Source organism: Telmatherina bonti (genome assembly GCF_933228915.1).
Source record: "Telmatherina bonti genome assembly, chromosome: 19".
Taxonomy (NCBI): domain Eukaryota; kingdom Metazoa; phylum Chordata; class Actinopteri; order Atheriniformes; family Telmatherinidae; genus Telmatherina; species Telmatherina bonti.
This window is the reverse complement of record NC_136617.1, coordinates 39,435,228-39,504,545: the sequence shown is the minus strand read 5'-3', so window position 1 is coordinate 39,504,545 and position 69,318 is coordinate 39,435,228. Positions and strand designations below refer to the sequence as shown.

The 69,318-nt window shown below is 47.6% G+C and overlaps 1 protein-coding gene across 1 annotated transcript; it reads right to left on the bottom strand.

Moving 5' to 3' along the window:
• Positions 1-8,573: 8,573 nt before the first annotated feature.
• Positions 8,574-36,836, bottom strand: LOC306769777 (uncharacterized protein). Its single transcript, XM_079258480.1, is given in 14 exon segments — positions 8,574-9,225; positions 9,301-9,377; positions 12,968-13,105; positions 13,185-13,246; positions 14,734-14,789; positions 14,876-14,891; positions 14,893-15,030; positions 15,399-15,643; positions 16,300-16,840; positions 22,761-23,102; positions 28,198-29,847; positions 29,929-30,009; positions 30,100-30,270; positions 36,425-36,836. Coding segments are annotated over 14 exon segments (3,600 nt in total). The 5' UTR covers positions 36,492-36,836; the 3' UTR covers positions 8,574-9,209.
• Between the last annotated feature and the right edge of the window lie 32,482 nt (positions 36,837-69,318).

The window sequence follows — 69,318 nt, the reverse complement described above, 5'->3', positions numbered from 1 at the left end:
CTGAAGCCTGTAATCTCCATTATTGTGGCTGTTTGTTCTGCTGGTGGGTTTGGATGTTGCTTCTTTTACAAGTCTGGCCTGTTTCAGGTGTGTCATTGCAACACTAACTGTAATGAGTTACCCTGAGGATCCGTAATACAGCCACACACAGGGAGTTCTGGACAAATGACCAGTTTATTGGTGGAGGAGTATGAACAGAAGATCAGTCCGGGGGAATGGTCTGCAGAAGAAACCAGGCAACATCTGGGAGGTAAACAGGATGGCAAAATACTCGTCCAGGCAACGACAAGGCTCAGAGATCCAAAGACAGACAGGGTCGGTAACCAGAAGATCCGAAAAGTAGCGGTGTCCGTCGAGGGCAAGGCAAGGAGGGTAATCCAGGGGCATAAAGCAGAAGGTCGGCAACTGAGGATCAATCCGTAGAACGCTGGAACAAAACTAGACATAGATCTGATTTTTATCTGGCAGAAAAGGAGGGATTGGAGGGAGCTTAAGTAGGCAGTGAGAGAAAAGGAAACCAGGTGAACTGAATGAGGTAGCAGAGGCAATTAGGAAGCCAGCAGGTGGATCGAGTTACCAATGATGAGCGCCAGGAGATCAGGGTGGCAAAAACATGTCAACTAACAATGTTTTTGATGGTCAGTGCAACAAGCCGAGCATTAGCAGGAGAGTGGAGTGGAATGTCCTGCTATGCAGACGTATCTACCTGCACCGGCCAGCGACTTAGACAGGACAAACGGTTGTTCCTGTTCGTTCTCTTTGAAAGCTCATTTTTGCTCATTCAGCCAAAAAAATGATGGGAAGACACCATTTTAACTTTGACTATTTGTGGTTAGCACTGTGGCCTCACAGCAAGAAGGTCACTGGTTCAATCCTTGGCTGGTTCGGTCAGTGGCCTTTCTGTGTGGAGTCTGCATGTTCTCCCCGTGTATGTGTGGGTTCTCTCCGGGTACTCCGGCTTCCTCCCACCATCCAAAGACATGATGTTAGGTTAATTGGATTAAGCGGTTTGGAAAATGAATGAATGAATGAATGTTTATGAAACTCCAACCGTTTGGTGGTGTACGTGGGAGGACTCATGTCCTGCTAAATAAATACCACTGAAGACTGGCACCATGGAGAATAAAGCCCCCAACAGGTCCAGTCTGGTCCGGTTCAGTTGGGTACACTTCCAATTGCATTTATTAGCGTTTCCACTGGCAACAACTGGGACGGATGTCAGAATATCCAGTCCTACTTGTTTTAACTTGTTTCTGTTGAGGTCTGCATCTGATCAATCCAACCCTAAAGTTACACAGTGCAGTCTGCTGATTGGTGGAAAGAATCACAGCTCCAGTTTAAAGTCACATGACAAGAAGAAAGACAACAACCTGCTGGATGTCCACCATTACAATCCCAGGAAGGCGTTGCATTGCGATGACATCATACCATGACATTACACTGTTACGAGTTGACATATTCATCACTATCCCACTGACACCCTCCTAACGTGCAAGGTTACGGCTGGCAGTGGAAACACAACAGAGATCAATATAGTTCGGTCCAGAACTGGACCTGCTGGTGGAAACAGGACTTTTTTCAACATCTGAGCCAATGATGACAGAACACACTGGGAGCAAACTGCAACCCCAGAAAGACGCTGGCAAGATTCATAGAGACTACATCTTTTAGCATTTGAAGTTTTATGTTTGAGATTATAGAAAAAATCTGAAACAAAGCCCCACCAGCCAGGTGATTTTAACATTTCAGCTGAAAAACTGCTGCCAGGCAAAGTGACCCGTCCTGCAGCACATCAGGTGACCTTAGACATAAACTGTGAAACTTCTGACCAACAGCAAGAGGTGGCAGAACTCACATAAACTCATTTAGGGACAGTTCCCATCAGAACAGTCTGCTAGACTCGGTCCGATTGGGGACTCAGTCCAACTGGGGACTCGGTCCGGTTGGGGACTCGGTCCGGTTGGGGACTGGGTCTGGTTGGGGACTCGGTCCGGTTGGGGACTCGGTCCGGTTGGGGACTGGGTCCGGTTGGGGACTCGGTCCGGTTGGGGACTCGGTCCAGTTGGGGACTCGGTCCGGTTGGGGACTGGGTCCAGCTGTAGGGGGGTGTATCCATGCGGACCGTGTTCACGCTGCACTTTGGTCAAACCAGCCAAACCATTAGAATAATATCTCCCCATTCCCACCAGAGGTGGCGCTGCACTAGTATTTAGCAGAAGAGAGGACCAGACCGGCGTGAAGAAGAAAACTCTGTTTCCTCCACCTGCCAGTTAAACATGGAGACCAAACTATGGCTGTTTTGGGTTTTTATTGTGTCTTATGCAAGTATCCTGCAGAAATCCACTGCAACAATGGACGCAGTATGAACACCAGACGAGGCAGAGGACCCTTAATGCCATCGCTATGGATTTACCCACAATGCAACGCTACACCACATGCAGGAAGGCACTTGTTATGTAGTCCGCTTCCTGTATTTGGTCCGCTTGAAACGGACCGAGACCTAGTTTGTAGGATTCGTTTGGTGCGTTCACATTTCCCCAAACGAAGCGACTTTCCGAGCAAACTGACTCGGAAACACTGATGTGAACATTCCCTTATTAGATGTTCGTTAGTTTATTAAAACTATGCTAATCCTGAAGTCCACGAAACCCTGCTAAGCATAAAGCTGTTCAACAACTTTTAAGGTGGATCAGTACAGGACCAGTTTTAGACTCATTGACCAGGTCTACACCTGCATGTAGTACTGGTTGACCGACCCTAACCCTAAAAGAAGAAATCTGTTGAGTTGATAAGTGTCTGTGGTTTCCAGAGATGTATGTGACTGACTGGCTGCTCTGCTGATCAGACTTTCCTTCCAGACTACATCTTCACCCTCTTCTGGTCTGTGTCTATCAGACCAACAAGTGTTTCAAGCACATCTTCAAATCTGGCAGAGACCAACCTGAGTCTGTTTCTTGGAAACAAGAAAAATAGGATTCCAGTATCTGACTGGGCTCATAAGAGAAGGAACTTATTTCTGGATGAGAACTGTCATTCATGGCTCTTAGATGAAGGCAGGAAGAGACCCCGAGCTATTCTGAGCCCCAGAGTTATCCAACACCATCCGAAAAATAAACAGCAACCTCTACAATGTCTTAGTCACCATGGAGACCAGCAGCACATCAGCTACCAGTTACCGAAGTGACAGAGCTGAAGAGTCTCCATTTAATTAAGGAGTCTTCTCTCAGTCTGGCACTTATTACTTCCCCTCAGTGCTCCATCTGCAACAAGGAAATTAGGAATCCTGCTGACTAGGTGGGGGGTGGGGGACCTGTAGTCCCACACGTGTGCTTCAACGTGTTCTCATGTACACGTACCGCATGTACCACATCATGTCAACAGATATCAGTCTTTAAGAGCAGAGATAGAAGCTGAAAGCTCTGGAAGTCCAAGCTCCTTCAGACAACACGGCTGAACTCTGTGCGCTTTGGGTGCATTCACATCAGGATAGTCTGCTAGACTCAGTCCGACTGGGGACTCGGCTCAGTTGTAGGGGGGTGTATCCTTATGGTTTTTATTGAATATTATGCAAGTATCCTGCAGAAATCCACTGCAACAATGGACGCAGTATGAACACCAGACAAGGCAGAGGACCCTTAACGCCATCGCTATGGATTTACCCACAATGCAACGCTACGCCACATGCAGGAAGGGACTTGATTTGTAGTCCGCTTGAAACGGGCCGAGTCCTGCGTTTGTAGGTGGACTGAGTCTGGTTCTTTGGTCCGAATCAGAATTCGTTTGGAGCATTCACACCATAAACTGTATATGACAGATAGACGGAGCCTTTAGTGGTTAAAAGGGAAGCCTAGGCAGAAGTGTATAAAACTACAGTTCCCCCTTCATCCACTAGGGGCTGCAAAACAGAGCAAATCCCCATAGACTCCCATGTTAAAAAGACCAACTTTACAGCAGGAATAAACATGTTTACGGCAGAAATAAACATGTTTACAGCAGAAATAAACATGTTTACAACAGGAATAAACATGTTTACGACAGAAATAAACATGTTTACAGCAGAAATAAACATGTTTACAGCAGAAATAAACATGTTTACAGCAGGAATAAACATGTTTACGGCAGGAATAAACATGTTTACGGCAGGAATAAACATGTTTACAGCAGGAATAAACATGTTTACAGCAGGAATAAACATGTTTACAGCAGAAATAAACATGTTTACGGCAGGAATAAACATGTTTACGGCAGAAATAAACATGTTTACAGCAGAAATAAACATGTTTACAGCCTGTTACAAAAATCCATTTTAGGTTTAATAGGTCAGGTTTACCTTCATGACAACTGTGGGGGGAGTGAATTTTTTTCTAACTTGTCCGTTTAAAAGTAATTTAATCTCGAAGTTCGGCATATTTAGGGGCGTGTCCTTTTGATTGACAGGTACCCAATCTCCCGCTTCAAGTCAGAAGAACGTAGAACAACCGCGGTTTTTAGCCGGTTAACAACGTGACTTAGCTTTAGCCCGCTTACCTCCGTTAGCTGGTTCACTCCTGTTAGCTCTGGGTTAGCTCGGTTAGCTCTTAGCTACAGAAAGCTCGGAGTTCACTCGATGTCAATCATCCACCATGACGCTCACAGCCGCCCTCTCAGCTCCACCTCTTTGCCCATATTTGTATTTTCCGGGCAAGACGACGAGCATGACCCTGCCAAGATGGCGATGGTAGGAACCGCCCACCGAGCTTCAATTCAGCTCTTCAGAAACCTACGGGTGACGTCACGGAGGCTCCACACATCTCTATGTACAGTCTATGGTTCACACGAAGCGACTTTCCGAGCAAACGGACTCGGGTTCGGACCAGAAAGGCTGATGGAAGTAGCACCTAGTGTCAGCTGTCCAACAGCACACTTCATCTTAAATAAGCTGAACTTCTGCCACAGCTGAAGATAGCTTCTGTAACATGACAGACATAATGAAGACCAGCAAACGATGGTCTGTAATCACAGAGCTGATAACATAAAAAAGATAAAACTGTAAGCTGTGGATGCTGGATGACCCTGGACTCTGCAGAACTATGAAAATACATTCAACATACTGGAAGCATTAACATGCTAGAGCTTTGATTGAGCTAGAGCTAACTGGAATCACAAATCCTCTGAATTCAGATTGGATGTTCTATTCCTGAAAAGTAGTTTTCTGAGTCAAAAGACAAGACAAAATGCTTCCATTGGTTCACTCTGTGTAAGAGTGTGAATGGAAAAGGGATTAATGGCGGCTCCATAAGTCTGAGACAGGTTCGTTCATACATATGTGATCTTCAGTAAAAACACAGGATCAGGATAAAATTTGATTGATCACATGCTGCATAGGCTGCATTATGCTCTTTTCTCAGAGCAAAGATTAAACGATGAAGAAAGAGTGCAGCATTAGCAGGACATAGTGTAAGAGGATTACAGAGGTTATCTAATACGGAAAGTCATCATATGCTTCAAACATATAAAGCAGCACATGCAGACTTTCCATCTCTCTGCTTCTCTGGAGTGATTCCAGTCAGGTGCCTCACGAATGACCTGCTTTTACTGGAAACAACCGGCGTGAATCTGAAAAGGTCAAGCAGGTGGAGACATCAGTTTTTCTACCAGACTACTGGTTGGAAAGGGTCTCCTTTGGCCCAGTCATGACCATGAACAGTCCCAACATGTTAATAAAGTGACTCATCCACACAATCACACACACTAAGAGCTAGAATACATTTAACTACGTCTGTGTTTACACTCTGAAAACAGTCATGCTGTGGCCAAAGCGTTCATTCCTGGAGGTCACCGCTAGGGGGCAGCACACAGCCATAGGACTCTGAACTGTTGAAAAGGTTGATCAGCTGCTAATGTTCTCTTTCCATAAACAACGGTTTACCAATCTCGTGCTAACGATTAGGCAGGAGTGTTTGTCACTGTGCAGTGGGGAGCCACAATTCTGAAAAATGGTAAATGGAATTGTACTTATACAGTGCTTTTCCAGTCATACCGACCACTCGAAGCGCTTTACACTACATTATCACATCCACCCATACACACTCATATCCCGATAGGCACATCGGGGGGCAACTTGGGGTTAAGTGCCTTGCCTAAGGACACTTTGGCACATATTCAGGGGAAGCCTAGAATCAACCTCCCAACTTTCCAACTGAAAGACGACTATCTTCCTCCTGAGCTAGCCGCCTGCAGTTCCCAGAGTCTCTAAGAGTACGATGTCAGGAAGAGCCTTTAGCTATTACACTCCTCTCCAAAGGAAACCAGATCCCACTGTGGGTTCAGGAGGCAGACTCCCTCTCTACCTTTAAGATCCAGCTGAAAACCTTCATTTTTAACAAATCTTAGGAGACAAGCATCTCCTGAGTTGGCACCCAACTGTCCAGGTTATGCTCTTATACTGTAGTTATGGGTAGTCTAGCCATCCATTAGTTATGCAGCCATGGAGACGTCCACCTGATGCACTGAGTAGTACCTTGCTCCTTTTCCTCTTTGTATAAATATATGAGTATATTTCTCCTTATTCCGCAGGTCTTCCTGAATAAAACCTGCTGTACATGTTGATCTGCCCTCCCTGAGCCCGATTCTGCTGGAGGATTTTCTTCCTGTTAAAAAGGAAGTTTTCCTTCTGTCACCTCATGCAGCTCAAGATGGAGGATTGGATCAAAGTCATGAATAGGTTCAATTAACTAGTCTATTTTTTTTTTAAATCAATTTGCTTCAATTGATCTGTATGTGAAGTGCCCTGAGACAAAATTGTTAAGTGGCGCTATAAAAATAAAGCTGAATTGGTTCTACGGTACGAGGACATCTCCGTCCCACCACTTTACACTGCGGTTCTGTGGTATGAGAATGTGTACGTTACACTGTGGTTTTATAGTACGACAATACGGGTGGCTGTAGCTCAAGAGGAAGAGCAGTTGTCTTTTAATTGGAAAGTTGGGAGACCAAGCTTCCACCGACTATGTGCCGTAGTGTCCTTGGGCACTGAACCCCAAGTTGCCCTCTGATGTGCCTACCGGCGTACAAGTGTGTAAGTCGCTTGGATAAAAGCATCTGCTAAATGACTGTAGAACAGAATATGTCCGTTTCATTACGGTTCAAGAATGTGTCTGTCCCACTGTTGTTCTACAGTATCAAAACGTTCTGGCCAATGTGATTCTATGCTATGAGGAAGTCTGTCATTGTTTCAGGCTGTGGTTCTACAGTGAGAGAACTTGTCTGTCTCACTGTGGTTCTATGGTATGGAAAGATGTCTAATCGTTATTCTACAGTACAAGGATGTCTCCGTGCTACAGTTTCACACTGTGGTATGAGAACATGTCTATTCCACAGCGTTTATATGGTACAAGAATCTGTCCTTGTTACTACAGTACAAAGTACTGTATGTTTATGGTATGAGAACATGACGGTCCCACCATGGTTTTATTGTTGAGGAATGTGTTCTATGGCACAAGGCCGCCCCCATCCCACTACTCATGCTGCGGTACGTGAACGTTTTCACTCCACTCTCGTTCTACGATATGAGGGAATCATTGTTCCACCACCTCACACTGCGGTACGAGAAAGTGTCTGTTCTTCTGTGTTTTTCGGGTATGAGAGCTTGTCCGTCCCACTGTGGTTCTACGGTACGGGAGCTTGTCCGTCCCACTGTGGTTCTACGGTACGGGAACTTGTCCGTCCCACTGTGGTTCTACGGTACGGGAACTTGTCCGTCCCACTGTGGTTCTACGGTACGGGAACTTGTCTGTCCCACTGTGGTTCTACTGTATGGGAATTTGTCCGTCCCACTGTGGTTCTACGGTACGGGAACTTGTCCGTCCCACTGTGGTTCTACGGTACGGGAACTTGTCCGTCCCACTGTGGTTCTACGGTACGGGAACTTGTCCGTCCCACTGTGGTTCTACGGTACGGGAACTTGTCCGTCCCACTGTGGTTCTACGGTACGGGAACTTGTCCGTCCCACTGTGGTTCTACGGTACGGGAACTTGTCCGTCCCACTGTGGTTCTACGGTACGGGAACTTGTCCGTCCCACTGTGGTTCTACGGTACGGGAACTTGTCCGTCCCACTGTGGTTCTACGGTACGGAAACTTGTCCGTCCCACTGTGGTTCTACGGTACGGGAACTTGTCCGTCCCACTGTGGTTCTACAGTACGGGAACTTGTCCATCCCCCTGTGGTTCTACGGTACGGGAACTTGTCCATCCCCCTGTGGTTCTACTGTATGGGAACTTGTCCGTCCCACTGTGGTTCTACGGTACGGGAACTTGTCCGTCCCACTGTGGTTCTACGGTATGGGAACTTGTCCATCCCACTGTGGTTCTACTGTATGGGAATTTGTCCATCCCACTGTGGTTCTAGGGTACGAGAATGAGTCTGTCCCACTGTGGTTCTAGGGTATGAGGACATCTCCATGGTCCGGCTCCATGTCCGGTCTGCAGGTCCAGCAGGTAAACCAGTTGTAAAACCCTTAGGTGTTTTCGTGTTAATGTGAGCTAACACTGACCACATGTCTGAAATAAACAATACTTTATGTGGAAATCGATTTATGTGGAAATCAGTGTTTAATCTCTATCTGGATTGTCAGTGTTCACATAAAAGTGTTTCAATCTCTGTATAAAAACAAATCTGTACCATTAATATGAAGAAATGCTTCACAATTAAAACGTCAGTAGTTTACAAATCCGATCTGGGATCAATACATCTGAGTTACTCAAGTACCATAAAACAGGCAGGAAAATAAAAGTATGTACATTCTCCTGATTTAAATTAAAAACACAGAGGATCAAAAATCTATTTAGTGTCCACCTGATTAGAAGATTCTCTTAACAATATGGGTTTCCATGACAACAATCAGATGATCCATAGAACATTCTTGAACCGGGTCCGGTTAGTGGTACCATCAGGGTGGGTGGGTGAGGGTGTGGGGGTGGGGGGGATACACGAAGGCAGAAGACTTCCACTTAATCTTCCTTGTATTCCATATTAGGTCTCACAGGGAAGGTGTGTTACATTGGCACCTGGAACCTCCATCAAACGACAGCCAACCCCCCATCATGTCCACTCCAATATCTCGGTGGCTGCACCAGTGCTTCGGCAGCTGAGCTTCTCCATGACATCCAAGCTGGACGTTGGGTTTGGTGGGGGCAGGGGGGCCTTCCAGTGTAAGTGCTGTGCTGAGCAGCTAGGGTCGATGAAACCTGCAGGACAGAGTCCGGTTTAAACCAGCTTTCTGTGTTTTGATGGTGGGTTACAGAACTGTGTTAAGGTCTCACCGGGTGTAGATCCTGCTCTCCTCATGAACCGCCATCTCTGAACTCTTGAACTCATTCAGCTCCTTCCGGATGGCAGCCTGTCAGGAACACGATTCATTATGTTAAAATATGTTTATATTCCCAAGACATTAAGAACTGTGGAAGTCTGGGCAAATCGTACACTGTACTGCAGACGTTAGACTGTACCAGACATTAGACTGTACTAGACATTAGACTGTACCAGACAGACTGTACTGCAGACATTAGACTGTACCAGACATTAGATTGTACTGCAGACATTAGACTGTACCAGACTTGACTTGATTCATGGTCATTGATATTCTGATGTCCTTCAGTTTATTTATTGATTATACTGTTATGTGTGTAAGTTTGTGAGCTGCTGGTCAATTCTCCGATGGGAATGAAGACCGGGGAACCTTAATTTAGTTCCTTGAGGAGTGGTGTCCTGCAGGATTTCCAGGATTGAGGATCCCTGGTATAGATGGATAAAATCTCTCTTTGTCCACCTGATGTCGCCGTCCCTCTGGAATGGGGTGGATCTGGACTCGCCAGACCACATGACGAGTCTGGAACGGGGTGGAACTAGACTCGTCAGACAACGTGACGAATCTGGAACGGGGTGGAACTAGACTCGTCAGACAACGTGACGAATCTGGAACGGGGTGGAACTAGACTCGTCAGACAACGTGACGAGTCTGGAACGGGGTGGAACTGGACTCGTCAGACAATGTGACGAGTCTGGAACGGGGTGGAACAGGAACGGTGTGGAACTGGACTCGTCAGACAACGTGATGAGTCTGGAACGGGGTGGAACTGGACTTGTCAGACAACGTGACGAGTCTGGAACTGGGTGGAACTGGACTTGTCAGACAAGATGACGAGTCAGGAACTGGGTGGAACTGGACTCGTCAGTAAACGTGATGAGTCTGGAACGGGGTGGAACAGGAACGGTGTGGAACTGGACTCGTCAGACAACGTGATGAGTCTGGAACGGGGTGGAACTGGACTTGTCAGACAACGTGACGAGTCTGGAACTGGGTGGAACTGGACTTGTCAGACAAGATGACGAGTCAGGAACTGGGTGGAACTGGACTCGTCAGTAAACGTGATGAGTCTGGAACGGGGTGGAACAGGAACGGTGTGGAACTGGACTCGTCAGACAACGTGATGAGTCTGGAACTGGGTGGAACTGGACTCGTCAGACAACGTGCTGAGTCTGGAACTGAGTGGAACTGGACTTGCCAGACAACGTGATGAGTCTGGAACGGGGTGGAACAGGAACGGTGTGGAACTGGACTCGTCAGACAACGTGATGATGAGTCTGGAACGGGGTGGAACTGGACTTGTCAGACAACGTGACGAGTCTGGAACTGGGTGGAACTGGACTTGTCAGACAACGTGACGAGTCTGGAACTGGGTGGAACTGGACTTGTCAGACAACGTGACGAGTCTGGAACTGGGTGGAACTGGACTTGTCAGACAACGTGACGAGTCTGGAACTGGGTGGAACTGGACTTGTCAGACAACGTGACGAGTCTGGAACGGGGTGGAACTGGACTTGTCAGACAACGTGACGAGTCTGGAACTACGTGGAACTGGACTTGTCAAACAACGTGACGAGTCTGGAACTGGGTGGAACTGGACTTGTCAGACAACGTGACGAGTCTGGAACTGGGTGGAACTGGACTTGTCAGACAACGTGATGAGTCTGGAACGGGGTGGAACTGGAACGGTGTGGAACTGGACTTGTCAGACAACGTGACGAGTCTGGAACTGGGTGGAACTGGACTCGTCAGACAATGTGACGAGTCTGGGACAGGGTGGAACTGGACTCGTCAGACAACGTGACGAGTCTGGAACGGGGTGGAATTGGAATGGGGTGGAACTGGACTCGTCAGACAACGTGATGAGTCTGGAACGGGGTGGAACTGGACTTGTCAGACAACGTGACGAGTCTGGAACTGGGTGGAACTGGACTTGTCAGACAACGTGACGAGTCTGGAACGGGGTGGAACTGGACTTGTCAGACAACGTGACGAGTCTGGAACGGGGTGGAACTGGACTTGTCAAACAACGTGACGAGTCTGGAACTGGGTGGAACTGGACTTGTCAGACAACGTGACGAGTCTGGAACTGGGTGGAACTGGACTTGTCAGACAACGTGATGAGTCTGGAACGGGGTGGAACTGGAACGGTGTGGAACTGGACTTGTCAGACAACGTGACGAGTCTGGAGCTGGGTGGAACTGGACTCGTCAGACAATGTGACGAGTCTGGGACAGGGTGGAACTGGACTCGTCAGACAACGTGACGAGTCTGGAACGGGGTGGAATTGGAATGGGGTGGAACTGGACTCGTCAGACAACGTGATGAGTCTGGAACGGGGTGGAACTGGACTTGTCAGACAACATGACGAGTCTGGAATGGGGTGGAACTGGAACAGGGTGGAACTGGACTCGTCAGACAACGTGATGAGTCTGGAACGGGGTGAAACAGGACTCGTCAGACAACGTGATGAGTCTGCAACGGGGTGGAACTGGACTCGTCAGACAACGTGATGAGTCTGGAACGGGGTGGAACTGGACTCGTCAGACAACGTGATGAGTCTGGAACGGGGTGGAACTGGACTTGTCAAACAGCGTGACAAGTCTGGAACGGGGTGGAACTGGACTTGTCAGACAACGTGACGAGTCTGGAACGGGGTGGTACTGGACTCGTCAGACAGCGTGACGAGTCTGGAACAGGGTGGAACTGGATCGGTGTGAAACTGGACTGGTCAGACAACGTGACGAGTGTGGACCGGGGTGGAACTGGACTTGTCAGACAACGTGACGAGTCTGGAACGGGGTGGAACTGGACTCGTCAGACAGCGTGACGAGTCTGGAACGGGTGGAACTGGAACGGGGTGGAACTTGACTTGTCAGACAACGTGACGAGTCTGGAACGGGGTGGAACTGGAACGGGGTGGAACTTGACTTGTCAGACAACGTGACGAGTCTGGAACGGGGTGGAACTGGACTCGTCAGACAACGTGACGAGTCTGGAACGGGGTGGAACTGGACTTGTCAGACAGCGTGACGAGTCTGGAACGGGGTGGAACTGGACTCGTCAGACAGCGTGACGAGTCTGGAACGGGGTGGAACTGGACTCGTCAGACAGCGTGACGAGTCTGGAACGGGGTGGAACTGGACTCGTCAGACAACGTGACGAGTCTGGAACGGGGTGGAACTGGACTCGTCAGACAACGTGACGAGTCTGGAACGGGGTGGAACTGGACTCGTCAGACAGCGTGACGAGTCTGGAACGGGGTGGAACTGGACTCGTCAGACAGCGTGACGAGTCTGGAACGGGGTGGAACTGGACTCGTCAGACAGCGTGACGAGTCTGGAACGGGGTGGAACTGGACTCGTCAGACAACGTGACGAGTCTGGAACGGGGTGGAACTGGACTCGTCAGACAACGTGACGAGTCTGGAACGGGGTGGAACTGGACTCGTCAGACAGCGTGACGAGTCTGGAACGGGGTGGAACTGGACTTGTCAACCAGCTGGAGGGTCACATGTCCATGACTGATGTGGAGGAGGTGGACCTCAGGGTGGGGGGAGGTCAGTAGGAGGGTAAAGGGTTAAACATTTATACCCCACCCCCCAGTAAAACTGATGCGGTCACCTTGTCAGCCGGGGTGAGCTTGGTCCAGGGTTTGTCGGCTCTCCGGTCGTAGTCCTCAGCGTGGGTACTCTCCACATACTCGTGGAAGCGAAGGATCTTCCTGGCCTGCAGCTCAGCCACCGTGGGTCTCTGGGACAGCTGAAGGGGACAGCAGCGGAGACACGGTTACCGTCGCCGTAGCAACCACTAGGGCACAGACCCAGCGCTGCTTCCTGACCTTTCTGGTGAGCCTCCGCTTGATCTCACTTCTCTCCAGCCGCCGGTCCGCTTCGTTCTTCACTGAGGGAGGAAAAAACCACGAGGAAGAAAAGAGCGGGTCAGTCCCATTCTGGATCAGAACCAGGACCTCATCATGGATCAGACCCGGTCCAGTCTCAGAACCAGTCCAACATCATGTGAACAGCAACATGGAGTTTTTGATTATCACCGTTTCATGTGTTTATTATTTATCTATGTTTTTATTTATCTACTCTTGTAAGCTGATCTGGAGTGTCAAAAAGGGGAATGTAAAATGTATTATCAAGATCAAGCTGTACGAAGTATAGACGGAGCCTGATGACTCCTGACCTGTGGAACCCGATCTATTAGATGACACCTGACCTGTGAAACCCGATCTATTAGATGACTCCTGACCTGTGAAACCCGATCTATTAGATGACTCCTGACCTGTGGAACCCGATCTATTAGATGACTCCTGACATGTGGAACCCGATCTAACAGATGAATCCTGACCTGTGGAACCCGATCTAACAGATGACCCCTGACCTGTAGAACCTGATCTAACAGATGACTCCTGACATGTGGAACCCCATCTAACAGATGACTCCTGACATGTGGAACCCGATCTAACAGGTGACTCCTGACCTGTAGAACCTGATCTAACAGATGACTCCTGACCTGTGGAACCCGATCTAACAGATGACTCCTGACCTGTAGAACCTGATCTAACAGATGACTCCTGACCTGTGGAACCCCATCTATTAGATGACTCCTCACCTGTGGAACCTGATCTAACAGATGACTCCTGACCTGTGGAACCCGATCTAACAGATGACTCCTGACCTGTGGAACCCCATCTATTAGATGACTCCTGACCTGTGGAACCCCATCTATTAGATGACTCCTCACCTGTGGAACCTGATCTAACAGATGACTCCTGACCTGTGGAACCCGATCTAACAGATGACTCCTGACCTGTGGAACCCCATCTATTAGATGACTCCTGACCTGTGGAACCCCATCTATTAGATGACTCCTCACCTGTGGAACCTGATCTAACATATGACTCCTGACCTGTGGAACCCCATCTATTAGATGACTCCTCACCTGTGGAACCTGATCTAACAGATGACTCCTGACCTGTGGAACCCCATCTATTAGATGACTCCTCACCTGTGGAACCTGATCTAACAGATGACTCCTGACCTGTGGAACCCCATCTATTAGATGACTCCTCACCTGTGGAACCTGATCTAACAGATGACTCCTGACCTGTGGAACCCCATCTATTAGATGACTCCTCACCTGTGGAACCTGATCTAACAGATGACTCCTGACCTGTGGAACCCCATCTATTAGATGACTCCTCACCTGTGGAACCTGATCTAACAGATGACTCCTGACCTGTGGAACCCGATCTAACAGATGACTCCTGACCTGTGGAACCCGATCTATTAGACAAAGGTGAAAGGAAAGAAGGTGCCGTGCTGGTTTCTAGAGAGAAGCTTCAGAAGGAAGCGAGGAGGGATGCCGGGAGGCAGAATCACCTGGAAGGATGTTCCTCTGTTCCAGCTCCTCTGCTGATGGTCTCTGACTCAGCCGCCTGCAGACACATGTATTTATCACCATACCACTTTTCGGAACGTCTTCATGTTCGCGGTCTGTTCTGGACCGGTTCAGGTTTCTCACCGTGTCAGCGCGGGTACCGATCCTGTCCCTGATGGCTACCCACTGCTCCCTGTTGTTCCAGCTCATCGTGTCCTGGTTCTCCTGCCCATCGCGCTCATGTTTCTCCAGCTTTAGGGCCAACGTGTCCTTTCTCTTCACACGGCTGGCCAGTCCACCTGTCCAACAGGTAAAACCAGGTCAGAGGAACACCTGGACCAGGTCAATACAGCAAACTGAACTTCATAAATAAACTACTTGTCCCGCAGTCTGAGGAGCAGAACCAACTTCTGTCATCGCTCTCAGTATTTATTGACCATCAGAGGTTCAGTATGAAGACGGATGTGCATTTTAATAACATGTCACAGGTAAGACTCACCTGTAAGACATATTATACATAAAGTGTAAACATAAACAACCTCAGGTATAAATAAACACATTTTAGATTTTTTTAGACAGATACTTTATTCATCCCCTCATACTGATTATTGCTTATAACATCCATCATCTACTCAAAATGGTTCTTATTAATAATCATGTCACTTACCTGGAGGCCCTTCCTCATCATCATCATCATCATCCTCCTCCTCCTCCTCATCGTCGTCTCGGTACAGGATGGGTCCGTCGGAGTCCGATTCCTCTTCGGGGCCTCCTCCTTCAGGGATGACGCTCACTCTGGGGTCCCCCACCAGTCCTCTCCTGCTGCGGGGCTCCAGGTCTGTCTGCTGGCCGACCTGCTGAGGCCGCAGCTTCCTCAGCTCCTCCTCCATGTCGAAGTCGTCGTCCTCCGGCCTGTTGGGAGAGAAGAAGGCGTGTCTGTCTGCAGTGGAGACCTGATCCTGGTCTGGATCTGCTGTAAAAGGTGGACAATCCAGGTGCTGCAGAGCTCTAACTGAAGCACATTCACTTCCTCGAGCAGCAGAAGCATAGAGGAAGATGCAACCAGACACCCCAACATCCTCTAGACCAGGTGTCCAGAGTTGGTCCTGGAGGGCCGCTGTCCTACAGGTTTCCACGTGTCCCTGCTCCACAACACCTGACTTGCATGAAAAGAATCCAACAGCCACTGAAGTTCTGCACAATGACTGATTCATTTGAGTAAAGTGTGTTGGAGCAGGGGAACAGAGAAACTCTGCAGGATTGTAGCCTGGCTTTGGACCTTCTGAAGGGCAGTAATACTCTGGATGACCACTAGGTGTCAGGATTCACCTGTAAACCTGCTGCTGATGTTCGAAGCTGCTGTTGTTGGAGCTTTCTGCCTCATTTGCATATTTTCATTTAGTTTTACTGTTGTTAAAAAAAATGGATGATGATGTAATAAATAAGTGATGGAAGCTGTGAAAAAGATCTGCTGGATCAGCTCAACATCTTCGTCTTGTATGAAACTAATATTTCCACTTTGTTCACAACCAAATAAATTCAGCATGACGTCACACACACACACTTACAGCCTGAGAGGCTCAATGGTGACGGGGAGGGAATGCCGTACGTTGGCCCCCGCCTCTTTCAGGAGATCTGGAGGGGGCTCAAACAGCAGTGAGTGGGCCCTCTGAGAGCCGTCTGGTTTGGGCTGAACCGGGCCGGGGCTCGCCAGAGCCCTCTGGATCAGGATGTGTAGCGGGATAGGTGGCGGCTGGCTGGGAGGTTCCGTGGTCGGGCTGGGGGGGTCGGTTTGAAGGGTGGGCACGGGACCAAAGGAGGCATTGCTGGGCAGCTGGAGCAACTGGACCCTGGGGGGTGACGGAGGTATGTGGGAGGGTGGTGAAGGCTGGGACTCTGGAACTGCAGCATTCTCCTTGTTTTCTCCTCTCAGGACCACAGGGGGCGCCTGAACCGGAGCAGAGGACCCGCATGGGGGACACTCAGGGACCTGAGACGGATCCACAGTGTGGCGCTTGGTGACGGGCGTCATCCTCTTGGGTGGGGTCGGGGGGGAGCGCTTGGCAGGTGCTGGGACTGTGATAACACTGCTGGTGGACTGAGGAACATCTGTCGAACCAGAGACATGTCGTTAGCATGGTTAGTAGTTAGTTTCTTTTCAAACAAGCAGAAACACGTCAGCTTCAGGGAGAAGAATGTTCCAGGTGGAGTCACGGCTAGACAACGCCGGCTGCGTGACGTCTACCCGGCCTGAAGGAGGGAGGAGATCCTGGAAAAGCAACATTATGAAAATGTACAAACCTCTTTATTTCAGATTTCCCCCAATGCCTCCAAAGCACAAAAAGCACACGAGGCTTGTTCCCGGGGGGCGGGGACTGACCAGTTAAAACGACTGGATGGTTTATTTCAGTGCTGTCTGTTGAGCAGGGGATCAGATATGTTTATTTTAGTGTAGGAGCATTTATTTACGATCAGGTCGACATTTTTTTAATTTAATACAGTTAATTTAACCAGGATCTGACTTGTGTCTAAATAGTTTCTGTCCTGTCCAACCCTCTGAATTAACTAAAATAATAGCTTCATCTAAACCATCCACCTGTATCTTAGACCCTCTCCCAACGAGCCTCTTTAAGGACATTTTCCCTTTAATTAATACATCACTACTAAATCTTATCAATATGTCTTTAGTGACAGGATATGTACCACAATCATTTAAAACTGCTGTAATCAAGCCTTTACTTAAAAAGCAATCTCTGGATCCAGAGGTGATAGCAAATTATAGACCTATATCTAACCTCCCGTTTATGTCCAAAATTCTGGAGAAAATAGTTTCAGCTCAGCTACATGCCCACCTGAGCAGAAATAATTTATGCGAGGAGTTTCAGTCAGGATTTAGAGCTCATCATAGCACTGAGACGGCATTGGTGAAAGTTACTAATGACCTTCTTATGGCCTCAGACAAAGGACATGTTTCCGTACTTATCTTGCTTGATCTTAGTGCTGCATTTGATACAGTCGATCATAACATTCTGTTACAAAGACTAGAACAGGTGGTTGGAATTACAGGTACAGCGTTAAGCTGGTTTAAATCAGATTTATCTGATAGACTTCAGTTCGTTCATGTAAATGACAAGTCCTCCTCACAAACTACAGTAAGTCATGGAGTTCCTCAAGGTTCTGTACTTGGACCAGTACTCTTCACGCTATATATGCTCCCTGTAGGCAAAATTATTAGACAGCATGGAATAAACTTTCATTGTTATGCAGATGATACTCAACTATACTTATCCTTTAAACCAGATGAAACAAATCAGCCCAATAGGCTACAAAATTGTCTCATAGACATAAAGACTTGGATGTCTAGAAATTTTCTCCTCTTAAACTCAGATAAGACTGAAGTAATTCTCGTTGGATCTGAAAAACTCAGAGCTAAATTTTCCGGTTTTGTAATGAACCTGGATGGCATTACTTTAGCTTCCAGTGCTACAGTGAGAAACCTTGGAGTAATATTTGACCCTGACCTGTCCTTTGGCCCACATATTAAGCAGGTTACTAAAACAGCCTTCTTTCATTTACGTAATATAGCCAAAATTAGGGATATTCTGTCTCAGAGTGATGCAGAAAAACTGGTTCACGCTTTTGTTACTTTGAGACTAGATTACTGTAACTCTCTATTACTGGGCTGTCCTAAATATGCCCTGAAAACCCTTCAGCTGATCCAGAATTCTGCAGCCAGAGTCCTGACCAGAACCAGCAGGAGAGATCGTATTTCTCCAGCTTTAGCCTCTCTTCATTGGCTGCCTGTTGAATCTAGAATAGAATTTAAAATCCTTCTCCTTACATATAAAGCCCTCCACAACCAGGCACCACTATATATCAAAGACCTCATTGTTCCTTATATACCAAGTAGAGTACTTCGTTCGCAGACTGCAGGCTTACTTGTGGTTCCTAGAGTCTCAAAGAGCCGAGCAGGAGGCAGAGCCTTTGGTTATCAGGCCCCTCTCTTATGGAATAAGCTCCCAGTTAGTGTTAGGGAAGCAGACACCCTCCCCACCTTTAAGACTAGGCTGAAGACTTATCTTTTTGATAAGTCCTATAGCTAGGGATGGTTAGCATCCCTTAGTTATGCTGCTATAGGTTTAGACTGCTGAGGGACATTTCCTGATACACTGAACTTCTTTCTCTTTATCTCTCTCTTTTATCCCCCACCCCCCCCAATAACAGTGTTGCATCATTAACATGTATGTTTCCTGTCTCAGCAGGTCTCCCTGGCCGGGAGTAGCAGTTCCTGTTGTCTGTTGTCTTTCTGTCCTCTTCCCCCCACACAGCAGAGGAAGATGGCTGCCTGTCCTGAGCCGGGTTCTGCCGGAGGTTTCCTTCCTGTTAAAAGGGAGTTTTTTCCTTCCCACTGTCGCCAGTGTGCTTGCTCAGGATGGGAGATTGAGTTGGACTCAACTCAATCTGTTGGTTTCCTTATATAGGCTGTTATGAATTGGCTTTCATTATGTTTTCCCCTCTGTCTGTAAAGTGTCTTGAGATGGTATTGCCGTGATTTGACGCTATATAAATAAAGTTGAATTGAATTGAATTGAATTAAAAAAAAACTCCGTATGACACATCAGTTCATCTCAAACATAGATGTCTGCGGGGGTTCAGGTAGACTGATTTCTGACTGGTATCCACCCAGTTCCCTGAGCCGTGTCCAGCTGGTCCAACAGGAACGCTGCTAGACACTGGAGTGGCTGGGAGCGGAGGACGGGAGATGCATCAGAAAGCAGGCTTTCATGTTTGTCTCCAGAAGCAGAGGACATGTCTATCATCCCACTGTGCACACGCTTCAGTAGAAACATCTAGCCATGAAGATGCTGTAACGTTACTCCCTGCTCATATGTCTCTACCTGATAACTGCTACCTGATAACTGCTACCTGGTAATTGCAACCTGATAAGTGCTACCTGATAACTGCAGATAACTGCTACCTGGTAACTGCTACCTGGTAACTGCAGATAACTGCTACCTGGTAACTGCTACCTGATAACTGCAGATAACTGCTACCTGGTAACTGCTACCTGGTAACTGCAACCTGATAACTGCTACCTGATAACTGCAGATAACTGCTACCTGGTAACTGCTACCTGGTAACTGCAACCTGGTAACTGCTACCTGATAACTGCTACCTGATAACTGCTACCTGGTAATTGCAACCTGATAATTGCTACCTCGTAACTGCTACCTGACAACTACTACCTGGTAACTGCAGATAACTGCTACCTGGTAACTGCTACCTGATAACTGCACATAACTGCTACCTGGTAACTGCTACCTGATAACTGCACATAACTGCTACCTGGTAACTGCTACCTGGTAACTGCAACCTGATAACTGCAACCTGATAACTGCTACCTGATAACTGCAGATAACTGCTACCTGGTAACTGCTACCTGGTAACTGCTACCTGATAACTGCTACCTGATAACTGCTACCTGGTAACTGCAACCTGGTAATTGCAACCTGATAACTGCTACCTGACAACTACTACCTGGTAACTGCTACCTGGTAACGGCAACCTGGTAATTGCTACCTGATAACTGCTACCCGGTACCTGATACCTGGTAACTGCAACCTGATAACTGCTACCTGGTAACTGCAACCTGATAACTGCTACCTGGTAACTGCTACCTGATAATTGCAACCTGATAACTGCTACCTGATAACTGCTACCTGATAATTGCAACCTGGTAACTGCTACTTGGTAACTGCAGATAACTGCTACCTGGTAATTGCTACCTGATAACTGCTACCTGACAACTACTACCTGGTAACTGCTACCTGGTAATTGCTACCTGATAACTGCTACCTGGTAATTGCTACCTGACAACTACTACCTGGTAACTGCTACCTGGTAATTGCTACCTGATAACTGCTACCTGGTAATTGCTACCTGATAACTGCTACCTGGTAACTGCTACCTGGTAATTGCTACCTGATAACTGCAGATAACTGCTACCTGGTAACTGCTACCTGATAACTGCACATAACTGCTACCTGGTAACTGCTACCTGATAACTGCACATAACTGCTACCTGGTAACTGCTACCTGGTAACTGCAACCTGATAACTGCTACCTGATAACTGCAGATAACTGCTACCTGGTAACTGCTACCTGGTAACTGCAACCTGATAACTGCTACCTGATAACTGCTACCTGGTAACTGCTACCTGGTAATTGCTACCTGGTAACTGCTACCTGACAACTACTACCTGGTAACTGCTACCTGGTAACGGCAACCTGGTAATTGCTACCTGATAACTGCTACCCGGTACCTGATACCTGGTAACTGCAACCTGATAACTGCTACCTGGTAACTGCAACCTGATAACTGCTACCTGGTAACTGCTACCTGATAATTGCAACCTGATAACTGCTACCTGATAATTGCAACCGGGTAACTGCTACTTGGTAACTGCAGATAACTGCTACCTGGTAATTGCTACCTGATAACTGCTACCTGACAACTACTACCTGGTAACTGCTACCTGGTAATTGCTACCTGATAACTGCTACCTGGTAATTGCTACCTGACAACTACTACCTGGTAACTGCTACCTGGTAATTGCTACCTGATAACTGCTACCTGGTAATTGCTACCTGATAACTGCTACCTGGTAATTGCTACCTGATAACTGCAACCTGATAACTGCTACCTGATAACTGCAACCTGATAACTGCAACCTGATAACTGCTACCTGGTAACTGCAACCTGGTAACTGCAACCTGATAACTGCTACCTGGTAACTGCTACCTGGTAACTGCAACCTGATAACTGCAACCTGATAACTGCTACCCGGTACCTGATACCTGGTAACTGCAACCTGGTAACTGCTACCTGGTAACTGCAACCTGATAACTGCAACCTGATAACTGCTACCCGGTACCTGATACCTGGTAACTGCAACCTGATAACTGCTACCTGATAACTGCTACCTGGTAACTGCAACCTGATAACTGCTACCCGGTACCTGATACCTGGTAACTGCTACCTGGTAACTGCTACCTGATAACTACCACCTGGTAACTGCTACCTGGTAACTACCACCTGGTAACTGCTACCTGGTAACTACCACCTGGTAACTGCTACCTGATAACTGCTACCTGGTAACTGCTACCTGATAACTGATGGTAACTGCTACCTGATAACCGCTACCTGATAACTGCTACCTGATAACTGATGGTAACTGCTACCTGATAACCGCTACCTGATAACTGCTACCTGGTAACTGCTACAATGTGGCCAAGAAGTGGTCTGAGAGGTGCAGGCGGGGGGACTGGCAGATCAGCTGTGGACCAGTTTCTGGTCAGGACCAGATCCATAGTGCTGCCGGCTTTGTGTGTTGGAGGAGTCTGGACCAGTCTGAGACTGAATGAGGTGACAAGGTTCATGAAATCATTGGCCTGAGTTTTGCCAGGGTGAATATTTAAATCTCCCATGACAACCAGCGGTGTCCATCATCAGGTATGTCAGAGAGTAATATGTCCATCTCAGGGATAAAGTCATTCATATTGCCTCCTGGAAGGTGATATATGACCGGAATGTATGTATTGGTAGGTGCAGAAACCTTAATTGCATGATTGTTCATTTGTTTCTAGACAGGATGAACACATTATTACATATGTTGTATAAATATTTACCCAAACTATTCTTATTTTTGAGGGAACTACAATGCTACACTTGTTTTTTTACTCTCTAGGTGTTCAAGTGTTTCTTTAAAATTATTATTAAAAAAAAAGAAGAAGAAGAAATGGGAACAGTCTTTTTTTTCCCCCTTTGTTTCCTCCTTGTTATCCAATGTGATAACAATATGAATGACATTGTACTGTGTCTCTGAAGATGTCCCTGACCCTCAATAAAAACAAAATTATTTTTAAAAAAAATTAAAAAAAAAAATTAAAAAAAAAAAGAAAGGTAGGAAGGAGGAAGGGAAAGAGGGACGGGAGCAAGGAAAGAAGGAAACAGCTGACAGGAACTCACCATTCAGCGCCAGGCTGCTGTTGCGGTTGGAGGGTTTAGGTGGAGGGACAGGAGGCTGTTTGGCGTGAGGAGGGATAGGCGGAGGCGTGTCCGAGTTCGCTGGGGAAGTGATGGCAGCATGACTGGGTCGAGGTAGATCGTCCACGATGAGCGACACAGTTCTTGGTGGTTTGACCACAGCGACGTCGATCACAGATGAGGATGAGGAAGCAGTCGGGCTCCGGCCGGACTCAGAGGTGAGAAATTTAGGGGGCAGCAAAGCCTGCCTTGGTGGGGGAGGTTCCCACTGGGAGTCCTTGGCTGGATAAGGAGGCTCAGGGGAAAAGCAGGCCCCGGCAGACTCTACAAAGAAAGGAGGAAGCACAAGAACACCCGGTTGTATACGGAGAGGCTGCGAATACAAAACTTTACAAAACTCTGTGGACAGAAAATACAAGACGTACACAATATAATGCAACCACATGCAAAAACAGTTAGCCATACAGAAGCAGGAACCATTATAAAAAACATGTAAGCTTCATAGAAGCAGAAACCATTCACAAAGAAAACCAGTTAGCCAAACAGAAACTGGAACTATTTACAAAGAAAACCAGTTAGCCAAAGAGAAACAGGAACTATTTACAAAGAAAACCAGTAAGCCAAAGAAAAACAGGAACATTTACAAAGAAAACCACTTAGCCATGCTGAAAAAGGAACCATTGAAAAAGAGAACCAGTTTGCAATACATAAGCAGGAACCATTAATAAAGAGAACCAGTTTGCAATACATAAGCAGGAACCATTAATAAAGAGAACCAGTTAGCCATGCTGAAAAAGGAACCATTAAAAAGACAACCAGTTAGTTACTACAGAAGCAGGAACTATTAACAAGGACAACCAGTTAGCCATACAGAAACAGGAACCATTTACGAAGACAACCAGTTAGGATTGAGAAAACAGGAGCCATTTACAAAGAGAACCAGTTAACCATCCAGGAACCGGAACAATTATTAAAAAAAACAACCAGTTACCCATACAGAAACATGAACCTATTATAAAAGAGATCCAGTTTGCCAAACAATAACAAAGACAACCAGTTATCCATACCTAAGCAGGAACCATTCACAAAGAGAACCAGTTTGCCATACAGAAACAATCATTGTAGCAGGGGACTTAAATGTTATTCTATACAAATACAGTTCATCAGGGAAGTATCAAGGTTGGAAATCAGCTGAAACAGTTAAACAGTACATGAAGGATTTTGGTCTTTGCGATGCATGGCGTTCTCATCACCCGACACTGAGAGAATACACTTTCTTCTCTTCAGTTCACCATACCTATTCTAGACTAGACTACTTCCTAATCAGCAGGAAAGTGGGAAGCAGGAAAAGCAGTAAAGAGAGGGAAAATAATATCCTTCTCTTCCCATAAGAAAAAGAAGGAAACTGAGAACATCAGAATTAGAACTCAGAATTAAATCACTAGAGGAAGCTTACCATGTCTCCCCAGAAGAACACACACTGAATGGTATTAGAAAAGCCAAATTAGAACTTAATAAAATAATAGATAAAAGAACATAATTCATGGTGCAAAGACATCGATTGGACAATTTTGAACATGGTAACAAATCTGGAAAGTTCCTGGCTAACCAACTAAAGGCAAATAAGGAGAAAACAACAATTTCCTCTATAAAAGACTCAGAAGGAAATATCAGCCATGATCCTGACATGATAAACAATACTTTCAAAGAATTTTACAAAAAAAAATAAATATTCACAAATAAACCCAACAGAGGAGAATATTGATCAGTTCCTTAGCGATATTAATCTCCCAAAATTAAAACATGAAAATAAAATGGCTCTAGATTCACCTATTTCAGTTTATGAGCTCCATGAAGCTCTCCATCATATGCCAAACAATAAAGCACCAGGTCCAGATGGTTATCCTGCTGAATTCTGAACAACACTTGCTTCAACTTTTTACAACATGGTTTCAGAAAGAAAAGAAAAACAAAGTCCTCCAAATATGAATTTAGCTAATATTACAGTATTAAAACACTAGTATATTACACTATTAAAAGCAGGAAAAGACCCTGCACTCCCATCCAGTTATCGTCCAATTTCATTAATAAACGTAGATCTCAAAATAATCAGCAAAGCTCTAGCCAGAAGGATAGAAAAAATTAACCCCTTCTATTATTCACGCTGATCAAACAGGTTTTATAAAAGGTAGACATTCCTACACTAACATGCGCAGATAAATTAACATAATAGATTATTCAACTCTACACAATCTGAAGTCCACAGTTATATCTTTAGATGCAGAAAAAGCATTTGACCGTGTAAACTGGAAATTCTTATTTGCAACTTTCAAAGAATTTGGGTTTGGGTCATCATTGACTGGTTTAAAATTTTATACAGCAACCCAAATGCATGTGTAGAGACTAATGATCACATCTCTCCAAACTTCTGCTTACAGAGAGGCACCAGACAGGGCTGCCCACTTTCTCCATCACTCTTTGCCATTTTTATCGAACCCCTGGCAGCTGCCATAAGACAAAACCCAGAAATCAAAGGAATTCATGCTAAAAATATTGAACATGGGGTTGGTCTCCGCCATGGGAGGCTGGGCTGACCTGGATCTGCCGCTGCGGTGGGGGGCAGGTCCGTGCCCTGGTGCCTGGCTGTGGAACCGGGACCAAGATGGTTGGGGATTGGTGTGTGTGTGTGTATACATGTGTGTATGGGGTATGTATGGAGGAGAGTTGCGGTGTGTGAGAGTAGGGAAGTATGGTGGTAGGGTTATGGTAGTAGGGTAGGGTTAGAGTGCGCGTATGGGGGAGTGTAGTGATACACGGTGATGGGGGTAGGTGTGTGTGTTGGGGGACTGTTGGGGTGCAAGTGTGCGGGGGGATGGTGGTATGTGTGTATGGGTGTGGAGGGGTAGTGGTTATCAAGAGGGTAGGACAGAGGTGAGAAAGGTGTGTGTGTGTGGTAACTTATTGGGGTGTAGGCAAGGAGGGACTCCAGCGTGTCTCTGGGTGGAGAGTGTTCTGGGTGGGTGTTGACGGTGGACCATTGGTCTGGGGTCCCCTTCTGTCGCCCCTCCCCCTCCTTGCCTTCCTGCCGCCCTTTGCATGTGGCTGACTGGTGCCTCCTGGGGCTGGCGGTGGCTCCTTGGTTGGCGGTGGTGATGGCTCTGGCTGTTGGGGCGGCTGCTCCTATGTGTCCTGGCCTTCAGGGGCACACTAGGGTGTGCCTAGTGCCGATGGCAGCTCACCTTCTAGAGGGAGTCACTTCCCTCTGGTCCTAAATCCCCTTCCCTGCTCTCCACCACACACAGGTAGGGTGTTGGGAGGTGTGCTGGGTGGTGAGAGAGGCCATGAAGGTGGTCTTGATCACTGCACCCAGGACTGGCCCACCTCCCAATTTTAATTTGAGGTGTGGTAGGGGTGAGAAGGGGGGTGTGTGTCGAGGTGTGTAGAGAGGGAGCTTGTGAGGGGTGCTGTGTTATGTGGTGTATGTGTGCGTCGGGGAGTATGTGAGTGGGGCAAAGGGGGGTAGGTGACATGGAGCATGCATAATGGATGGGGTAGGGTGTGTGTCACGAGGTAGTATGTGAGTCTGTCTAGTGTGTGTGTGTGTGTGTGTGTGTGTGTGTGTGTGTGAGTGAGTGTGTGTGGGGTAATATGTGTGTGGGTCTGTGTGTGTGTGTGTGTGTGTGGGGGGGGGGGGGGGGGGGGGGGGGGTCGTCTTGTGCCCCGGGTGCGCGGCTGGTGCACTGGGGTGCGACCTGGCCTCCACTCGGCGGCTGGGGATCCTGGCTCTCCATTGATGTGGGCTGGACCCTCTGCCCGCGGGGGTTTGGGGGTTGCCTTCGGGCTCTTGGGGCCCTGGGGCCCGCGCTCTGTCTGCCCTGGGCGGCCGGTGCCCGGCGGGGTCGGTTCCTGCCGGTCTGGGCCCGCTGGGGCCTGTTACCCCTGACCGCGGGGGACTCCGGCTGGGGCTCCCCTTCGCTGCCTCCTGGGTGGGTCCATAGCTGGCTCCGGGGTGGGGTGGTTGGATCCTGTGCTTTGGGTGGCTGCCGGTCGCCTGGGTCTCGGGGTCCTCCTGGCCTGCTTTTTGCCTTTGTGTAGGCGGGGTCACATTGTGTGGGCGGGGCCACATTGGCATGATCACTCTTCTCTGAACACGTTCAATTCTGTATGTTCTGCATGTGTCACAGTCACTGGGTTGTGTGCAGGATTATTAACTAACAGCAGCTGGTTTTCTTTGTCTCCCATTAATATTTAACCTGATAGTTTATGGTGCCTCTTGACACTTGATAGTCTAGTCCTCTGCAGGGGGAATAAGAATCTAAGATTGGCCTGTTTGTGTCTGTGTGTGTGAATATGTAGGTACATGCGTCTATATAGGCAAATGCGTATGGGCGTATATGCATACGTTTATGCAGATGTCTATTTTTTCCTTCTTCCTATTTCTATCTGTCTTTTTCTCTACATGATTACCAGGCCAACTTCTACACATTTACCAGGCCAACTTCTATGTCTACCAGGCCAACTTCTACATGTTTACCAGGCCAACTTCTACATGTTTACCAGGCCAACTTCTACATGTTTACCAGGCTAACTTCTACATGTTTACCAGGCTATAATGAAAAAAGAACCATTAACAAAACAAACCAGTTAGCCATACAGAAACAGGAACCATTTACAAAGAGAACTAGTCAGCCATACAGACACAGGAACCATTTACAAAGAGAACCAGTTAGCTATAATGAAAAAAGAACCATTAACAAAACAAACCAGTCAGCCATACAGAAACAGGAACCATTTACAAAGAGAACCAGTTAGCTATACTGAAAAAAGAACCATTAACAAAACGAACCAGTCAGCCATACAGAAACAGGAACCATTTACAAAGAGAACTAGTCAGCCATACAGACACAGGAACCATTTACAAAGAGAACCAGTTAGCTATACTGAAAAAAGAACCATTAACAAAACGAACCAGTCAGCCATACAGAAACAGGAACCATTTACAAAGAGAACCAGCTAGCCAAACAGAAACCATTCACAAAGAGAACCAGTAAGCCATACGTAAGCAGGAACCATTCACAAAGAGAACCAGTTAGCCATACTGAAAAAGGAACTATTCACAAAGAGAACCAGTCAGCCATACGTCAGCAGGAACCATTCACAAAGAGAACCAGTTAGCCATACTGAAAAAGGAACTATTCACAAAGAGAACCAGTCAGCCATACTGAGAAAAGAACAGTTAACGAAGAGAACCAATTAGTCATACACAAAAATTGATTTGTCTCCAGGTTTGGGACTTCCTTGAGACAGTCTCCACCACCACAACATTCGGCTCAGACAGCAGCTTTACGTCACATGAAATATTTTGTCCTCTTCTAGTCAGAACAGAGAGGATGCTTTATCAGACAGCTGAAAAGCTTACCAGAGCGTTCCCTGAACTCTGTAGATGGCTTGTATCTGGGCAGGCTGGTCCAGCGGTCGGCCTCTGAGACTGGACGAGCTTTCCTACTTTCCTCCGAGGGATATTTCTGCAGTGGAGGTCTCGTGTCCATCTCTGAGACAGGCCTGACTGGGGGCTTGGACTCGTCCAGGGAGCGCAGAGGGACCGGCCTCTCCCTCCTCTCAGCGCCATCCTTACGGTCCTTTTCGTTTCTCTTCAACCAGTCATCACAACTGTCACAGTCCTCTCTCCTCTCTCTGCTTTCCAGTTTCTCTTTTTCATCTCTCCTTTCCCTGTTTTCCCTCTCTCTGTCATTCTCTCTCCTTTCACGCTCTGGTCGCCATTCCTTGTTCTCCCTCCTATCCCTTTCATCCCGATCCCTCCGTTCCCGCTCGTTTCTTTCTTTGTCATCCCGATCCCTCCGTTCCCGCTCGTTTCTTTCCTTCTCATCCCGATCCCTCCGTTCCCGCTCGTTTCTTTCTTTGTCATCCCGATCCCTCCGTTCCCGCTCGTTTCTTTCCTTCTCATCCCGATCCCTCCGTTCCCGCTCGTTTCTTTCCTTCTCATCCCGATCCCTCCGTTCCCGCTCGTTTCTTTCTTTGTCATCCCGATCCCTCCGTTCCCGCTCGTTTCTTTCCTTCTCATCCCGATCCCTCCGTTCCCGCTCGTTTCTTTCCTTCTCATCCCGATCCCTCCGTTCCCGCTCGTTTCTTTCCTTCTCATCCCGATCCCTCCGTTCCCGCTCGTTTCTTTCCCTCTCATCCCGATCCCTCCGTTCCCGCTCGTTTTTTTCCTTCTCATCCCGATCCCTCCGTTCCCGCTCGTTTCTTTCCCTCTCATCCCGATCCCTCCGTTCCCGCTCGTTTCTTTCCCTCTCATCCCGGTCCCTCCGTTCCCGCTCGTTTCTTTCCCTCTCATCCCGATCCCTCCGTTCCCGCTCTTTTCTCTCCCGCTCATCCCGATACCTGTCATCCCTTTCCCATCGTTCCTTCTCATTCCTTTCCTGATCTTTCAGTTCCCGCTCATCTTGATCCCGCCATTCTCTTTCATTTCTTTCTCTCTCATCCCTTTCCCTTTTTTCCCTTTCATCCCGTTCCCGTCTTTCTCGAATATCTCTATCCGTCCTTTCATACCTCCTCTCCCTGTCATCTCTCCATTCCCGCCTTTCTCTGAAGTCTCTGTCTTCTCTCCGGTCAACTCCTCCATCCTTTTCTCTTTCTTCTCGCTTGTCCCGTCTTTCTATATCTTCCTTGTCTTTTCGCCCTCTGTCCTCCCTATCCTCCTTGTAATCTTTCCTGTCTTCTCTTCGGTATTTGTCCTCTTGGGAAGGTCCACGAGGTAAAGATCCTCCTCTCTTATCCATATCTGAGGAAAGACGGTTCCTTCTGTCCCCATCCACAGGGAATCTGGCATGAGAGTCCACGTCTAAAGGTGCCCTGTTACTCCGGGAAGCATCAGACGGCACTCTGCTTCGATGTTCGTCTGCTTGAGGAAGCCTGAGAGGATTTCCCCTGCTGTCTGGCTCCCCTCGAGACACTCGGACTCCTGCTTCTGACACCCGATCCACGTCCATTGGAACAGGATGGCCATTTTTCAACGTTGCAGGCTTGGAGTGGCTGGTGTTGCTGCTCTCTAACATTGAGACAAACACAAGTCATTAAAAAGACGAAAGGGTTCCTTCCAGTCCAAAACAGAATCCGGAAATTCCCCTACCGTTTTCTGGAATGTCCTTTAACACTCCGATTGCAATCAGCTCCTGCCGAGTTTTCCTCACAGAAATTTTTCTTTCCAAAGCTGAAAATGGGATTAATGCAGGGAAAAATTGGCCAAGTCGTCAGACACAACAGGAAGTAAACTTAAGAATATATCTGGGAAGAAGCATACCTATTGATGTTTCAGTGAACTTCTCGCTCGGCTTCTTCTTCCTCCATTTCCAGGGCTTGAAAATCTTCCCCATTTTGGAGAACTTGCCTTTGCGTTTGGTTGGAGGCGTTAATCCACCAGAGTATCCTTCGTCTCCTCCCATTGGGCTCTGTGGCATGTCGACCTCATCGTCTGTAAGGACCAAAAGTTAGTTAGTTCTCATTTACCTAGTTTATCATCACCAGGCAAAAAGACTCAACAACACATTTCCCATTCATCTGAAAGACAGGGATTCTCACAAATAGTTCAACGCAGCTTCAAATAGGTGGAAGTATCCACATCCTCATAGTTTTCCTGGTTGATGTTTAAAACGTGCCACATCTCCACAGAAAAACCCAAATCCAGACTTTTTCTGTTTAATTCAAGAACAACAACTGAACTGTGTCCATATTCCCACCATTTGCTCGGTGTCGAGCAGAAGCAGCTTCTGAGATCATACATCCATGAGTCTCCTTGGGAATTATGCACGTCTTCTACATTCTGCTGTTCCTCCACGTGGACCTGGATTTGGGGATCCTGCCGTTCCTCAACGCGGACCTAGAATTTGGGATCATGCCATTCCTCGTTGTAGACCTGGACATTGGGATCCAGTTGTTACTCAATGCGGACCTGAACTTGGGGATCCTGCTGTTCCTCAATGCGGACCTGGATTTAGGGATCCTGCCGTTCCTCAATGCAGTCCTAGAATTGGGGATCCTGCCGTTCCTCGTTGTAGACCTGGACTTGGGGATCCAGTTGTTCCTCAATGCGGACCTGGACTTGTGGATCCTGCTTTTCCTCCTTGTAGACCTAGAGTTGGGGATCCTGCCGTTCCTCCTTGTAGAACTAGAGTCCGGGATCCTGCCGTTCCGCCTTGTGGACCTGGAGTTGGGGATCCTGCCGTTCCTCCTTGTAGACCTAGAGTTGGTGAACCTGCCGTTCCTCCTTGTAGACCTGGAGTTGGGGATACTGCCGTTCCTCCTTGTAGACCTGGAGTTGGGGATCCTGCCGTTCCTCCTTGTAGACCTGGAGTTGGTGAACCTGCCGTTCCTTCTTGTAGACCTGGAGTTGGGGATCCTGCCGTTCCTCCTTGTAGACCTAGAGTTGGTGAACCTGTCGTTCCTCCTTGTAGACCTATAGTTGGTGAACCTGCCGTTCCTCCTTGTGGACCTCCAGGTCCAACTCCAGTTGGTGAACCTGCCGTTCCTCCTTGTAGACCTGGAGTTGGTGAACCTGCCGTTCCTCCTTGTGGACCTAGAGTTGGTGAACCTGCCGTTCCTCCTTGTGGACCTCCAGGTCCAACTCCAGTTGGTGAACCTGCCGTTCCTCCTTGTAGACCTGGAGTTGGTGATCCTGCCGTTCCTCCTTGTAGACCTGGAGTTGGTGATCCTGCCGTTCCTCCTTGTAGACCTGGAGTTGGGGATCCTGCCGTTCCGCCTTGTAGACCTGGAGTTGGGGATCCTGCCGTTCCTCCTTGTAGACCTAGAGTTGGTGAACCTGCCGTTCCTCCTTGTAGACCTGGAGTTGGGGATACTGCCGTTCCTCCTTGTAGACCTGGAGTTGGGGATCCTGCCGTTCCTCCTTGTAGACCTGGAGTTGGTGAACCTGCCGTTCCTTCTTGTAGACCTGGAGTTGGGGATCCTGCCGTTCCTCCTTGTAGACCTAGAGTTGGTGAACCTGTCGTTCCTCCTTGTAGACCTATAGTTGGTGAACCTGCCGTTCCTCCTTGTGGACCTCCAGGTCCAACTCCAGTTGGTGAACCTGCCGTTCCTCCTTGTAGACCTGGAGTTGGGGATCCTGCCGTTCCTCCTTGTAGACCTAGAGTTGGTGAACCTGCCGTTCCTCCTTGTGGACCTCCAGGTCCAACTCCAGTTGGTGAACCTGCCGTTCCTCCTTGTAGACCTGGAGTTGGGGATCCTGCCGTTCCTCCTTGTAGACCTGGAGTTGGTGATCCTGCTGTTCCTCCTTGTAGACCTGGAGTTGGTGATCCTGCCGTTCCTCCTTGTAGACCTGGAGTTGGTGATCCTGCTGTTCCTCCTTGTAGACCTGGAGTTGGTGATCCTGCTGTTCCTCCTTGTAGACCTGGAGTTGGTGATCCTGCCGTTCCTCCTTGTAGACCTGGAGTTGGGGATCCTGCCGTTCCTCCTTGTAGACCTGGAGTTGGTGATCCTGCCGTTCCTCCTTGTAGACCTGGAGTTGGTGATCCTACTGTTCCTCCTTGTAGACCTGGAGTTGGTGATCCTGCTGTTCCTCCTTGTAGACCTGGAGTTGGTGATCCTGCTGTTCCTCCTTGTAGACCTGGAGTTGGTGAACCTGCCGTTCCTCCTTGTAGACCTGGATCAGACAGATGCATCTTTGTGTTGATACATTTATGAAACCACATACAAGCTAATGGAGGAGATATTAGCCGTTTCATGAGAAGACCGGGTTGTCCAATTTGGAGGATCAGCATCTCCAACAGGACTGTTGTTCGTGCCACCAACGACAACAAACTGTTGCTACAGTCCATCCCTCCGTCTCTGCAAGTGTTCCTGGCATCTGTCCAACAGTCTCCTGTCCGCCACCACGGCTTCAGGAGGAAAAACCTCATGAACTTCATTCTCCAGATGAAACAGGTGAAAGAAGGAAAAACAGGTGAAAGATGCATCAATTGCTGTAATGAGAATAAAAGAGCAGCAGGTTAACAGAAACTATCAACGGTGTTAGTCACCTCGGTTAACTGGCTAATGCTATTAAACAACAGTCATGAGTCGGAGTGGAAACACTTGTAATGGTTTGGTGATGAGTCAGACACGTTCTGAATCACATGGCAGCAGGTTTTAACCTGCCGGGCTCAGAGGGAAATGGCAGGAGGACATGTCTTGTCTGTCAACTCAGTGAATTGAAAGTACATTTTTATTTAATTTGTGTAAATTATAGTTAAATAAAAAAAACAATGTTTTTTAAAGTAAAATAGGAGTAAAAGGTGAAGAAAACAAAGAACGCAAGAAAGTATATTATATTTTCCAATAAATATAATGGAAAAAATGGAATTCCCAAAAATTAAAATGGAAAAAACAGAATTTAGGAAAAAATAAATGGAATTTGGGAAAAAAATAAAACAGATTTTATAGGGCCCTATACCGTTTCCATGGCTACAACATGGCTTTGGTACCAGTGTCATGAAGTTCAGGGCAGATCTCGTTCAGATCTGGAGTGAAACTGGATGGTTTCCAACTGTAGGTATGTGTGGAAAACGCGGTGGAACTAAGTCTGACATCAGGAGAAATGTGGTGGTGGCACCACATGCCTGCCAGGCTTTAAATACTTTAATGGTAAAAGAGAAATTTTAGAATACAACCAGGAAGGAGTCCTGCGAGAGGGAGGAAAATATCAGAGAGGAGAAAAAATAACCAGGAGAAAGGAGGGTGGAGACGGCGTAGCGTTCTAAATAACCGGAGAAAGGAGGGTGGAGACGGCGTAGCGTTCTAAATAACCAGGAGAAAGGAGGGTGGAGACGGCGTAGCGTTCTAAATAACCAGGAGAAGGGAGGGTGGAGACGGCGTAGCGTTCTAAATAACCAGGAGAAAGGAGGGTGGAGACGGTGTAACGTTCTAAATAACCAGGAGAAAGGAGGGTGGAGACGGCGTAGCGTTCTAAATAACCAGGAGAAAGGAGGGTGTAGACGGTGTAACGTTCTAAATAACCAGGAGAAAGGAGGGTGGAGACGGCGTAGCGTTCTAAATAACCAGGAGAAAGGAGGGTGGAGACGGCGTAGCGTTCTAAATAACCAGGAGAAAGGAGGGTGGAGACGTTGTAGCATTCTAAATAACCAGGAGAAAGGAGGGTGGAGACGTTGTAGCGTTCTAAATAACCAGGAGAAAGGAGGGTGGAGACGGCGTAGCGTTCTAAATAACCAGGAGGAAGGAGGGTGGAGACGGCGTAGCGTTCTAAATAACCAGGAGAAAGGAGGGTGGAGACGGTGTAGCGTTCTAAATAACCAGGAGAAAGGAGGGTGGAGACGGCGTAGAGTTCTAAATAACCAGGAGAAAGGTTGGGGACTCGGTCCGACTGGGGACTTTGCCCGATTGGAGACTCAGGCCAGTTGGACTCTCAGTCCGGTTGGGGACTGGGTCCGGTTGGAGATTCGGTCCGGTTGGAGATTCGGTCCGGTTGGGGACTGGGTCTGGTTGGGGACTGGGTCCGGTTGGGGACTCGGTCCAGCTGTAGGGGGGTGTATCCATGCGGACCGTGTTCACGCTGCACTTTGGTCAAACCAGCCAAACCATTAGAATAATATCTCCCCATTCCCACCAGAGGGGGCGCTGCACTAGTATTTAGCAGAAGAGAGGACCAGACCGGCGTGAAGAAGAAAACTCTGTTTCCTCCACCTGCCAGTTAAACATGGAGACCAAACTATGGCTGTTTTGGGTTTTTATTGTGTCTTATGCAAGTATACTGCAGAAATACTCTGCAACAATGGACGCAGTATGAACACCAGACGAGGCAGAGGACCCTTAACGCCATCGCTATGGATTTACCCACAATGCAACGCTACGCCACATGCAGGAAGGGACTGGGTTTGTAGTCCGCTTCCTGTATTTGGTCCGCTTGAAACGGACCGAGACCTGCGTTTGTAGGCGGACCGAGCTGCTTCTTTGGTCCAAATCAGGATTCGTTTGGCGCGTTCACATTTCCCCAAACGAAGCGACTTTCCCAGCAAACTGACTCGGGTTTGGATCATCTGATGTGGACGTGTCTTTACTTTGTTCTATTATTTAGTTACTTTGGCATCAAGCGGACGGAAAAATAAAACTGTAGAAGGAAGTGATGTGAGTTTACATTTTAACCCATCTGTGTCAAACTGACCTATAATAATAATAATAATAAACAATAACAACAACAATAACAATAACAACAACAACAACAATAATAATAACAATAACAATAATAACTATAATAATAACAGTAACAATAATAATAATACTGATAATCTGCGGTGGTCACACGGCAGAGGAAGCTACTGGATGGAAACAAAGCTGATACTGGGTTTGCTGGGACTCTATCCTCTATCTAACATTTGGAGCAGACAGGCGATAAACTGGGATGCAACAACCAGCAAACACGACCACATGACTCATGCTCATCACATGACCAGTACACAGAACAACAGGCAGAGAAAACCCGTGTGTAACTGGGCATAAAACCACAGTCTGACTGGTGAACCAGCAGGAAATGTGTGTGTTGGCAGATCCGTTAGCAGGTCCGGCTCTGTGCCGAGGCTTGTGTTGCAATCAGCACATTCCATCAGCGTGCATTCCTCTGCACCTGTCTGAGCCTGCCGTCCTCCGTCTCGTCTCTGTACCGCCGTCCTCCGTCTCGTCTCTGTACCGCCGTCCTCCTGACGGCCGTCTAATCCCCGACACCTCACCGTGGCCCGCCACCCATCTGACCCCCCCTCCAGGCTGGCGTGCGGCCTCAGACTCACCGGCGTTGCGTTGGGCTGGTTGCTGGTTGGCAGTCTGGCTGCTGGCGCCGTGTCCCATGCTACGGCTCCCGTCCCCACAGACCTGCCGCACCTTCCTCTCAGGAGGTCCGCAGCAGCAGAAGACCTGAAGCGGCCAAACGGACGCTGCGACTCCACCTACCTCGACTGCTCACTTCAGGAGTTTAGTTTCTTCTGGTTGTCGTCCGTCCCTCCCCCGTCCCTCCCCCTCCGTCTCGTCTCTCAGCGTCCGTCCCTCCCTTCCTGATCTGACTTCATAAATATGTCACTAAGGTGATCCAGCTGTCCGACATGCCTTTCATTCCCCACAGCTGACTTTTCAAGGCAAAGTTCACAGCAAGCGATGTTTGGTCCAGCCCGCGGGCCTTCAGGGACCCCCGCCGCCCCCCTCCCTGCAGCTAGCACCATGTTACAGACAGTCCCTGAAGGAGGGGCGGGATCTGGAAGGTAACTGGAGAAGGTGAGCGGGAAGTGAAACCTGGCAGGTGAATCAGGTTACATGTGAGCAGCTCAGGACGGTTCAGGTGGAGGTTTCAGAACCGGGACCACACAGAACCTTCTCCAGGCCGGATCCAGCGAGGCCAACTCCTCATGAAGAAGAAGAAAGACAAGGTTCGACCAATCCACACAGGCAGATCTGGTTGGTTTCAGTCCGACAGCAAATCTCTCCAGCTGTAGCCGCCAGCAGAGCTGAGGGCTCTGGCTCGGGAATGTCCGGAACGCCACAAGGCTCCGGTCGCAGGACAGCCGTGGGGACACGAATAGGACAGACAAAACCTGCTCAGACAGGCTCGTGTCTCCGTGTCGGAGGAAGCAGCTCACCTTCCAGACATGCTGAGCTGGACTGCGAGGACAACAAGCAGCACGTGACGTGACGCGTTCCTGCCATGCCAGGAGGAGGAAATCCGGGTTATTTTTACTGCCTGGTCAGGGATCAACACGCCAAGCTTCCTTAATCCTTCTCACCGCTGATCTACAGCGCACAAGTAGCCAGCGCCGCCAGTGCCGCCAGCGCCGCCAGGCCAGCTTTGAAACTGTCCTCAGAGCCAACGTCCAGGCGGACTTACGGGTGTGCTCCCAGGTGTTCCAACCGGCCGTCCGCTCAGTGGGAAACAGTTCCAAGGCCGTGTGGCAGTACCAGTACCTGCCAGCGCCGCCATCCTCGGGGCGTGGCCTCGACTTTCAGTTACAAACCACACATTGTGTCACCTGAAGGACTTCATGACACCCCAACCCAGTATGCAATGCTGTCACAATATCGCCATGGTAACCCAACTCGACTGATTGTATGGGGTGTACAGGTGTCTTTCTGCAGCTAACAACCTGAAACAGGTGCTTCTGATTGAAGATAAGTAGAGTGGAGGAGGACAGGTTGAAGGTGGACTAACAGGTCTCCGAGGGTCAGAATTCCAGCTGATAAACAGGTGTTCAGACACTTACTGTCCTCACTGCATGGAGCAGAATAAAAACTCACTGCATGGAGCAGAATAAAAAGCACCTTTCTCAGACGTCATGTCATCTTTGATAGAGTTGCGTTATAATCACCAACAGTAATGTTGCTAAACCTCATCTCTGCTTCATGTCGCTCCTCTGAACACGCAGCTGACGGAGTCGTGAATATCGTTCTGTACTCGCTAATATTTGCTCCTTATGTTATTTCGGCAGTCACTAGCCAGCTAACGCCATGCTAGGTTAGCATAGTTACAGCGATGCTATCGGAGGTCTGCTGTCATATTGCGGTCATCGGCCTGGAATCCAGCTGAAAGCCAGTCTACGTCATGGTTGCAGTTTTTCACGCCCACTCTTCAGCAAAGATTTGGACAAATCAACCACGTGATGAAGCCAAGCTGGATGTTATACGATGTGGGTTAAACGAGCATAGTGTAGCCCAGGGGGAGGCAGCTCCGGTCCTCGAGTTCCACAGTCCTGCAAAGGTTTGCCTGCTGCACACCTGATTCAAATCAACGGCTAATTAGCAGACTTGTGCAGAGTCTGATGTCCAGCTCTGTCAAGTTTGCTGATTAGGTCTGATGTGTGCCAGGTACGTTGCAGCAGAGAGACTCCAAACATTTGCAGGACTATGGCACTCGAGGACCGGAGCTGCCGACCCCTGGTGTAGCCTAACCCTGCACAAAAAGACAACTTTAGACGGAAGTAAATGACTGACACCAAGAGCAGCCAATAGGAAAGGCGGGGAAAAAACTCCCTGAAAGCCTCAAACACGGAAGTCTGATTAAAATGTGTAGAAAGCTCAGAAAACTCCAAATACCATCATAGCACTCCTTTAAAGAGGATAAGACCTGGGCTGTGTCTCAATTCGTTAGTGCACTGGAATGCAGTGCATAGTGTGCACTACGCACTTTTCTCTGTAGTGCTCACTACAGTGGGTAAGTGTTGTCCCAAATGGAACATGGACGTAGAGCACTAACCGGTAGTGACGAACTCACATTTGACCACAATTATTCTGCCACCAAAAGTAAAACAAAGCGCTAAATTACGAGAATGAATTTGCTTCTCTCATGAAACTACATCGTATTAAAGGTGACGAAGGATCCTCCTCCGATTGGCTGAACATGAGTTGGTATGTATATTTATTTCTAACGTGTATGACCCGCCTGCATACGTACCCAGAGTGCCTGTTGCCAGCCTCGCATCATTGTTGGCTCATCGTTTCAGAGACGGTTCGTCCCACTAAATTCTTTTTAGGAAGTTGTAATAAATAAATGAACAAATCCAGCAAACATAACTTTATGTATCATATCATCATATATTATGGCCTACACTAGAGGGATCTATCTCAGTTGTTAACAATACAAAGCAACATCAGACTGTCATGTGTCTCTGCATGTCTCCCACAGGCTTATTAGTACAATAAAGTGCAAATCAAAACACTAATAAAACAGCTTTTAAATATGCAAAGATATTGTCAGTATAAAAATGTCCTTTACATGAAACACATGTGTTTTAACTGGTGTTTACTCTGATGCTGTGCACATCTGGCAACAGGAAAGGGATTATAAATGATAATGTAGGGAATGTAATGCTGTAAAGAAGATGCTCAGACACAGAGATGCAGCAAAGTTGTTACAGAAACATTTTATTGAATCCTTTATTGAATCTCCTCCTGCTTGTAGCGGTCCATCTTCCTCATGACGCTCCTCAGGCAGCCTGTCTGAACCCACCTGCAAGCTCGCTTCACCTGCTGCCTGTCAGAAGCCAGGTGTGTGTGGAGAGGTCTTTCAGGATCCCAGAGACCAGGTGGAGGTCCGTCTTTCAGGATCCTAGAGACCAGGTGGAGGTCCGTCTTTCAGGATCCTAGAGACCAGGTGGAGGTCCGTCTTTCAGGATCCCAGAGACCAGGTGGAGGTCCGTCTTTCAGGATCCCAGAGACCAGGTGGAGGTCCGTCTTTCAGGACCCTAGAGACCAGGTGGAGGTCAGTCTTTCAGGATCCTAGAGACCAGGTGGAGGTCCGTCTTTCAGGGTCCCAGAGACTAGGTGGAGGTCCGTCTTTCAGGGTCCCAGAGACCAGGTGGAGGTCCGTCTTTCAGGATCCTAGAGACTAGGTGGAGGTCCGTCTTTCAGGATCCTAGAGACCAGGTGGAGGTCCGTCTTTCAGGATCCTAGAGACCAGGTGGAGGTCCGTCTTTCAGGATCCTAGAGACCAGGTGGAGGTCCGTCTTTCAGGATCCTAGAGGACAGGTGGAGGTCCGTCTTTCAGGGTCCTAGAGACCAGGTGGAGGTCCGTCTTTCAGGATCCTAGAGATCAGGTGGAGGTCCGTCTTTCAGGATCCTAGAGACCAGGTGGAGGTCCGTCTTTCAGGATCCTAGAGACCAGGTGGAGGTCCGTCTTTCAGGATCCTAGAGACCAGGTGGAGGTCCGTCTTTCAGGATCCTAGAGACCAGGTGGAGGTCCGTCCTTCAGGATCCTAGAGACCAGGTGGAGGTCCGTCTTTCAGGATCCTAGAGACCAGGTGGAGGTCCGTCTTTCAGGATCCTAGAGACCAGGTGGAGGTCCGTCTTTCAGGATCCTAGAGACCAGGTGGAGGTCCGTCTTTCAGGATCCTAGAGACCAGGTGGAGGTCCGTCTTTCAGGATCCTAGAGACCAGGTGGAGGTCCGTCCTTCAGGATCCTAGAGACCAGGTGGAGGTCCGTCTTTCAGGATCCTAGAGACCAGGTGGAGGTCCGTCTTTCAGGATCCTAGAGACCAGGTGGAGGTCCGTCTTTCAGGATCCTAGAGACCAGGTGGAGGTCCGTCTTTCAGGATCCTAGAGACCAGGTGGAGGTCCGTCTTTCAGGACCCTAGAGACCAGGTGGAGGTCCGTCTTTCAGGATCCTAGAGACCAGGTGGACGTCCGTCTTTCAGGATCCCAGAGACCAGGTGGAGGTCCGTCTTTCAGGATCCCAGAGACCAGGTGGAGGTCCGTCTTTCAGGATCCTAGAGACCAGGTGGAGGTCCGTCTTTCAGGATCCTAGAGACCAGGTGGAGGTCCGTCTTTCAGGACCCTAGAGACCAGGAGGAGGTCCGTCTTTCAGGATCCTAGAGACCAGGTGGAGGTCCGTCTTTCAGGACCCTAGAGACCAGGTGGAGGTCCGTCTTTCAGGATCCTAGAGACCAGGTGGAGGTCCGTCTTTCAGGATCCTAGAGACCAGGTGGAGGTCCGTCTTTCAGGACCCTAGAGACCAGGTGGAGGTCCGTCTTTCAGGATCCTAGAGACCAGGTGGACGTCCGTCTTTCAGGATCCCAGAGACCAGGTGGAGGTCCGTCTTTCAGGATCCTAGAGACCAGGTGGAGGTCCGTCTTCATAAAGGCTCTGGAAGGAGGTGAAGTACGTCTGGAGCCAGATGATGATGATGATGAAGATGATGATGATGAAGATGTCAGGAGGGCAGCTGGGGAACAACCAGCAGGAGAACCAGCAGCATCTCCAGGAACCGTCTGTGAGGCTGATGAGAGGCAGAGGATGGTAATGATGTGTTACTCCCCAGATCATGACTGCATTTATATCTAAACAATAAATAATTTGGCGAATGGGAAACAAATTGTGTGTCTCTATATGATGAAGATCTACAATGAACTTCTCTTTACATTTTTCTAATATAATTAAATATTTTGTAATTAATTTATTACCATACACAAAACACACGAAACATTCAGTAAATATTACATGACACCAACTACAATGTAAACTAAACACAAACACACACACACACACACACACACACACACACACACACACACACACACACACACACACACACTCGATGGATTTTCAATCAGGGACAGACGAGGTGGAGCCATGCAGAAGAAAGTTACACACCTCACACTTTGCACTCTAATAATCAAACCAACTAAATTCACTACTATGTTTATTTTCTCAGCAGTTCAGATCTGACGATACGATGCAGATTTATGGCATCAGTGGTAACCATAGTAACGGACCGCTCTCTAAAAACTGGCGCTATATCGGTATTAATAGTTTACGTTATAAACACCACAATGCTTCATCTGGACGTTCAGCAAGGATGAATGAACACACAGAACCTATAACATTCATCATTTATAACACATATAACCTGTATACGTCCACTACAGCGGATAAAAACTGCTAACAGTGTGCTAACCTACGGTGCTAACTACCGAGTCTGACAAATGGTCAGATCCATAACTGTCGTCAGGGATAGATTAGCAGGTTGCAGTATACATCACAATCATAACGGAATAATTTAATACTTACATTTATACAAATGAATCCCCGCCTGGATCGGCGTTAAACTCCGCCATTATTTACCTGGTAAACTGATGGAAAGTCCATCCTCTTCCGCTACGTCAGCAAAATGGCGTCGATTTAGTGCGGGAAGTGTCCATCGTTCCACACTGCATTTATGGGCGGGGTTAGGGCAGCATCCGGGTACTTTCAGTGCACTGAGTTTTTTGCACAAAAGTCAGTGTAAATGCACTGAAACATAGTGCACGAAGTAGTGTTAGTGCGCTGATTGAGACACAGCCCAGATAAAGAGAGTCAGGACTGGTGGGGCTGCTCCCTGGAGGCCACTCAACGTCCCACCAGACCAACACCTGGGACACCACTCTGCTGTAGAGGAGTCACACGTCAAGTCATACATCGAGTCACGTTGAGTCACTAGTCGAGTCTGCAGTCAAGTCACAAATCTAGCTTCCAGTCAAGTCTCAAGTCTAGCCTCTAGTCAAGTCTCAAGTCTAGCCACTAGTCGAGTCACGAGTCTAGCCTCTAGTCGAGTCACGAGTCTAGCCTCTAGTCGAGTCACGAGTCTAGCCTTCAGTCGAGTCACGAGTCTAGCCTTCAGTCGAGTCACGAGTCTAGCCTTCAGTCGTGTTGCGAGTCTAGCTTCCAGTCAAGTCTCAAGTCTAGCCTCTAGTCAAGTCTCAAGTCTAGCCACTAGTCAAGTCTCAAGTCTAGCCTCTAGTCAAGTCTCAAGTCTAGCCACTAGTCAAGTCACGAGTCTAGCCTCCAGTCGAGTCACGAGTCTAGCCTCCAGTCAGGTCACGAGTCTAGCCTCCAGTCAGGTCACGAGTCTAGCCTCCCGTCAGGTCACGAGTCTAGCCTCCCGTCAGGTCACGAGTCTAGCCTCCCGTCAGGTCACGAGTCTAGCCTCCAGTCAAGTCACGAGTCTAGCCTCCAGTCAAGTCACAAGTCTAGCCTCCAGTCAAGTCACAAGTCTAGCCTCCAGTCAAGTCACAAGTCTAGCTCCCGTCGTGTCACGAGTCTAGCTCCCGTCGTGTCACGAGTCTAGCCTCCCGTCGTGTCACGAGTCTAGCCTCCCGTCGTGTCACGAGTCTAGCCTCCCGTCGTGTCACGAGTCTAGCCTCCCGTCGTGTCACGAGTCTAGCCTCCCGTCGTGTCACGAGTCTAGCCTCCCGTCGTGTCACGAGTCTAGCCTCCCGTCGTGTCACGAGTCTAGCCTCCCGTCAGGTCACGAGTCTAGCCTCCCGTCAGGTCACGAGTCTAGCCTCCCGTCAGGTCACGAGTCTAGCCTCCCGTCAGGTCACGAGTCTAGCCTCCCGTCAGGTCTCGAGTCTAGCCTCCCGTCAGGTCACGAGTCTAGCCTCCCGTCGTGTCACGAGTCTAGCCTCCCGTCGTGTCACGAGTCTAGCCTCCCGTCAGGTCACGAGTCTAGCCTCCAGTCGAGTCACGAGTCTAGCCTCAAGTCGAGTCACGTGTCTAGCCTTCAGTCGAGTCACGAGTTTAGCCTTCAGTCGAGTCACGAGTTTAGCCTTCAGTCGAGTCACGAGTTTAGCCTTCAGTCGAGTCACGAGTCTAGCCTTCAGTCAAGTCACGAGTCTAGCCTTCAGTCAAGTCACGAGTTTAGCCTTCAGTCGAGTCACGAGTTTAGCCTTCAGTCAAGTCACGAGTCTAGCCTTCAGTCAAGTCACGAGTCTAGCCTTCAGTCGAGTCACGAGTCTAGCCTTCAGTCGAGTCACGAGTCTAGCCTTCAGTCGAGTCACGAGTCTAGCCTTCAGTCGAGTCACGAGTCTAGCCTTCAGTCGAGTCACGAGTCTAGCCTTCAGTCGAGTCACGAGTCTAGCCTTCAGTCGAGTCACGAGTCTAGCCTCCAGTCGAGTCACGAGTCTGTCTTTCAGTTGAGTCATGAGTTTGGCCTACGGTCGAGTCACAAGTCTAACCTCGAGTCCAGTCACGAGTCTAGCCTCCCGTCGTGTCATGAGTCTAGCCTCCAGTTGAGTATCAAGTCGAGTAATGAGTCTAGCCTTCAGTCGAGTCTTGAGTCGTGAGTCTAGCCTCAAGTATAGTCATGAGTCAAGCCTCTAGTCATGTCATGACTGTAGCCTCTAGTTGAGTCATGAGTCTAGCCTTCAATTGAGTCATGAGTCTAGCCTTCAATTGAGTCATGAGTCTAGCTTCCAGTTGAGTCTCGATTTTAACCTGTAGTTGAGTCTCAAGTCGAGGCATGAGTCTAGTCTCTAGTCGAGTCACGAGTCTAGCTTCCAGTCGAATCATGACTCTAGCCTCCAGTCGAGTCACGAGTAGCCTCCAGTCGAGTCATGAGGCTAGCCTCCAGTTGAGTCAAGTGGAGTCATGAGTCTAACCTTCAGCTGAGTCTCATATCTAGACTCCGGTCGAGTATTGAGTCTAACCTCCAGTTGAATCTCAATTCTATTCATGAGTCAAGCCTCTAATCAAGGCATGAGTCCAGCTTCCAATCAAGTCTCGAATCTAACCTCTGGTTAAGTCTCGAGTCGAGTCATAAGTCTAGCCTTTAGTCAAGTCATGAGTTGAGCCTCCAGTCGAGTCACAAGTCTGGCCTCCAGTCAAATCACAAGTAGACTCTCAAGTCCAGCCTTCAGTCAAGTCTCGAGTCTAATCTCCAGTCAAGTCTCCAGTCTTGCCTCCAGTCTAGCCTCCATTCTAGTCTCCAGTCGAGCCTCCAGTCACGTTGAGTCGAGCCTCCAGTCCAGTCTCATGTCAAGTCGAGTCCAGTCTCCAGTCTAGCTTCCAGTAAATTCATGAGTAGTCACCATTTGATTCTCCAGTCAAGTCACGAGTCGAGCCTCAAGTTGATTCTCTACTGGAGTCTTCAGTCTAGCCTCCAGCTGAGTCCCCAGTCTGGCCTCCAGCTGAGTCCCCAGTCTGGCCTCCAGCTGAGTCCCCAGTCTGGCCTCCAGCTGGGTCCCCAGTCTGGCCTCCAGCTGAGTCCCCAGTCTGGCCTCCAGCTGGGTCCCCAGTCTGGCCTCCAGCTGAGACCCCAGTCTAGCCTCCAGCCGAGTCTCCAGTCTAGCCTCCAGTCGAGTCTCCAGTCTAGCCTCCAGTCGAGTCTCCAGTCTAGCCTCCAGTCGAGTCTCCAGTCTAGCCTCCAGTCGAGTCTCCAGTCGAGTCCTCGGGACCACTAGAGGAATCTGGTCTTCAGATCTTTGAGCTCCAACAGTGATGGAGCGGAAGCTCAGAAAAGTACAAAGGACCATTAAAACACATACAAGTCAGAATTAAAACTATAAAAAATTTTCTAAACAAGACGGGCAGCTGGTGAAGAGAAGGCAGTACAGGTGTAACGTCTTTTCACTGCTTCTCACCATTAACAGGCTGGCAGCTGGACATCATGGGAAGATGAGCCTTAAATAAGAAAAACTAGACTGGACCACTGCACTGACCTGCCTGTTAAATTTAAAATTACAATCAAGGAAGACTGCAAGATTTTTAATAAAATGGCGCTTGAAGCTGGGCTAGGTGATGTTGTGGAGCTAGCAGGACCCTGTCCTTGCTCCGTCCCCTCTCTTAGCTCTTCCCTTTGTCTTAGCTCCTCCCCCTCCGAGTTTCTTCTTCACTACTTTGTATTTTCATCCTAACACGCTGTTTATATGCAGGGTGTGGCTATCAGGTATGCGCTGCTGGAGGGGGAGGAGCGGAGCCAGGAGAAGAAGCTACAAAATATAAGAAATGAACAACTCCATTTGGTTCGGAACATTTGGATTGGTCAGAGTTTTTACAGATTTACAGTAAACTGAGGGGTCTAACTATATTTCTTATTGTTCATGATTACAGAATGTATACACTACTATCAGGACGAGGAACCACTTCACCCAGAGGAAAATGTCTCTCAGCAACATTTCCTAGAGATTTAGAGTCCAGAGAGCCGACAGCACAGCTGCATCCTGCTAGCAGGTCAGTTTTTCCAAAAGTCATGACTTCAGTTTTATCTTTATTTATGCAGAGGAAGTTTAGCTCCATAAATAAATCTGAATGTCATCAGCATAACAATGAAATGACACTATATCTCATAAGAATGGACCCCAGAGGAATATATCAACAGACGGGGACAGAGGATGGAGCCTTGAAGTACCCCATTTCCAAGTCTCTGTAGAAGAGAACTGCCCAAGATGTACTGCAAAAACTCCTGTTTTGTAAATAGGATTCAAACCATTTGAGTATTAGGGCAGTGACGATATGCTTTTGTTCCAATTTACCTCGATTCCAATTTTTTGGGTGCCGATTTGATTTAAATTGCGATTCTCACAATTCTATGAGATTGCTGATTTTTTAGTTTAAAAACAGAAAAATGTATAAAACTTGTTTTGCTCATCATTTTCTTTGATTTCAATGAGGCCAGTAGACAGACCATCATTCTGAAGACAAGTAAAAAAATCAATAAAAACAATAAAAATGACAAAAATTTTATAGTAGATTAATTTTTTTTATTCATTTGTAACAAAAAAATTGATTATGTAACAAAAAAAAATTGATTTTAAAATTGTGAAGCAAAAATTCCCAATTTTCGATTCCATTTTCCCACCGCTACCGTACCATCCCGACCAACAGACTGCTGCAGTCTCGCTGATTAAAGCCTGTAAACTGGTCACCATCAGCTGCTGCTATGGATGTTTCACGGAAAGTCGTCTGGAGAGGTACAACTTTCCATGAACATGTCAAGTCAAACAAGGTCTGTACCACATGACCGCTGCAGACCAATCACTGTCAGGTCGTCTATACCACATGACCGCTGCAGACCAATCACTGTCAGGCCGTCTGCACCACATGACCGCTGCAGACCAATCACTGTAAGGCCGTCTGTACCACATGACCGCTGTATAAATCTGCTTTTAAGCAGCAAAACTGCGGCCGATGATGATTCATACCTAAAGAGCTGATTTGATTGATCAGGCTCTAATAGGCCACTCACCCAATCTATCAGTACAGTCACACAGTGCTGAGTATGAAACTGGATCGCTTGGTATATTTAATGGAAAGTCCTGGAGCGTAGAGACGTCTACTACTTTGGAAGGACGTCGAGGCCTCGTAGATGCTGCTTAAACTATACTGGTCCGCTGCTTGTACCAGGTGGGTACACCTGACAAAACGGCGTGCTGTTGCTTAGCAACCTTGGGGAGTTGCATATGATTGGTTAAGGAAGCAGGAAGTAGTAAGGAGCGACCGAGAACACGGTATGGGAAGACAGATTGTAGATACGGAAGGTTCCTTCTAACCCAGGTAACACATGAGAAGCAATCTTACCTTTGTCCATCACGTGTCCAGCGGTCAGCAGCTGAAACACAGGAGCAGACATTAGCAGACATTAGCTTCGTTAGCATTGTCTCATATGACCGCTAGTTTCAACATCACATTAGCATCGTTAGCATCCTTAGCATCATCTCACATGACCGAGAGCTTCACCATCACATTAGCATCGTTAGCATCCTTAGCATCATCTCACATGACCGAGAGCTTCACCATCACATTAGCATCCTTAGCATCGTCTTATATGACCGCTAGCTTCAACGTCACATTAGCTTTGTTAGCATTGTCTTATATTACCGCTAGCTTCAAAGTCACAATTGCTTTGTTAGCATTGTCTCATATGACCGCAGGCTTCAACGTCACATTAGCATCGTTAGCATCCTTAGCATCATCTCACCGGACTGAGAGCTTCACTGTCACATTAGCATCGTTAGCATCGTCTCACATGACCAAGAGCTTCAACATCACATTAGCATCCTTAGCATCATCTCACATGACCGAGAGCTTCACCATCACATTAGCTTCGTTAGCATCGTTAGCATCGTCTCACATGACCAAGAGCTTCAACGTCACATTAGCATACTTAGCATCATCTCACATGACCGAGAGCTTCAATGTCACATTAGCATCATCTCAAATGACCTCAAGCTTCAACGCCACATTAGCATCGTTAGCACTGTCTCATGACCGCCAGCTTCAACGTCAAATTGGCTTTCTTAGCATCATTAGCCTTGTCTCACATGACTGAGAGCTTCAACGTCATATTACCATAGTTAGCTTCGTTAGCATCGTCTCAAATGACCGGTAGCTTCAACGTCACATTAGCTTCGTTAGCATCGTCTCACATGACCGCTAGCTTCAACGTCACTTTAGCTTTGTTAGCGTCGTTAGCATTGTCTCACATGACCGCGAGCTTCAACATCACATTAGCTGACATTGGCTTCGTTAGCAACGTCTCACATGACCGCTAGCTTAAACGTCACATTAGCATTGTTAGCGTCATTGGCATCGTCTGACATTACTGCGAGCTTCAACGTCACATTAGCTTCGTTAGCATCGTCTCACATGACCGAGAGCTTCAACATCACATTAGCATCGTTAGTGTCCACCAGACTAACAGGACCTCCCGGTCCACCAGTCCTAACCGGACCTCCGGGGCCACCAGTCCTAACGGGACTTCCGGGGCCACCAGTCCTAACGGGACTTCCGGGGCCACCAGTCTAAACGGGATTTCCGGGGCCACCAGTCTAACGGGACTTCCGGGGCCACCAGTCTAACGGGACTTCCGGGGCCACCAGTCTAACGGGACTTCCGGGGCCACCAGTCTAACGGGACGTCCGGGTCCACCAGTCTAACGGGACTTCCAGGTCCACCAGTCTAATTGGACTTCCGGGTCCATCAGTTGCTGGAACGTGTGGGAACACTGGGAAACGATGACAGTCCTCTCCGCTGCTGCTGTTGACAAATCTCTGGCTTCCAGCTGCTCCAGTCAGCTGTGGTCCAGTCCAACTGGTCTGACTGGTCTTGCGTAACGAGGACCAGCCCGGCAGCAGAACCGCCTCCAGAAATGGATTATTATCAGTTTCCAGTCAGACGAGATGATCAATACTTCACCAGAAAGCACGCAGCCTTACCAAGAACCAGGAGGAGGCAGAGCTAGCCGAGCGTTCCCCGTCAGCAGCAACCGGACTTTCCGGTTAGGATTCGCCGACGTTTACATGTCAACATGTTTTAACCACGTGGCGGTAAACAACAACAAGGAGTTGCTGATGTCAGCAGCAACCGGGTCACACGTTCAGCAGGACGGCGTACTGGGAGGGCCGACATGGCTGCTCGCTGCCAGCTCCACCGCCATGCCACGTGCACCATATGTGCACGCACAACACACACGCCGCATCTCACCCACCGCCGCGTCTCGCACATAGCTCTGCTCCTGGATCCAGGACCGTCTGATCGTGGGAATGAACCGAGGTTTTCCAGAAAGGTAGGGAACTAAACCGGTTCCCTGAATGTTCCCGTCTCTAGCGGAACCACGGAGCTTCGCTTGTTCAGACACAACCATCTGCAAAGACCAATAACATGACTGACCTGGTTCCAGTCTGCCCATCAACACCCAGTACAATGAACTGGAGCTTCTTTTGTCTCCGGGACTCCCAGCAGGGCGTTCCACTCGACAGTCACACTGAAGGCTTGTCGGGACACGAACACGGACCTGTCAGAGGAATGCAGCGGGATTCATGTCGGAGAGACGAGCTGCTTCCTCGCAGGTAAACACTTCACACCTGAAGTGTAAGACGACACCTGGGCGGCCACGTCCAGGCCAAGCTCATCACAGACGGGAAACTTTATCCCAAACGGGAAAACTTTATCCTAGATGGGAAAACTTTATCCCAAACAGGGAAACTTTATCCCAGCTGGGAAAACTTTATCCCAGACAGGGATACTTTTCCCATCTGGGATAAAGTTTCCCTGTTTGGGATAAACTTTATCCCAGATGGGGAAACTTTATCTCATACAGGGAAACCTTATCCCAGATGGGAAAACTTTATCCCAAACAGGGAAACTTTATCCCAGATGGGAAAACTTTATCCCAAACAGGGAAACCTTATCCCAGATGGGAAAACTTTATCCCAAACAGGGAAACTTTATCCCAGATGGGAAAACTTTATCCCAGACAGGGAAACTTTATCCTAGATGGGAAAACTTTATTCCAAACGGGAAATTTTAACCCAAACGGGAAACTTTATCCCAAACGGGAAAACTTTATTCCAAACGGGAAATTTTAACCCAAACAGGAAACTTTATCCCAAACGGGGAAACTTTATCCCAAACAGGAAATTTTATCCCAAACAATAAACTTTATCCCAAACAGGAAATTTTAACCCAAACAGGAAACTTCATCCCAAACAGGAAACTTTATCCCAAACAGGAAACTTTAACCCAAACAGGGAAACTTTATCCCAGACGGGAAAACTTTAACCCAAACGGGAAAACTTCATCCCAAACGGGAAAACTTTATCCCAGACGGGAAAACTTTATCCCAGACGGGAAACTTTAACCCAAACATGAAAACTTAATCTCAACGTCATCCAGGTACGGTCACCTGTTGCATCGACAGGTAAAACACCGTGGAAAGCTTTGTTGGCTTCGCCTGTAACTGGTGTCTGTTTAACTGGGTGAAGTGGGACACCTGGGTCCGGACGGAACCGGGTCCTGCAGGTGGCTTATGCGCGCGCAGCGTTAGCTCTGATGGCTAAATTAGCTCATACCTGTCTGACTAAAGACTCACCTTAAACGTTGTTAGGTCGCGTCGAAACGTGTCCCAGAGACCAGGGACACCTGTCCGTCCCGATGTCCTGGTTGGACACCTGTCCGTCCCGATGTCCTGGTTACTTTGGACACCTGTCCCTGCCGTCCATCCGGAGCGCGAGGCGGAAGTAGCTCCACGAGCTGCCTTTCATCCAAACCAGGTCACTGAACCTTCAGGCTCGCGCAGCCTGGAGCGCGCGGACAGAAATAACTCAAATCCTTCTTATGGTTCAGAAAGCAGCTGGAAAATTAAAACAGCAGAGTTTAAAACTTCTTTCTCGACACGTTAGCAGCCAAAAGGTGTGTAGCGAGATTAACCCCAGGGCGCATGCGTAGACTGTTGCTACCCCCCCCACCTGTAGCTCCGAACCTCAGCGACCACGTGATCTGCCGTATTACCGGAAGTGGCTTTTCATGGTTAAAACCGTGGTTCTGTATCTAAAGTGGTTATGTGACGTAAACACCAGGTGTTTACTTCAGGTGCTTCTGCAACATGAACACACAGTCACAACAGACAGACTGGTTTCCAGTCGAACCAGCAGCTTTTATCAGTGTTTGTTCTGGCCAGCAGGGACGTTGCTACACGCTCTGCGGGGGCCCGGGCCCCCCTCACCCACATAAACATTTTCTATTATAAACAACTTCTGTGTTTCTGAAACGGACACGACTCCGTCTTCTCCCCTGCCAGTTAGTTCTGCTTCCACAAAACTGATGCTGAAACACCAAATAATAAAAATAAGAATAATTATACTATTATTATTATTATTCATTCATTCAGTCATTCATTCATTTTCCGAACCGCTTATTCCAATTCAGGGTCGCGGGGAAGCTGGAGCCTATCCCAGCCGGCTTTGGGCGACAGGCAGGGTACACCCTGGACAGCTCGCCAGTCCATCGCAGGGCATTAATAATAATAATAATAATAATAATACTGCTACTACTAATGAAATGAAAATTAAATAAAACAAAAAATACTTTATTAATCTCCAAAGGGAAATATTATAGTATATAATAATAACTAGAGGAGGTCTTGTTCCGGAGGCTGATGGCTGCTGGCAGGAATGATCTTCTGTATCTTTCAGTCTTACATCGGACCTGAAGAAGCCTCTCACTGAACACACTTTGTTGTTTCATCACTGTGTTGTGGAGAGGGTGTGAAGAATCCTCCATCATCTTCATCAGCTTGTGCAGCATTCTTCTTTGGACAATCAGCTCCAGCGGCTCCAGAGTTACTCCAAGCACAGAAGCAGCTTTCTGGATCAGTTTGTTGATTCTCTTCAAGTCTCTGGTTCTGATGCTACTACCCCAGCAGATGCTGCAAAGCTGACTGCACTCTCCACAACAGACTTCTAGAAGATATGCAACATCTTGGTGCAGACGTTAAACCATCTCAGCTTCCTTAAGAAGTACAGTCTGCTCTGACCTTTCTTGTAGATGTAGTCAGTGTTGCATTTCCAGTCCAGTTTGTTGTCCAGCTGAACTCCAAGATACTTGTATTCCTCCACCACCTCCACCTCCTCTCCCAGGATGGAAACAGTGCTTTGTTTATTCTTCTTCCTCCTGAAGTCAACAATCATCTCTTTTGTTTAGCTGCTATTTAATATGAGATGATTGTCACCGCACCATTTAACAAACTGACTGACCAGTTCTCTGTACTCTGCTTCTTGTCCATCCCTGATACACCCCACAACTGCAGAGTCATCAGAGTATTTCTGCAGATGACAGGACTCAGAGTTGTACTGGAAGTCTGAGGTGTACAGAGTGAAGAGGAATGGCCAGAGTACAGTTCCTTGTGGTGCACCAGTGCTGCTAACCTCCATCTCAGACACACAACCTTTCAGTCTCACAAACTGGGGTCTGTTTGTGAGGTAGTCATAGATCCAGGTGGTTGTGGAGGTATCCACCTGGAATTTATGGAGCTTCTCACATAACAAAGCAGGCTGAATGGTATTAAAAGCACTGAGAAATGAAAGAACATGACCCTCAGAGTGCTGCCTGAATGGTCCAGATGAGAGTGTGCTCTCTGGAGCAGGTATATGATGGCATCTTCAACCCCAAGTCCATTACGATATGCAAACTGGAATGGGTCCTGAAAGGTGTTTACTTGCTTGTTGAGGTGAGCCAGTAAGAGTCTCTCCAGGACTTTCATGATGTGAGATGTCAGGGCAACTGGTCTGTAGTCACTTGGTTCAGCTGGTTGTGTTTTTTTAAATACTACTACTACTACTACTACTACTAATAATAATAATAATAATAATAATAATAATAATAATAATAATAATAACGATGATAATAATAATAATAATGTAGAGGTTTTATGGAAAGCCGAGAAAGAGAGAATCGTTGGTGGAAATAGCTGCAAATAAAAAAGCTTTTCAACTTCAATCTTTCCAACAAGACGCATGGTTCAGTCTGGTTCTAACTGGTTCTAAGTGGTTCTAACTGGACTGGCATGAACTGGACAGTCTGAAAAGGACATATGTGGACAGGACGACTGATGGACAAAAACCTCACAAGGAAAAAACATCAGCAGCTGTTCCAGAGATTACTGATCTTCACCCATGTAGAGCTGACACGTCATCTTTACATGCAGACATGGACGATCCGCTCTCCCTGGCCACTTTATTAGGTACACACATTCTACTTCCTGTTGACATGGCAGCATGTCGACACGTTGCCACGGCGAAGGTCAAACTGAGAGGCAGCGTGAGAAAGGGGATTTAAAGATGTTGGCTTAAGTGTTTACTGGGCTCTTTTTTAAGGTTTACTGCTCTGAAAAAGAGATAATATCGATGAGCAGCATTGGTCTGGACCACAGTGCAGCAGCAGAACAACAACAACAACAAATAATAATAAAATAAAAAACAACATGTCATCAAAAGAAAGCTGAAAAGAAAAAAGTGAAAAAAGAAGGCCGTTCAGACTATTTGGAAACATTTTGGTAAAACAAACATGAAAAAATAAATAAATATTGTTCTTGTTGAGCAAACGGGTTGAAAGTTGAACTTCTTTTTCTCTGGTTGAAGCTACAAGGATCGTGTGCAAACAGCACCCCCTTGTGGCCGCTAGGTGAACTGCAGCGCTGAAGCAGCCTGTGTGAAGCTGAACATCACATTGGAGGCAAACTCCGCCCCCTGCTGGGCTTTTAAACGACCTGCAACACACACTTAGCCCCGACAGATTTTGTGCTGGACAACAGAGTTTAACCTCTTCATGAGCAGCAGGTGGCTGGAGGCGATCCAGTAGTAAACCCAATCACCATGGTGACGAAGAGCTCAAACGAATGAGGAAGAAACCTGCAATAGGATGGTTCCTCCTGACCACCAGTGTCTGCGTTAAACCATGGCAAGTTTATTTCTGTCACACAAGACAAAATGCATCCTATTAAAACATTGCAGCATGACAGCGAGGTGCAGACAGCATGACTAACAAACAAACAAACATGTTTATAAAAAAAAAAAAATTCAATAAAAACTGTTGGAAAATGCTTTGGATAAATAACAGTTACTTTTATCAACGAGGACCTGGTCCTGATGACCTGAGGGGTCTGGTCTCGGAACACAACGTAGACCTGGTCCTGATGACCTGAGGGGTCTGGTCTCTGAACTCAACGTAGACCTGGTCCTGATGACCTGAGGGGTCTGGTCTCTGAACACAACGTAGACCTGGTCCTGATGACCAGAGGGGTCTGGTCTCTGAACACAACGTAGACCTGGTCCTGATGACCTGAGAGGTCTGGTCTCTGAACACAACGTAGACCTGGTCCTGATGACCTGAGGGGTCTGGTCTCTGAACACAACGTAGACCTGGTCCTGATGACCTGAGGGGTCTGGTCTCTGAACACAACGTAGACCTGGTCCTGATGACCTGAGAGGTCTGGTCTCTGAACACAACGTAGACCTGGTCCTGATGACCTGAGGGGTCTGGTCTCTGAACACAATGTAGACCTGGTCCTGATGACCTGAAGGGTCTGGTCAGTGAAGTCAGTTCTCTGACAGACAGGAAGCCAGAGTGAATGTCTGCTGATTCAGTTCAATTCAACTTTATTTATAAAGCATCAAATCACGGCAATGCCATCTCAAGACGCTTGACAGACAGAGGGGAAAACATAATGAAGGCCAATTCATAACAGCCTATATAAGGAAACCAACGAATTGAGTTGAGTCCAACTCAATCTCCCATCCTGAGCAAGCACACTGGCGACAGTGGGAAGGAAAAAACTCCCTTTTAACAGGAAGGAAACCTCCGGCAGAACCCGGCTCAGGACAGGCAGCCATCTGCCTCTGCTGTGTGGGGGGAAGAGGACAGAAAGACAACAGACAACAGGAACTGCTACTCCCGGCCAGGGAGACCTGCTGAGACAGGAGACATACATGTTAATGATGCTACACTGTTATTGGGGGGGGTGGGGGGGGGATAAAAGAAAGAGATAAAGAGAAAAAGAAAGAAGCTCAGTGTATCAGGAAATGTCCCTCAGCAGTCTAAACCTATAGCAGCATAACTAAGGGATGCTAACCATCCCTAGCTATAGGACTTATCAAAAAGATAAGTCTTCAGCCTAGTCTTAAAGGTGGGGAGGGTGTCTGCTTCCCTAACACTAACTGGGAGCTTATTCCATAAGAGAGGGGCCTGATAACCAAAGGCTCTGCCTCCTGCTCGGCTCTTTGAGACTCTAGGAACCACAAGTAAGCCTGCAGTCTGCGAACGAAGTACTCTACTTGGTATATAAGGAACAATGAGGTCTTTGATATATAGTGGTGCCTGGTTGTGGAGGGCTTTATATGTAAGGAGAAGGATTTTAAATTCTATTCTAGATTCAACAGGCAGCCAATGAAGAGAGGCTAAAACTGGAGAAATATGATCTCTCATGCTGGTTCTGGTCAGGACTCTGGCTGCAGAATTCTGGATCAGCTGAAGGGTTTTCAGGGCATATTTAGGACAGCCCAGTAATAGAGAGTTACAGTAATCTAGTCTCGAAGTAACAAAAGCGTGAACCAGTTTTTTTGCATCACTCCGAGACAGAATGTCCCTAATTTTGGCTATATTACGTAAATGAAAGAAGGCTGTTTTAGTAACCTGCTTAATATGTGGACCAAAGGACAGGTCAGGGTCAAATATTACTCCAAGGTTTCTCACTGTAGCACTGGAAGCTAAAGTAATGCCATCCAGGTTCATTACAAAACTGGAAAATTTAGCTCTGAGTTTTTCAGATCCAACGAGAATTACTTCAGTCTTATCTGAGTTTAAGAGGAGAAAATTTCTAGACATCCAAGTCTTTATGTCTATGAGACAATTTTGTAGCCTATTGAGCTGATTTGTTTCATCTGGTTTAAAGGATAAGTATATCTGAGTATCATCTGCATAACAATGAAAGTTTATTCCATGCTGTCTAATAATTTTGCCTAAAGGGAGCATATATAGCGTGAAGAGTATTGGTCCAAGTACAGAACCTTGAGGAACTCCATGACTTACTGTAGTTTGTGAGGAGGACTTGTCATTTACATGAACAAACTGAAGTCTAGCAGATAAATATGATTTAAACCAGCTTAACGCTGTACCTGTAATTCCAATCACCTGTTCTAGTCTCTGTAACAGAATGTTATGATCGACTGTATCAAATGCAGCACTAAGATCAAGCAAGATAAGTACGGACACAAGTCCTTTGTCTGAGGCCATAAGAAGGTCATTAGTAACTTTCACCAATGCCGTCTCAGTGCTATGATGAGCTCTAAATCCTGACTGAAACTCCTCGCATAAATTATTTCTGCTCAGGTGGGCATGTAGCTGAGCTGAAACTATTTTCTCCAGAATTTTGGACATAAACGGGAGATTAGATATAGGTCTATAATTTACTATCACCTCTGGATCCAGAGATTGCTTTTTAAGTAATGGCTTGATTACAGCAGTTTTAAATGATTGTGGTACATATCCTGTCACTAAAGACATATTGATAAGATTTAGTAGTGATGTATTAATTAAAGGGAAAATGTCCTTAAAGAGGCTCGTTGGGAGAGGGTCTAAGATACAGGTGGATGGTTTAGATGAAGCTATTATTTTAGTTAATTCAGAGGGTTGGACAGGACAGAAACTATTTAGACACAAGTCAGATCCTGGTTCTAAGGATGCTTCGGAGACCACAACAGGCTCAACATTATAGGTAGAATGAAGAGTATTGTGGATTTGATCTCTAATAGTGTCAATTTTATTCCTGAAAAAATACATGAAATCATCACAGCTAAGTGAGAAAGGAATACATGGCTCCACAGCGCTCCGGCTCCTAGTAAGCCTAGCTACAGTGCTGAAAAGAAACCGAGGGTTGTTTTTGTTTTCCTCTATCAATGATGAATAATAAGCTGTTCTTGCCTCATCAGACCAGCACTGATTTATTTCTGTATTCTGGTTTGATCCTAGTTCTGGTCAACAACGCAGCATGCTGCAGTTGGACCAGGACCAACCCAGGAGGGCATCTCCTCCTGATAAAGCTGTGGATCTGAACCTTTCCAGAGAACTGGGTCCACCATGGAAACAAGAGAAAAAGAAAAGCTCTTGTTTGTGTTCCCGAGACTATACTTCACTTCTCCAGATATCTGGAATCTCACAAGTATTTACACTTAAATAATAACAAAAAAAAAACAAAAAACTAAGATGTGTGTACAACCACGAGACAATCGGATGTGTACAAGACAACCAACGAAGAAGAAAACTGCCTCAGCTATTCGTTGATCCAGGATCTGAGTAAAACGTGGATCAGACGTTTATGATCTGGGTTGTCGATCAAAAACACCTTCCCATCCCATCTGTCTGCACCAAGGAGTTGTGATCTTCACTGGTTAGAATCCACAGATTTGATTGGATGAATAATATCAGGTTAGATGAACGAACTTACCTGTGATTGGCCGTTGTTGTGTCTCCTGATCCACTAAACTACAAAGCTCTGCCTGTTAAAATTAGGTTGTAAATGACAACTTTCTGTTTAGCTGGGAGTCCCTATAAGTCAGGTTCTGGGTCTGGACCTGATCCAGTCCACTGGTTACTTCAGTACAAAGATATTTTTTTTTATAAATAAACTTGCCTGAGATCTAACAGACTTGCATCTTTTAAATGTGCAGTGCGTATAATTACTGCCATCTAATAGTAAAGATGGGTATAACATATTATGAATGTACGGTGGCCATCTGAAGCCAAACTTCTTCCAGACATCTTCAAGATCTTTAAGATCATGTAGAACCAGTGTCCTCAGGTGCAGTCATGTTGCACTACAGGTGACTACCCCTGCTTCTATGGTGTTGTGCAGGTTGCAAACATGAACTGGCTGCTAGTGACCACAGCATCCAGTGCTAGCTACAATACACAGAAAAATATTCTGACTTCAATCACACAAAGAAAAAACTCAGAGACGAGCGAGTGGGCAGGACAAGCATAAAGATGATGAGAATGATAAAGACAGAGGAAGAAACAAAAGGAAAATAGATGAATACACGTATTAATTTGTACTGTACTAGCCATGTTTACACTGCGGTGTGATCGCTGCTTTTCAGGATACTGAAAGAAACTTTTTCCATTTTTCTTTTCAGCTTCATGTCAACAGAACCATTTAAATAAAAGTAGGATGTGTGTGATAGCACCTCCATGTTTGGTCTGAGATTGGCTGGTTTCCCTGCAGCTCCATACAGCAGGGATGGTTCTGATCCAGATCATCCAATATGACATAAGCTGCTGATAAACTCAGGGAAGGGAAAGTTTAGACACTTGATTTGGAAGGAAAGAAAAAACTGAATCAAGGCTGAATTAGTGTGTTGGCATGGAAAAAAAGGTGGCTGTACCATCACTAATGATGGCTGCATTCCATTTATTTTACATGTTGGCTCACTAGTTTACTGGGATGCAGCTTCATTATTAGTCATGGCTTTCCAAGACCCTCAGAGTCCATACAGGATGTTCTTTATAACAATAATTTATGAAAAAAATATGTCTGACAGATGAGAAGCAACCAAAGACTCCACCTTATCATGACTCAACACTACTGTTCTGCTAAGTCACAAAATTTTCTCACAAGCAGTGTCCTCATCATCTGTCATGTCCAACATTTGGCCATTTCATTAACAGGAAAACTATTTGATATAATATAAACTCAATATTTGCAATAGAACCGCAATAGAACAGGGTATCCATCACCAACATGTGCACCGTGCGTCCATTATCCATATGCACACCAAGCGTCCATCATGAACGTGCAAACCCGGCATTCATCACCAACATGCACAACGAACGTCAATCACCAACGTGCGGACCGGGCATCATCACCAACGTGCAGATTATACGTCCATCACCAAGATGCGGAATCGGAGTCCTTCACCAATGTGCGGACCGGGTATCCATGATCAACGTGCAGAACAGGCGTCCATTACCAACGTGCAGACCAGGCATCCATCACCAGTGTGCTGTCCGGGCGTCAATCACCAACGTGCAAAACGGGCATCAATCACCAACGTGCGGAAAAGGTGTCCATCACCAACGTGCGGAAAAGGCGTCAATCACCAACGTGCGGAACGGGAGTCCATTACCAGCGTGCACACGGGGCATCCATTACCAAGATGCGGAACAGGCGTCCATAACCAACGTGTGGATCGAACGTCCATAACCAATGTGCGGAGCGGGAGTCCATTAAAAACATGCGGACCGGAGTCAATCAACAATATGCGGACTTGGCGTCTTCCCACAGTGTGGGTACCCGGTGTCAATCACCAATGTGCAGATCAGACATCAATCACCAACATGCGGACCGGGTGTCAATCACCAAAGTGCAAAACAGGCATCCATCACCAACGTTAAGACCAAGCATCCATCACCAACGTATGGACCAGGCATCAATCACCACCGTGCATCACCAACATGCCCACGGGGCATCCATTACCAACGTGCAGACCAGGCATCCATTACCAGCGTGCAAAACGGTTGTCAATCACCAAGGTGCATACCGGACGACAATCACCAATGTGGGTAACGGGCGTCAGTCACCAACGTGAATCACCAACGTGTGGACTGGGCATCCGTCACCAACGTTTATAACCAACGTGCATCACCATTGTGCATTACCAACGTGTGGAACGGGCGTCCATCACCAACCTCCGGACCAGGCATCCATCACCAGCGTGCGAATCGGGCATCAATCACCAACGTGCATCACCAAAGTGCGGAAGGGGTGTCCATCACCAACGCGCGCACGGAGCATCCATTACCAACGTGCAGACCAGGCATCCATCACCAGCGTGCGGACTGTGCGTCCATCACCAACATGCGGAACGGGAGTCCATTACCAACATGCACACGGGGCATCAATTACCAAGATGCGGAACAGGCGTCCATAACCAACGTGTGGATCGAGCGTCCATCACCAATGTGCGGAGCCGGAGTCCATTAAAAACATGCGGACCGGAGTCAATCAACAACGTGCAGATCAGACATCAATCACCAACATGCAGACCAAGCGTCCATCACTAACGTGCGGAACAGGCGTCCGTTACCAACGTGCGGACCAGGCGTCAATCACCAACGTGCGGACTGGAAGTCAATGACCAATATGTAGACCAAGCGTCCATCACCAACGTGTGGACCAGGTGTCAATCACCAATGTGAGGAATGGGCGTCTATTACCAATGTGCATACGGGGCATCCATTACCAATGTGCAGACCAGGGGTCCATCACCAGTGTGCGGACTGGGCATCAATCACTACCATGTATACAGGGCATCAATACCCAACCTGCGGACAGGGCGACTTTCTACAGTGTGTGTACCACCAACGTGCGGACCGGGTGTCAATTACCAACGTGCGAACCGGTTGTCAATCACCAACGTGCATACCGGACGACAATCACCAACGTGCATCACCAACATGTGGACCGGACATCCATCACTAACGTGCATCACCATTGTGCATTATGAACGTGCATCACCATTGTGCATCACCAACTTCCGTACCGGGTGTCAATCACCAACGTGCGAAACGGGCGTCCATCACCAATATGTGTACCGGGCATCAATACCCAACCGGCGGACAGGGCGACTTTTTACAGCTGTTTACCGGGTGTCAATCACCAACGTGCAAACCGGGCATCCATCACACGGGGCATCCATTACCAAGATGCGGAACAGCCGTCCATAACCAACGTGTGGATCGAGCGTCCATAACCAACGTGCGGAGCGGGAGTCCATTAAAAACATGTGGACCGGAGTCAATCAACAATATGCGGACTTGGCGTCTTCCCACAGTGTGGGTACCCGGTGTCAATCACCAACGTGCAGATCAGACATCAATCACCAACATGCCCACGGGGCATCCATTACCAACGTGCAAAACAGAGGTTCAATCACCAACATCCGGACCAGGTATCCATCACCAACGTGCAGACCGGGCATCAAACGTGCAGACTGGACATCTATCACCAACTTGCGTACCAGGTGTCAATCACCGACGTGCAAAAGGGGCGTCCATCACCAACGTGTGGACCGGGCGTCAATCGCTACCATGCGAAATGGGCGTCCATCACCAACGTGCGGACCGGACATCCATCAAAAACGCGAGTACCGGGCGCCAATCACCAACATGTGTACCGGGTGTCAATCACCAATGTGCGGAACAGGTGTCCATTGCCAACATGCGGACCAGACATCCATCTACAGCATGTGACCTGGACGTCCAGAAGTCCACTGTGTAAGACACAAGCCAAACAGACACACCATGGAGGACAACAGATCTATTGTGTTCTATTGTGTCTATCGGGTCTGAGTGGACGTGTACATCGAGCCTCGTACACACTGATCTGCCACTGTTCATCACGTATGAACCTGCTTCCCAGCAGATGGCAAATGGACGTGGTTCAGCGTCTGAATGGGACATTTAGATGTGGATCAGCAGCTGTTTACAGAGCTGAGTACATGTTTACTTTCTTTCACTGTCAGACAGTTGTGCTGCTATCACAGTATCTGGTATACGTGTGCCCACACACAGAAGATCTGGGATGTAACGTGAGGAATGTCATCCTGTTCAGACATGCTAGCAAGGCTGCATGAAGGAATAAAGCTGTGTCTTGTCTGTGAGCAGAAGAAGGAATGTCTGGCGGTCTGGGACCATCACAGGGTCGCTGCCATCTATGTTCTGTTCTGTTAAACATCACTGTTTGAACGATGACGTTGCTCTGAATGAGCTTCACCTCTGCACTCGATGAGGAAGCATCCAGGAATGCTCATGATTCCAAACAGCCTGTTTATGCTCTGCACCATCAGCGTCACATTTGCCTTGAAGTGACTGGAAACTTTCCAGTTTTTGTGCGAGCTGACTTCCTTCCTGCAGGTCTGTGGCGAGACTTCATGTTTTGGTATCAGTGGACATATTTGGGCCACTGGTGCCAATATACCAGTCTGTCCCAGTGTGTTGCACAAGCCCCTTGGCTTCCCCGCAAACAAACCCAGGAAGTGTAGGAATGTACTGATTGGCTCTGTAATCGCAGGAAGATTTAGACCAAAGCTGAACAAAAACAAAACAGGGTCAAACCATGTTTTTAATAGTTTTTTATTCATGTCTGATCTAGATGAGAGTTTCAGTGTCACGTTTAGCTGCAACAGGAATGTGTTGGCAAGCCAACATGGTTGGATAGTTCTGAGAATGCAGCCATGATGGTTTTAACCCTGCAGGTTTCAATTCATAATTTTTTCCATGCTGTTTAACATTTAACTACACACTGAAACCAAAAGTTTTGTTAAAATGTGGCTACTTTAGCTTGACAGTAGTTAATACTTACCCCAACTTTTCTCATCTGCCGTTATTCCTTTTGTGGAGGTACTGGACGGTGAACTACATTACCCACAAACCAATGTGCCTACGTGGGACGTTCGAGGCGGGACGTTGAGCCTATGAGGAGCGGCGACTCAGTGCGGAGCGCGAAGGGAGATAAAAGTTGCGGGTTCGCTTGTAAAAACGTTTTGAAAAGTTAATGATTAAAAATAGAAGTACGAGAACGGATAGTACGGTGGTGATCGGAGGAGGAGACCAAGCTGCTGGACACGGAGCTACCGGAAGGACGCCGTACAACATAAGAGTGCGTAATAGCTAAGTGCGCACAGCACTAGTTAGCTCACAAGTGTAGCATAGCATGTAGCTAGGTCATTGATTCTCGGAGGAGGAAGACTTTAGTGTTTCTCGGCGCACTGAGGAGAGACATGACGAGCCGATTGATCCATCAAAGGAGGAGCTATAACTACAACCGGTTCTGCAAGTCCAGTACTTTCATCGAGGTTGGAGCAGGTGACCACCCACAACCACCACCACGGATCAGTAAGGCATAAAGGGCCCTTATGCTAGCAACCTAGATATCTGACTACTCACCTATTTTCCCTCTGGATCCCCGTGGATGAACAGCTAAGTTCTGTGGCCAGCAATGCCACAGGTGGACGTTTGTGTGGACATATCACGAATTGGGTGTAATTGGTTGAATACTTTCAGGTATAGAGCTGCGGTTGAATTTGCATATTGATGTCAATTTTCTGTCTGCAGCTTTTGGTTTTTTTTTCCAAGTTGTATTATCTTATGTGTTGCCATCAGATTCATCTTTTTTTATTATAACCATTGTTGTGGCTGAAGGATGTTCCAGCTAGACAGTTGAGTTACTTACCTGCATAACTGGGTGGTGCTATTAGTCCTGGTGCATTTTCCTTTTGTTTGAAATAAATGTGCACCTTGTTTTATAACTAATTGTGCCTCTTTACATGAATGCTAAGGTTACACACACTAAAGCAATTATCGGTATCAGGGTTGGGAATGCTATGATGGAACTACTGGGTGTGGGGAAGTGTCCAGACGAGTGCTAATGACTGTGGTGGAAGATCACAAGTGTAACAGCTTTTAGCAACCCTAGAGTATGCCCTAAGCCTACGCTGTGCCATCTAGAACCCTTGGGTCCCTCCATAAGCACCGCAGTTGTTAACTAGGACACATACAGCTGGGGACGCAGTGACCAAGATCCTTTGTGCCCCAACTGCCCAGTAGCCTGTAACTAAGCCCCACTACATGAGTAAGTTCTGCTCATTACACTTTCATAACGGCTCTAACTTCATCAGCGCTGCTTCTCTTCTGATGTTTCAGGTTGTTGCTGCAAAGAAAACCAACAAACAACAAAACAGACACAAATCAGGATGTTATTTTCCTTTTAGTCTAAAGTTTTTGGCACAAGCTTGTTTAAATGACCAAAAAGTCTTTCTTTTATTTCCCATGTACTTCTATTCTATTCTATTCTATTCTATTCTATTCTATTCTATTCTATTCTACAGTCATTTAGCAGAAGCTTTTATCCAAAGCAACTTACACATGAGAGTGAGAACAACACAAGTAGGTAGGACCGTCGTAGGAAGATGCTGGTGGACTGCTGTAGTCCATCTGGACCAGGTGTTGACATGTAGAGTTCAAGGCTGCCCCCCTGCCCCAAAGACACACACACACACACACAAACACACACACACACACACACACACACACACACACACACACACACACACACACACACACACACACACACACACACACACACACACACAATATTCCCTTTTAAAATACAAAGAATGAATACCATAATATTAGTTGCAGAGAACCAGGTCTTCCAGCTCCTCTGACAAATAAAGTTAAACTAAGAGCAGAAATGCTGCTTGAACAGCTGAGTCTGCAGCTTAAAGCAGATCAGGACTCTGCAGGTCGGACAGAGTTCGGCAGGTCGTTCCACCATCCTGGAACAACAGAGGAAAGATTCTGGTGGTGGTTTAGTCCCACGTAGTCATGGTAACGCTGGGCGTCTTCCACTGGTAGAGCGTAGCTGTGGAGAGGGAGTGTAGGTAGACAGGAGACATTTGACTTATTGTTTACTGGTAATAAAATGTCTCTTTTTCATTTCTCAGATGCTCAGAAGGAAAGATGAAGCTCCAAAGCCCACCTTGTCTTATCCAACATCCTGGCGTGGAAGTAAATAACAACTGCCATGTCATGGTCGGAAGACAACACGAGCATCATGACAAACCAGCCATCATAAATACTTCACTGACTGTGTGGTAGCTCACCTATGGTCAAAAAGGTTAAAAAGCTCCTTGGTGGCAAGGCCCCGGGGGTGGATGAGATCCGCCCGGAGTTCCTTAAGGCTCTGGATGCTGTGGGGCTGTCCTGGCTGACACGCCTCTGCAGCATCGCGTGGACATCGGGGGCAGTGCCGCTGGACTGGCAGACTGGGGTGGTGGTCCCCCTTTTTAAGAAGGGGGACCGGAGGGTGTGTTCCAATTACAGGGGAATCACACTCCTCAGCCTCCCTGGTAAGGTCTATTCAGGGGTCCTGGAGAGGAGGGTCCACCGGATAGTCGAATCCCGGATTGAGGAGGAGCAGTGTGGTTTTCGTCCTGGTCACGGAACAGTGGACCAGCTCTATACCCTCTTTGGGGTCCTGGAGGGGGCATGGGGGTTTGCCCAACCAGTCTACATGTGCTTTGTGGACCTGGAGAAGGCGTTCGACCGTACCCCCCGGGGACTCCTGTGGGGGGTACTCCGGGAGTATGGGGTACCGGACCCCCTTGTGCAAGCTGTCCGGTCCCTGTACGACAGGTGTCAGAGCTTGGTCCACATTGCCGGTATTAAGTTGGATTTCTTTTCAGTGAGGGTTGGACTCTGCCAAGGCTGCCCTTTATCTATTATTTTTCTATTATTATTATTTTTTTTTTGTTTGTTTTTATTATTTTATTTTTGTTATTTTTCTATTTGTTTTGGATAATAGTTTGTATTACAGAGTTTATGCTGCTGGACCTGACTGGAGAGGACAGAAAAGGGGCCGAACAGAAAAGAGAACATAGAAAACAAAAGAAAGAGATCAATGCATACACGTATATGCACATACATACCCACCTACATATATATGTATATACACTCGCACATACAATACATATATATATATATATATATATATATATATATATATATATATATATATATATATATATATATATATATATATATATATATATACAGATATACATACACACACACACATATACACACTACTCACAAAAAGTTAGGGATATTTGGCTTTCAGGTGAAATTTATGGAAAATGCAATATGTTCATGCTACAGTGATATAATATCATAAAAGTAAGACATTTAAGTAGAATGATGCACTACTGATTTCCTCATCTCAAAAGATTCATTCAACACAAAAGGTAACAACAATGGTAGTTACACCACAACAAAAAGTTTGAACGTCTCAATATCTGGTCATGTGCCCTTGAGCATCAATTACAGCTTGACAACGACGTCTCATGCTGTTCACAAGGCAACTTATTGCCTGCTGAGGCATGGCATCCCACTCTTCTTGAAGGGCAGCCCTCAGGTCATTGAGGTTCTGGGGTGCAGGGTCTCGAGCCTCTACACGACGGCTCAGCTGATCCCACAGGTTTTCAATGGGATTCAGGTCTGGAGAGAGTGCAGGCCGTTCCATTTGAGGTCCACCAGTCTCCAACAGCCGTTCCCTGATGATGCGGCCTCGATGAGCAGGAGCATCGTCGTCCATGAAGATGAAATTAGGCCTGTGCTGTTCATGTAGGGGCACAATCACTGGATTAATGATGTTATTCAGGTAGTATGGGCTTGTCACTGTACCATTCACAAAGTGTAGGGCAGTTCTGTACCAAGTGGACACCCCTGCCCACACTGTAACACCGCCACCACCAAAAGCTGGCCTGGTGACAACAGTGGCTGATGCATAGCGCTCTCCCTGACGTCTCCAACATCGTTGCCGGCCATCATTTCTGCTCAGTGTGAATCGACTTTCATCAGAGAACAGCACTGAGGCCCACTGGTTCCTCGTCCAGCGTAAATGCTCCCTGGCCCATGCAAGACGATGATGCCTGTGCCTGGCGGTGTGGTCAGGTACCCGTGCAGGTCGTCTAGCACGCAGACCACACTGATGGAAACGGTTTGGAATGGTCTGACGTGACACTTGGGTGCCTCTCACCTCTCTTAAACGTGGGCACAACCCACACCGACGGAGGACCAGGATCCCCAGACCCCCACCTAGCGGCAGCCAGGCCGCACCCCGAAGCACCAGCTGCACTCCCCGGGTACAGGACACCCCCCCCCCCCACCAAACCACACACACATATACATGCATACACTCCCTCCCCCAACACGCACTCCCCTCTCAGCCCCCATCCACACACCCCTCCGCAATCCACATCACGCATGCACTCCCACCCCACCCACCTACATCCCAAACCCTAATCCCCCCCCCAGCCACCGCACCATCCATCTGTAACCCCATACACCTACTCCCACACATCCTCACCTCCCCCCTCCATCATGTCCCATGTGAGATGCCTCAGAGGGGGCAGAGGACAGGATGGCCCCGATCAGGGCCCCCATAACTACCGCCCACCACTCCACAGATGCAGCTGATCCAGGAACCTCCCAGGGCCAGTGACAACCCTCCTACAGCCAGGCCAGCCTAGACTTAGGTCTAATGGATGGCACTCCCCTTAGGATCACCTAAGCAGCCCCGCCCACCATACACTGCTTTGGTGTTTTGATGTCTAAGTGTAATTAAAACTGGGAGGTGAGCCGAGGCTGGGTGCAGCGATCAAGACCACCTTGATGGCCTTTCTCACCACCCAGCGCCACGTGCACACCTCCCAATACCCTGCTTGTGTGTGATGGGGAGCGGGGAGGAAGAGGGGTCGAGGGATTTAAGTCTGGAGGAAAGTGAGCTGCCCGCGGCACTAGGCATGCCCCCCCCTCTCACAGGCCCTCCCAAGGACCAGGACAAGCCAGGGGCAGCCGTCCCCGTAACCAGAGCCTTCGGCGACTCTAACCAGAGTCATCACCGACCCAAGAGGGGACCAACTCACCACATGCAGAAGGGGGGCATGAGGACAAAGAAGAGGAGGGGCGGCAGAAGGGGAATCCCAGACCGATTGTCCACCGCCCCCTCACTCACAGAGGACACCCCCACATGAAGCCCCCCTTGTCCACACATCGGCACTTTCACACACATCCGCCACTGTCTCAGCACACACACCTACAGCCACACACACACACTTCCCGACACATACAGGTCCACCCAGCCACACATTCAGCCCACCCTCAAAACCATCCTCCTGACCCCCAAGTCACATCCAAACCTCCCCCACCCCCATCCATCACATCTACACTTATCCACCAACCCACCACACACATGTACCACCCACTCCCCCATACATACACCCCTGCCCCATCGCCCCCCCCAGACCAGAAGGGCTTCAGCTGCGAATTCGCTGCATGCTCATGTTTAACGCGAAGATGCCGCAACATTAAGGAGGTGTTGTTAGCAAAGGCAAACTCCTGGGAGCCTATGAGGCACTGAGCCTGAACATAACAATATTTTGAAACCCAACATTTAAACTGTGACGGTATTATAAGAGTAAATAAGAAAATATTACAAGTCTTAATCTTAATGAAAGCCACATTAATCAGCAACACCTTCAGCATCTTAAAATTTTGTATTTTAATAGTCATTTTTTGATGTCATTCATACAAGCCAAAGTCACAGAGAGACATTTAGCGATACCCTATAATGCAACGCTACATTAACAGTTATAATACAGTACTAATTGATCTAAATAATGCTATTTAATCCTATGCCATATTATGATACTGCTTTCTTTGTGGATGACACAAGGTCGAAGTGTCCCCTCAGACACGGTCATCTTTTTTCACTGGAAATCTTCATACAGTTCTCTATCCAGGCTGGGAAACACTGAGGAGGAGCGAACGCCGGGCGTTTGTCATCTCCTCACACAGAACACACGACTCCAATGGCGCCAACACTTTCAATCAGTTACGTCATGTCCGGTGTCTCGTTGGAGCCTACGAAGCATGGACTGTATGGTCCGAAGAGTCCCACGTCATCGGTCAGAGATTTCACACAAGCTTTAACACGGCGTTTCGACCATGTCCGTCTCATTTGAAGGATACCGGCTTCGTTGTTGCCGTTTCAAATGTCTCATCTCCTTTGTAAACTGCTGTGAAAGTTGAAGTTGTAAATAGCGAACAAATAAAGTTAGTTTGAATTGTTAAGACAAATAGATAAAAGGAAATAAATTCTGAAAGTAAGAAGCTGAAACTGAAAGGGTAGCTGGGATTTCAGCTCATTTATCCATCTACTGGATGACTTACTGGTTCATGTCTACAACCAGCAAAACACGGCCAAGCTTTCATTTTGTTAGCTGAAACAACAACACCAAAAACTCCAGTCAGAAGTGTGTTATTGCGGCTGTAGTTCCCATCCTCTCAGGTCCGACACCACAGTCGAGACGATGAAACCGCCATTTGATCTATTCTGTGTTGTAGAACTGATAAAAACATGTCTGCATATGGAGCTTCCTCCAGGCTGAGCTGCAGGATTCATTCAGGGACATAAGTAATGCAGGCTTCTTCTTTTCGTTTCCTCAGCTCTGAGCCTGGGTGGGATGACTTTAAGCGGACCCTCGCGCTGAGTCTGACGGCTTGTTTGTGTGACTGGATGGAAAGGCAGCAGTGAATAGTGCATGTTGTGTTCTGGCAGATTGAAGCTGCTGTCTCAGACTTGTTCCAGGCCATATCAGCTCTCTGCAGAGACATTCCAGCTCACTCCGGTTCTTCCTTTATTTCTTTTCCTCTTCCAATTCCCTCCGGAGTCGCAGGAATTCAGCAGGAATGCAGAAAAAACGTCCTGTTTTCATTCCAGTCTCTGAGTCAGCGATCCGCTCTGCAGCGCCTGCCGGCGTCACGGTGACGTCAGCTTGTGTCTGCAGGTGCACTGATCCACGTTACCTGACAGGTTTAATCCCAGAAAAACAACAAGACGTCACATGAACTCCTGATGGACTTCAAATGAAGCCAGATCAGGATCTTGAAGACCTGAGCCGCAACCCGGGACATGTTGCAGATAAGGAGGGGCCATGCTGTCACCAGCATCCTCTGTAATAAACTGTTTCTTGTCCCTTTGGAAGAGCAGCATATCTAAAGTAAACATCAGCTTATGGAACAACGAGGCGTTGTAGATAACCAACGTCCACTGCTGGAAGACAAAGACATCCTGTGTTCTTATTTTCCTCTCAGGTCCAGGTTCAGTGTACGCCGAGATACGCTGCTGCAGCAGAAAACATGCTGAAAAACAGCCAAAAGCTTGGAATGGTTCCTCTGTTGGCTTCAAATCTAGAACTGTTCCAGTTCATGAACAAGGACAAGGAACCAGTAATAATGTCACTTTATTCTGCCACTAAATTTAAAGAATAATAAACATAAAAAAGAACATTAAAAATAAAATCTCAGTCTGTTTTTTGTCCTGGTGAACATGGTTTTTCTC